The sequence below is a fragment of the Apteryx mantelli genome, chromosome 5, assembly GCF_036417845.1.
Source record: "Apteryx mantelli isolate bAptMan1 chromosome 5, bAptMan1.hap1, whole genome shotgun sequence".
Taxonomy (NCBI): domain Eukaryota; kingdom Metazoa; phylum Chordata; class Aves; order Apterygiformes; family Apterygidae; genus Apteryx; species Apteryx mantelli.
The window spans coordinates 44,805,448-44,877,536 of NC_089982.1; the positions used below are offsets into that span (position 1 = coordinate 44,805,448).

The following is a 72,089-nucleotide window of genomic DNA, read 5'->3' on the forward strand; positions in this document are numbered from 1 at the left end:
AGCCATTTTAGTCAGCAGGTAGAGATATTAATGCAAAGATGCACCCCTGATGTTTTTGTACATGCCTGGAGCTCCAAGCACTTTTCTTTGCGGACATTTTCTGTGTCCATCTAATTTAGTGCAATTTTATTATATTAAATGCCTGAAGGAAATGAAATTTGAACAGTGGATCAGATCCAAATTACTGTAATAATCATGTGATTCCACCTTCCCACTCCTTGAAATCTTACTGCCCCGTGAAGAAAACATCACATGACTCACAGCATACACAGAACAACAAAAGCTCACAATTTGGGCAAAAATGTACAAAACATTTTTGCATTAGTAGATAGTTTTTACTTACCTCTCTCTCCATGGCTTCTTCTGTGGTTGGCTGTTGTATTTTGGAGGTTTCCTTAAATTGTAATCCATAAAAACATTCTAACAGAGGGGTGGTACTGCTCTGCCAAGCCTGGGCAGGAAAAAAAAAAGGTGGGGAGGGATTTAAATGAAAGATGTTTATTGATCCTGCAACCCTCCAACACTGTAATACTGGAAGGAGTTTCAAGATGAGCAAGACTTCATCTGTAGTACTGGAGGTAATTTATTACACATTTTTTGTGGCCACGTTTTGTGCGATGACCAAGCAATTCCCTATTTATATGTTTTTCTGGAGCCTGAGTCAGGTTTCTTTCTGTCAATCAATGATCATGCCAAATCAATGATGTACTCAGTTCAGCAAAACTTAATCAATACTTGTTTTTAAATTTAAAGATTAAAAAAACCAAAAACATAAAGGTTAAGTGCAGGAATGTTATCTTCATGCACACTAGTAATAGTTATATTAATGTGATCCTTTTCTGTGCCGCATAGGTGCATGCATGTGTAGACCCTCTAGACTCTCGTATTCAAAGCCTGGCAGCTTGCTACGTCACCTCTTTCCATCATTTGATTATGTGATCTGTAGCCGCTGCTAACGCATTATATTTGCAGCAAATGGTGGTACCAGTTTGCCCCTTCTTTCATAATGAAAGCTGTAACTTTAAAATTATGCATCCTCTTGAAAAATTACTCCTTCCAGACAGCCTGTTTGCAGCTAGCACCTTGCAGTTAAAGACCTATTAACTTCATTTGTTGCTATCTGCTTTTACACAGAGTGACTACCTCAGTGGTAGGCTGGAGGCTCGTTGATAGAGTCAAAGCAAACTTAGGCCGAGAAGATTCAAGCAAAAACTTTAGGCACTTAATTTATGATCACTTTGGCTACCAAGTTTTTGTAGACAGTGCCTTCTGGCTGTTAGCATGCATGGCTGTTTGAATAATGCTTATTTCATTGAAGGATTTCTTTCAGTCTTGTCCATTTTCTACTCATTGTCAAGATGATAAATAGTGTTTTGAGGAAGGTCCAGCTCATCAGGCCAATCTTGTTGGCAATTTATTTTTAAAATAAAATGTACAGAATCAAAAAACAGCTTCCTGGGAACATGTGTCTCTCATGTAATCACCTCTGAGTCAACTTATGCTGTGAATGTAATTCTGAACAAATAACTGAAGGTTATTTGATGCAGTCAGAAATCTTTCAAAATAGTTTTAATTTTTATAGCAGTTCTGAAAAGACCAGCAAATACTTTTCCTGAAACATGGCTTGTATAGCATTGTTTACCCCACCGAGAATAACTATTTCTACAGTTTAAATAGGTTGACCTTTTAGCTGCCTGTGAAAAAAATATTTCTCTGAAAGAATGAGCCCACTGTGCTCTGTACTATCCAACTTGTTTACAAGCTCATAGCCTGCAAATCAACATCCAGCGACCCTTAGCTGTGCATTTCAGACACTTCTCATCAGACATACCAACCTTCAGGCAAGCAGCTCATACCACAAAAGGCAGTAGGACAGGCACCAAACTTCCCTTTCTTGGGCACAGGCTGTGGGGCTTTGAGTTACTGGTCCTCTCCTCATCAGGCCCAATGGTATTGTGTCCCCATTTGTTAGTTTTCAGTCAAAAGCAGTAATTTGGAGAAAAAAAAAAAATTAGTTGATGTGTTATGCTTTGTCTGGACAAGTCATGACTTACCAATGGGGAAATAAACTTTGAAGTGCAGTCGCTTCCAATCATCAGGGTGATTCTCCAAGTTAGGTCCCTTCAGGCACTTCCCTTCCTGTGAAACTTGAGCTTTCAGCAATGCTCAGAACATCTTTTATATCTTCAGTAGGCAAAAGATCTCGCTGGAATTGCCTTCAGGCCCTGGTGTTTGACAGACAGCCATATATCCCTGGGCAGAGCCAGGGGTGATTTGCCTTTGGAGCCCTGGGATGTTCCTGCAGCAGATGAGTTGCCTGCTTTGTGAGCACAGAAGTCAGATGGACCTGCAGCTGTAGCGCCTGGCTGTGCGTTGCTGTTTGTTAGCTTCTGGTAAAATTGCAGATACTGGTTATAATTTGTGATGTCCTGAGTGATTTAGGCCCTCTGCTCTTTGCCTCTGTATCTCTCATTTTTTGGGGGATAGGAGGATGATGAGTCGCAGGGTATCACTTTCAAAAGTGCCTCCCAGTTGAAATCTCCCCAACTCTTGCATTCAGAAAGCCTTGAAAAATACCCTGAAGCTTATCCACATGTAATCAGGAATGGCTTAGTGTCTGCCTGTTCCAGAGAAGAAGGCCCCATAGCTCTGAGGAGAAGTGACTTTGTGCTCCAAGTGAAGAGGTGTTTTTCTGCCAGACTAAAGTCTGGTAGTGTGGCGAGACATTACAGCGCGTGACCTGTAGGTTTAAAGCCAGAAATGATTATGCTAATTTGAACCCCTTTTGTGCAGTTTGTTTGTGTGCGCATGTGCAAGCGTACATGTGTAGTCTCTCACTTTCAAAGACAGGCAGATTGCTGCATCACCTCTTTCCCTCGTTTGATCAAGTGGCTCACGGCTGCTGCTAACTGATGATATTTGCAGTTATTACCAGCTGCTCTAAGTTATAATTTAGATAGTCTCGTTAGACACTTGCTATGGTGTAGACAGAAAACAACAACAGTAAAGGCAATCTGTTATCGGATCATAACAGTCTTGCCTCATGAAGCCTTTCTGATTATTTTCTTGATGTTAGTCAATAATGTGTTCTGATCCTGTCATGTAAATGGAATTGTGGAATACAGAGTAATCTGAGACAGTACGAGTGCACAGCAGAGACTGTCTCTTCTCTGAAACACCACCGTACCCCTGTTCACGGAAGCTTTCTCATTCTTGTCAAGCTTTGAGCGTTTTAATTTGTACAAAGTTCTCTTGGCGCTGCTTCTGCCTTCTGGCTGGGATGAAGGTGAGAGGTCAGATTGAATAAAACTGTGGTTTATGCAGGTCTAAAAAGTAATGCTAAAGCCACCCTACTCCTAGTTTTAGTTTCTATCTGGCCTAGAAGAGGCCTGGGGCAAGACTGTGTCCAAGAGACCCTGGGATAAAGAACAGGGGTGCAAAGGTTAGAGCTAAAGTTGGGACCCAAGTTCACAGAGCTCTGGGGGAAATGATAGTGTCCTCAAGGGGAAGTGGCGCTGCTGCCCTGTTTTTTGGCTGGCGGGACTGTGGCAGGCTCGCAAATGCCACTGTGGAAGGGTGGAGCTGAGACTGGGATATAGATTGGATATATAGGGATATATATATTTGGTTGAGTCTGAGATAAACTGAAGGGCTAAAGTAAGGGTATGACTGAGTAAAGAAATGGTGACAAATTAGATTTTTAGGCTGCCTTTTGCTGTGGGGCTTGAATGCAAGGTTGGGGCAAAGACTAGTTATTAAGGTTGGGGTGCAGGTTGGGATTTGCTTCTGTTAACACCAGTAAGCATTGCTGAGAAGTTGGTTACACGGAAATGGCCAGGCTGTGTTGAGAGGCAGAGCCACTCTGTGTCACTGTGATGTTCAGAGATGTGGGACTGGAAGGAGTCACTAGGTTCGGGAAAAGGCTATTGTCGTGCTTAAAATTACCATGAGCCTTAGAAGAAAGGGTGGAACAACTCAGATGCAAGCCTAGTTAAACTGATATGGATTGTCCCACACAAATGCATTTAAGTCAGCACTGATCAGTAGTTTTCAGGAGGCTGAGCTAGCACCACAGGTAGACATGCTTCAAATACTTTTTTTTTTTTTTTTTGATTTTGTATGGATTTTGGCAAATATAGCAGCAGCACAGGTGCTACTGTTGTGCACTGAACGCACTGACCTTTCAGCCATTTGCCTATTGTGGCAAGCATTGGATCCCTCCGGGCCCTAGAGAATCCTAGTACGCTGGAAGCAAAACCAAGTAAAAATCAATGCTCCTGATTTTAAAGAACAGCGAAGGCATGAGTCAGCCACAGAGATGTCATTCCTTACTACCCTCTGTCCTGTTCAGCCATAATTTCATTGGAAATCGATCTTAAGTGCTATCTTAGATGGAGCTTGTATTTTTCCCCAAGTATTTTGATTTTTTTTTTTCTTTTTTCCCCCCTCTTTCTTCTTCTCATGTAGGCTTAAAAAAACCTAACTTGGTGGGTGACCAGTGGTAGCTGATGATGGGTTAATTGAATGCCTGGCCATGGGAGGAAGCTACCTGGCAAAAAGAGATAACCATTGCCTGATCACTCCACAATGTGCCTGCCTGCATCCAGCAGTGGAGCAGAGCAACCTCTGGGAAATAGCTGTTTCTTTTAGTATTATGTAAACTAAAAGATAACATCAAATTCTGTGGTCCATTACATGTGTTCTGTAATTGTAAGTGACAGTAGACTTTGGTCTATAATGCATCACTCCGATTACATAGTGAGAAAAATCTTGTGGCTGCACCTGCGAACTGAAATTCAAAAGGTCTAGGTTCCCAGCTCTACCACAGGCTTCTGCAGTAACTTTGGACAAGTTGCTATTTTTGCGTCTCAGTGTTCCAAACTATAGAAGAAAATTATTTAAGCTATGAGGCAAATGTACCACTTTTTGTAAAGTGTCTTGGAAAGAAAATGCTTTTCTGGGACTGCCAACATGTTGCATGCCTACATTCAGCTGGGCTTGTGAACCCAGGCATGGGATGGTTCACTTGCTTACCTGAAAACAGAGGCACTTTTCCCCGCTTTTGTTCTCATACAGTGCACAGAACAGGATGAAAGTTTTGTTTGTTTTTTAAAAAATCTTGGTAATTATAAATTAGTACTTGCCTCTGTGACAGTGCTGATGTGCTTAGCTGAAGCCTGTGTATATCTCTGTTACTTGAGCCTATTATTAAAGCTTCATTTCAACCTAGGGAAAAGAAAAATCATCAAAACAAATGCTTATGCAATCTATATTAGGCAATGTTTTTGCTTTGCTAGAATCTGTAAGGTATATTTCATCCTGTTTTGCAAACTTGATGGGTCATTGCACTTGTGATGAGTGGATCTTTACAGGTTAAATTATTCTGTTCTATTACGTCTCATGCATATTACACAGTATGTGAAGGAGCTTTGCCTTAATCTGCTTTATCATCAATCATGCAATGTAAAAATTAAATACAGAAGGAGTCATCATCCACATGGAATGCAAGGTTTTGCTGATAGACTAACGGGTGATGCCTATTTGGTGTTTACCTTTGCTAAGTAATAATAAAAATAAAAAAAACCCTGCTTGCCAAGGACAAACACCAAAGGAATCACAAATCTACAGGTTTGGTTCTGTAATATAGCACCAGTAATAGGCCACTCTGTAATCATTCATAGATGAGCCAAAAAAGAATACTTACTCCACAAGGACTTTTCAAGGAGAAGGACTGTCAAAATCAGCTGTGCTACCCTGAAACACTGCAGAAGACACATTGCTTGGGAGCGTGCCGTCGGGGAAAAGAAGGAAGATGTTCTTACACCAGTGTAATGAAGTATTGGTCCTCCACTGATTTCTACTATGTAACTAGAAGTTTGCTTTATGCAGCACATGACATTATGGCATTAAAACACTTTTGCAGTGAGGAATACTAAAGAGTAGAGGATGTTTGTTCATTTGAATAGCACAGAAATCATGAACATGTTCTGGAAGTTTGTAATATGAGAAAACATTCTGACACTGTGCTTGCCTAGCAGAGATGATTTTTGGAAAAAGAAGTAAACCTGATCATTTTTCCATCAGCATCCATGGAAAGAAAAGATGGTGTATTAGGCTTTTAATATTTAAAAAAATAGTCTGGATGGCACAAAATGTAAAGAAAAAAAACTGTTCCTTCCTTTCAATTAAGAAAGTCAAATAGTGGTGACAAAATTGTGGCTGGCTCTTCTGGACTAGAATAAGGAAGAAACCTCTTTCCCTTTGTATTTCTACAGAGGGATAGGTAACATTTAGAAGCAGCTCACTGTGCTAAGCTAATATCTATGGTAGCACAGATTTATGGAAGCTGAATTTTAAGGCAAGTCCAATCATGACTGTGGAAATCTTTCTTCTCCAGCTAGCTTGGCCACCTTTACCTGTTGGGATTTTGGGGGAATGGAGTGTTATATTCAGCATCCCTTACAGTGAGTGTTATAGACCTCTCTCTGCCCAGTGCATTGCCTGGGATACGGGAAGCATTAAAATGAACCTTGTGTTAACCAGCAAAACTGTCAAGGCAGCCCGATAGGCTCAGCACCCACTTTTCTCAGCATAGCTCCATGCAGCATTTGTATTTTCCAAACATAAGCACCAATGAGTTTAAGCAGCTCTTGAGTTTATATGTATGTAATTAAAAACAAGAGTTTCAGTCTTGCAGGTTTTGTGAACCCAAATTCTAACGCTGGTGAATGACAGCCTGGATGGCCTCTATCTGCCAAAATGTATTTAAAACAAAACATTCTTTCAATATGTCTGACTATTTACATATTTTAACTGGGACAGATGGAAAATATATTGCTCCATGTGAAAGAAAGCATTCATGACAGGGATACTAAAAAATACAAGCAAATACTTAACTAGTCATACTGAAGAAAATAATATGGGTCATCTTCTATCATAAGGAAATCAAATTTTTGCAAGCAAAAAGGAAACTTTTTAAAAAGGAACTGTTTTCTAGGCTTTTTTTTGTTTCTTATCACCTTAGCACACCAATGGAGAAGAAGTAGTGCAATCAGTGACAATGGAACAAGAACCAGTGTAATTCAAGTTTATTGCTCCTGGGGCTGTTTTATTCCTTTCTCTACACACAGTCACTGGGGAAATTGAGAAATGGTTAAATGTTTTTTAGCTGAAGGGATCGCTGTGTTTTCTAACACCTGCGTGTGCAAAATCAATATTTTTCCTCTTTGAGTTATACTCTAGTTCTATAAATTATTTTATGTTCAACTCGCCAGTCCTTTTTCTGTCTATTCCTGTGTGAAAGCTCTGCTGTGAGGTACCCATTTGGTACCTGGTGTCTCTCTTGTTTATGATCAGTATTCAGTGAGTGGTTTACTGCCATTTGGAATAGGATAGAAGAATTTTGCTTTCTTTGTATTTTCTGGTGAACACTTGAAAAGAATTTCTCTCATGTCTTTGGAAATTAAAATATTTCCGTCTCTAGTTTGAGCCTGACACATTTTTGAAGCACAGTGAATAGCAGTGTAATAACTGAGCTTTTGTCTTGATTGTTTTGTCCTATACATTAACTTAGAAAAAAAATGGAAGATTTTGGAGCAGTTTTTAGGGAGATCTAGCAACATGAACTCTACATATAGGTCAAGGGATTCAATGAAGTTTGATATCTTTCATCTCTTTGCTTAGCTTTTCAGATTCAGTGTTTTGGAGATTTCTTAATTTACAAATACATCTGAGGTTGATGAGGTCTCAGCTTTTGTCTAAGGCAGGATCCTCTTCTGCACATCTGGGATTGATTTCCTAGTGCTCAGGAGGCTGTTTACTGTCCTTGAATGCTGTGCAAATGCTGAAATCTAGGCCCCCCTACAAGGGACAGAAAAGAAACCTGAGTCTAGTCAAAGTTACGTCACAAATTGTCAGTGATAAAAAGGTATCTTTCATTTAACAGACTTAACACTACAAGTTTTCTGAGACTCAGAAAACCGTAGGTTTTGCTGTCTGAATAAAACACTCTTGTGGTACAGTGCCAGAGTTTAGTGTTCTTTCACGTAGCATTATCAGAAACTGAAAGTCAATCAAATCTACAGCAGCAAAACTTTCTAGCACAGCCATGATGCTGCTGGAGAAAGCTTTGTATTCAGCAGCACCAGCAAATGCCTCTCAATACTTAGAGCCTGAATACCCTCTGTGATTTGTATTCATACCACCTTTTGTACAAGAGGAAAGGGATGGAGTTTCATAATGTTTTAAATTCTAGTCTTTTGATGTGGTGCTGTTTAAGCTAGACTGTACATGACAAAATGAGTAAGCATTAAAGTGGTCTCCCCATTTCACTTTACCAAGAAGTGCAAAGCACCAGTTCTCCTTATAAACTTTAAAAAGGGATGATTTTTCTGTTCTGTTGAGGGAAAGAAGAACAAGCTTCAAGAGGACAGAACTGTTGCTCATTTTTCTGGATATCCTGTTTATTGCTTTCTAGCTGGAAGGGCATGGTTTTCTTGCATGGCCAGCTTAGAAGGGAAGATTCCCAGAAAGTAAGATGACCTGGTGGAATTTTCCTCTTATTCTGAAAAAGAAATATTATGGGACCATATTTTAATTCATTGCTTGCTTTATGAATGTATAATGTTCATTTCAGTATGCAGTACCAATATCTCTAGCAGTCCTCTTACAAAGTACTTTGGCTACTAATTGTTTATGTGGTAGTGTAATATGCAGCCAAATAGAGAGGTTCATTTCTGCTCTCCCATCCTACAGCACAGATTAGCACTGTGCTGCTGCCATGTGCAAATCTGAGTCCTAACTGTAGGGACTTGTGTGGGCAGCTCTGTCATTTCAGGGCTTAAGAGACCTCCTTTCCCTTCTATATCAGCTTTCCTGATACAAAATTCCATGCTGTAAATTAGATGTTCCTACAGAGAATATATACATAACAAAAGCTCTTTCTCTTTGGTAAGAAAGAAAATGGATAAAGGGTTACTATGGAAAAATATAAAAGAAATCCTGAGATCGGGTGGAAAGTGTTAGAAGTAGTTCTTTGCAACAAGACAGACAAAGTTACATTGTGTAGCAGACTGGAGAAACTAAGCCAATTAAGAAAAGGGTTGAGTTTAGAAAAGATCTCAGAGAAGCTGTAGGTAAAGAGAATCAATCGTCATCCAACACAGCTACCAAGAGAAAACTTCAGCAAAGAATCACTTCTACTAAATAACCACTTGGGATTTGGTCACATGTCTTGATCTATGAACGAGCACATAAACAGAAGATCTGTCAGCTCAAGGAAACTTCAACATCTCTTTTCAGCAAGCAGAATAATAAAACATGCAACAAGTGACTCAACTGCAATGACAGCTTAAATAGAAAATAATACCATCAGGAATAAGGCAGAAAGAAAGACCAGAGGGGGAATGCAGTCTTTAGAAAAGGCTTCTCTTCAAAAACAGTTATTTAATCTGTGAATTATATTCATAAATTAGTAGGGCCTTTTTATCTCCATGGATCACAAGGAAAAATAGTAGTCACTTATTTATTTCACACACACTCTTTCCTCCCAATCATCTCTGTACTGTAAACTTTATCTAAATACTTGCTTGAAGTGAAGGTAAATTATTCCTGGAAAAATTCAAGATTTCAGGAAAAGCATGTCTGACTCTGCTAATATCACGGGGAAAGAAAGGGACCTGCTTTTGAAATGCCTGATAAAACCTGATAATTTAAAAATATAATTTACAAGCAAAAGAATGGGCAAAGGAAATCTAATTTGATGAGAAAGCTATTAGTTGGGGTATCCTGAATCTGGATTCTTCATATGTGGTAGAGCTATACCTGAAGATACAGACAACAAATAACTTTCCCTGCCCTTGCTCTGAGGAGTAATGCAGTTGGTATAAAACTGAGATAAATGACACTGTCCTTATGCTAGAGACAAAGTCCCTGCTAGGGTGGTTGTAGGTACTGGGATTATGGGAATCAAGTCAAAGAGCGCAAGGGACACCCATGCCAGGTTTTGACCAGAGAAAGTGAAATGCTATTCTTGGCTGGCCTATCATGGAACCATTCCCAGCAAGACTGCAGCTTTAGTCCACAGTGTTCATGAGTCATCACTTAAAGGCTAATAAGTCTATATTACTTGACTTGAGTTCTGAGTATTGAGTGTCCAGAAGCATCTGATATTTAAGTGAAGGCTTAAATGAAACAGCCAGGCATCTACAGTTTCAACCCCAACTTTGTCGCTGAACACTGACACATACTCTCAATTTCCTGTGTTTGCCCAGATAGTGGCTACGGTGCCATTTCCTCTTGTTCCCTTCTGGCTCCAAAATCTCAGGTGCAGTTTGTGTTTGCTTCAGTTTCTATAATCCTGGCTATCTACTGTTTCCTATTGAGCAGGGTGGACCCATTATATCTGCATGTTTTGGAAGGATTGTGAACTTTGAAGAATAAGGAATATGTGGTAATTTTAAATCCATACAAAATTGCTTGTTTCTCTGAAAACTCCATAGTTTACTGAAGATGTTTGTTTTGTTTTATTATGGAAATCTTTTTATAAATTTAACCAGCAAAATAGGAAAAGAATCACTACTTTTTTTTTTTTTTTTTTTAAGGAACTGAGTTTCATTACTTTACTATGAGCTCAGTTTTTAGGTTAGGAAGGTACTACCATATTTTTCTGAAAATAATTTGGACACTAGGAACTTGAATGTAAATTTAAGAAATCCAGTTCACAGGTTGCACAATACAGACAGTGCATCTGCTCACTTTCAACACTCTGATGAAGCAGACCCTGTACTGCTTCACAAAGTTGCCTATGGCTAACTGATAGTGCTTATAAAGCTTCCTATCAGCTGGATGGTTTATGCTGTCAGTATTTAGCTCTTTGTCATAGCTGTTTTTTAAAATCTCTCTTGTTAATATGATGACTCCTTTATTTTCAATAAATCCAATACAATGTTCATAAATTGATTGGTGAAAAACTGCATCCATGTTACTGCTGTAGATACACTGCATTGGATGCTAGTATTCTACTCTATGTTTTTGGAACCTTTCCCAAGAATCATTTAATTATGTTTTCTCTTTCCCTGATTATCTTCACCCCTATCCTACTCATTTTTTCTGCTGCTTCATCTGTTTATGTAAACTAGATAACGAAGCAGCATAATCCTTGGGCTGGCAAGAGTGTTACATGTTGTTAAGGGAGCTCTTGTTTTGTAAATGTTGAACCTGGGTCATGAAAAGCGTTCTAATTAAAAACTGTGCTGTTAGACGTTAACAGTTGAAACTTGCCAGATCTTGGCATCAAAAAGCAGGGAAATAAGGATTAAAAAGGAGCCACCTGCTTGTAAATTCACCTGAAAAGCACCTGAAAGTAGGTGGTTTCTCAAATAGGAGTGCAGGTAACTTCATCAAGTAACAAAGGCAATTAACTTAAGGTGCTTTTACACATGTGCATTATAACTTGCAGCAATTGACCTATTTTCCTTCTCAAATCAAACCTGGTTTGATACTGTCCTCTGGAAAAATTAAAATCTTACTCTGCAGACAGGAATTGGTGGAAAAAATAGGGCCCCATAATGCAGTATGAATATAAACCCCTTCTCATGAACAACATTATCAGATGCATCTGTTCATCCTGGGCTATTCATATTTAGCAGCACTATGCTCACTTGGTCCATCTGGTCTTGAGATGCCCACTGAAGGAAGAGTATACAGAACAAGTAGGATCTGCACTACCATTAAATGTGCAACCAGAGAATAGCAGCACTTCAGAATGAAGATACCTTAGCAGTTTTCTTAAACATGTACCTTAATTTGAGATAATTTGCCCCATAAAAATGAGCTATAAAAATAACTTATGACCTATAAAGTAACTTAAAAGGAATCAAAATATATTGTTTTCACTTTTCTTTTAAGTTGTTACAGCTTAAATACATAGAATTATTTTTTCTTAGCTGCTATGCTTTCCAATACCTCTTCAGATCAGAGTTTCAGGTGAGTTTTCCTTTTATACTATGTGGAACCAAACTATGTAAGGACAGAATTCTGTATCTGTGATTTTGGTGGGATTGGACAGATTCAAGAAAAAGCAAATGTTGAGCCTGTAAATTAAAAACTTGTAAGACAAAAAATAAAATGGTTTCTTAGAAATAATGTCAAGCAATTTCTGATGTAATTTTAATTTCTTAAAGCACTCCATTGCATCTACATGCTGTGTAAGTTTCCGCTAAGTAATTAGATGGTGTAAATACCTGGCAATTATCCATAGCATCTCTATGTATCCAAGTGCTTTACAAAGGATGGTAGCTATCATTATCCCAATGGGGATAAGGTACAGAGAATGAGGGAACTTGTCCAAAGTTACTCAGAAAGGAGCAGGAAATTCATGTCATCTGAATGCTTTTACAATGGTCTGTCCACTTGGCAACACCATTAAGATTTTTCCCCTTTTGAACATAACCAACATACTATTCCCATGTAGTTATTCATTCCATTCATATTCAACTGCAGTTATAAAGGGAAAATAAGATATTGCACGTATATTCTGCATGTCAGTGCACACTTTGGCTTAAGCTGGTTGAACACATGGAAACTAATCTAAGATTGGAAAAAATGGGACCTAAACAAAAGCTTGAATTCAGTCAATAGCAACCTGACGCATAGCAGACTCTGGGATCTTTTTACTCCAGTTCACCTTGGTACACATCTAGGGAATTTCAAAACATTTTCTGAATACTGCACTTGGAAAATAGCCCAAGTCCTAAACTGCCAGGATGCAACTATGCTAATAGTTACCTTTCTGAGACACAGTACTAGAGGATCTCCTCAGCAAATTCTCCCCAGGGTCAGCATTGGTACAGTCTCTTATAGTCATCCTGGCTGCCTTAAATGAAATGTTTGGCTCAGACTTGCCACCAGCCAAAGAGATTACTGATGGATGGATTTATGTATGATGTGGCCTGCAACAAACACAGAGAATAAGGTAACAGTATACTCAGGCATCAAGTTAATACAACATAAACTAAATGGTGGTAATTGTCAGAAAATAAATAGGCCAGAATCATTGGCCTTGATTATTGAAAAAATGTTTAATTTTGTCCTAATGCAAAGTGCTTTATCTGAAGATGCATATATGCATTGCTGTCATGCTGTTGTCATTGCTACGTTGTATTTATATTGTCAAAACATACAATTACAGATCAAGATGAGATTGTGCTAGGTGATATACCAAAAGAAAATGCCTTATCTAAATGCAAATATTAGAGAAAAGGCAAATGCTGGGTACATGTAGATGGGGGAGAACAGAGATGACAAGGGACAAGCAAGGCAGAATTGGTGCAAGGAAGGGGTATGACGCTAGAGTCCTCACTGAGCTGCAGTGAGGTTGAGCTGAGGCTCAGCAGAGTCAGGGCACAATCTAGTTTGGAAGGAGAGGAGCCTTGAGCATAGACATAGCTCTGGGAATCAGAGGGGAATCAGGGGGGTTGGACTAGATGATCTCCAGAGGTCCCTTCCAACCTCAGTGATTTTGTGATCCACATGGGTAATACTGGATTTTTGCTGTGAAAGAAATTTCTCGGAGATAAATTGCTTAGGTAGCTGAGAAAAGAGCCAAGGATAGAACAAGGATAATCATTCCAGAACAGCAAGAGGTGAAAAATTTTGAAAGGCCTGTTGGGGGAATGATTAGAGCCACATGAAAGTAAATGAACATAGAAGTCCAAAGGAAAAAAAAAAACCAAGCAGGTTGTGTGGTCAAGGAAAATAAAGATCATCAGCAATTTCTGCATAGAAATTACCATCAATTTTCCAGCATATTGGAAAATTAATTTAAATTTCTATGTCTGATGAATTTGACCTGTACTGAACTGCAAAAGTGTGGGTTAAATACTTCATGTGAAAAAGGTATGAAAAAAAATTGGATACTCAGTAATCCATCTTTAAGAATCAAGATTGTTCTCTTTGTTAAAGAGTTTGTGATAAAGTATTTCCTTTCTTATGTATTTCTAAAGTGCTTTTTGCTGTGTTCTTTTGTGTTTGTCTTAAAAGTGTTTGTGGGATGCCTGAAATGTTTATAGTTTAACTGGCTATGTGTGTACTAAGACAGTAACTCTTCCAGTCTTTCTCAGAGATGCAGGAACTAGCTTATTTGCTTACTAAATAATGTCTTCCAAGACCTTGGAACTGCTCTGAAAAAGGTGTTTTATATAATCTACCAAGAAAACTGAACTGGTATTTCCATTTCTCCTGTTTAGTGTTTTGGGGGAAGACAGTGAGAGAGTTTTATGTATTAAATTTTACACCATCTGATTGCAAAAGCATTCCCTATAATGCAATAAAATCATTCTGTGTTGTCAGAATTCTGAACATAAAGAACACTAGACTAGAAAAACAGAGATAGAAGTCATAAATAGGGATGTAACTCCAAAAACCTCTTCTAGAATAAACTTTATCACTAGTGCAACTTCATAAACATCAGCTAACATATCAGCTATAAGGATCACTTTGCCCTGTTAAATTTTGTTAAGTGCTGACTTTCACTAAATGCACTGCAAATTTTAATTTAAAGACATGAACATAAATCTATCTAATGTTTAAAACTGTTTTTGCATTCTGGTGGCTACAAAAAAGGAGGCAAACAAGCCACTCAATATGACAGCTAAATTCAATCTTCGCTGTCTGTTGCATAGCAGGAGATGTTCTGCCTTCTGCTAAATTATCCTAGCTAAACACAGCAGAACAGTTCATGTTGTACCAATTAGACTGGCTATTCACTCAGAAGTCAGATTGGATAGGGTTTTCCTGAAGTAGTTTTATGTGAACTAAACTGGTGATAATTCATGCTGATGACACAAATAAGCAGATTTCTGGATTTAAGTGAAGCAGCAAGCTGAAAAAAAAAAAAAAAACAGAAAAGACTTCCCATTTCCGCAAAAAATAGTTAGTTTTTATAGACTCAGATTCTAGGTCTACGGTCCAGACAGTCGTAATTTTCTTTCCCGGTAGAGACACTCCTTTCTCCAGGGCTGTTGCCCACCCCTATTTCAGCGCATATCCCCCATTGTCTTCTGACGGTTATGCAGCAGTATAGTGCCACGCAGACTCTCCGCCGTGTCCTTAGTGGCTACAGGCTGCTGTGATGTGCACTGAGAACATTGAGTTTCTTCTCTGCTAACATATCTGGGTTTCAGAGGGATTTTAGGGCTGGCATGCCAAGCTGGATATGGTTAAAAATTCCAGTGTTCAATATGCAGGAGCCAAACTCCTGGGTCAGGCATTGTACCTCTCCTAATGTGTTTTTTTTTTTTTTGAGAAAAGTGCAAGAAACTCCTCTGATAAAACTTTAATGTTCAAAGTTCATCATTAACCAAACAGAGAAAGATACTGTTCAAAGTTCTACACAAGTCAAGAAACTGAAATATCTTCACATTAATTTTTTCCAAGTCACATCATGGCATATTCACCTGCAATATCAATACAGATCTGACTTAATGTAAGTTGAAAATGAAAAGAAAATATAATTTTGAAAATATTCTCCAAATTCTGTACAGCTAATACAGGATCTTCTAGCACCGGTTGGATTTGTCAACACATTTCTGGGCTATTCATTCTCAAAATGAATCAACAAGATCTTTATCTTTCTTCCATAGTAATATGTGAGCTTTATGTAGCAACACAATAACTTGCACAGCCATTATAAGAAAGGTGAGGTATTACCATTCCTAGTAGCAATGCTGGAAGAAGGATGGTATGTTTCTTTGTATTCACAGAGTTCTTTTCATTCAGTACCATTACAGTTCAAACACTGTAGTCATTCTGTTCCCATCTAAGACAAAGTCTGCAGTGGGGTGCTCAAAAACTGCTATTAAATAATAAAAAATGCCAAGATATTGGAACATGAACTCTCACGGTTCAATGCAGTTCTTTTAATATTTACCCCGTGTATCAGAATCCAGATTTCAATGGCAAAACTGAAAATAACACAGATCTGTAAACCACAAGGTTTTAAAATACAAGGTTTCACACAGAGTAAACAATTATTACAGAATAAAGTTTAAAATGAAACAAGTTCAGAATTTAGGGGAACCTCCCCCCCAAAATTAAACTAAGGGTTTTACACAGAAACTCCTCTAAATTCTTGGACACCACCATGAATGCTCAGGGATTTATATTCAAGTAGATGAAGTAATTCTCTGTATCTTCATGGTTTAAAATTAGAACTGTCCTATCATATACACACATTCTTTCTTCTAATGAGCTCCCCTCAAACAATCCTTTTTTTCCCCTCAATTATTAATCGTAACTTTATGCTAGAAGGCTCTTGTTTTGAAGTAAAGAAAGAGATCAGTTTGCTTCAGATAATTTTTTATATTTTCCTTCTTTTATATTTTCCTTTCCAGATAAATGGCCTGTGTGGACCTAAAAATTGTGGAAATATTTTATGCAGAAATTTAGGAATTATGTTGAAGTTACTATAGTTAATATTTACAGACATCCACTGAAGGGGAGAACTGCCTCCCCTTGCTAAGTCCATGCAACTCTGAAAGCAAAAATGTGACACATCACACAATGAATCTAAATGTGTGCAGCAAATGTGATGGGTGTAGGATGGGCTGGGATTTACGTCCCTTGTGCTGTAGCATTTGCTTGGGTCATGTGCTTTGTCCAGAACTCCTAGGGATTTTTCACCTACCAAAGGCCTGAAACTCCAGTAAGTACAACTGGAGGTGTGAGTACTGGACCACTCAGAAATGAGTCTTTAGACGCAGTCTGCCTCAGAGCTGACTGTAGTACTGCTGGAACCGCTTCTGCAGTTGTTACTGCCCCTATGTAGGTAGCACCAGAGGAGCTACTTACAGGAGTCCTTTCCTTCCTCCATACCCTCTCTTCCCCAAATGTAGATTGTGCCACTTGCATCAGACTGCTTAAATCCAGCTATGAATGAAAGAAGCTTTTTGATTTTGGGTAGCTCAAAAAAAGAGGGAAAAATGGCTTTCTGTCCATCATTTCTTATCTACATGACCCTGTTGTTTGGCATTTTCCTTTTGTCTCCAGATGGCTTCCTCCAGCATTGTTCAATCTCAATGAACACTCTGTCCCAGGTGACTAGAAACTGCATTTTAAGAGGTTCAGGGAAAGAGTATGTGCATATAAGATTTCACTGTCATTGTTCGATTTGTATTATTCAGGAAATTAATTTCATTTCAGACGTTTCACCACAGTCAGGGAAAAAAATCTAACTCTCTCTAAATTAAATTACCTGATTGTAAGAGGATCTAATGTGCAGCAAATGGAATTGCATTTTGCTTATATTCCACTAAATTAACATTTAGATGTTTGAAAGTCCAGAAGTGTATTATTCAACACATCATTATCATAAAGCTTGCTTAATAATGATGTTTTGATTACATTTTTCTAATTCTAAGTCTGGTTTAACAATGATGACAGTATTTGCCCAAGAACAGAAATCAGTCTTGTATAACACATTTATTCCTCTGTAAAGCATAAGAACTATATTATTTTAATTATACAGCTATGTCAACTCATTCTGTTGTATAAAATGGTTTTCTAAATTGAATATGAAATGAAAATTCATGTTTTTGCTTTACTGATGATAGCAAAATCTGAGCCTTCAAAATTACTACATGCAGTTAAGAAACAAGGTTGAAAACTGAAAAATTAGCTGCTAAGCATCAGTGTATAGAGGACCCTACTAGTTTGGACCCATTAGCATCATCAAAAAGTGTTTTCTTTTTGAAAAAGGTTTTCTTTTTTTTCAAGGAACTTGCAACTTCAGAGAGACTGTCCAAGCACCGTGCCCTCGGCTTGGGCTGCCAGGGTCAGGGTGGAGTGGGAGAAAGCGCTGCGGGAGGCCTGGCCGGGCCCGACTTGTGGGCTTGGTGGCCTGGCCCAGCCATGGCAGTGCCGCAGCCTTTCCTGCCCTGGCCCTGCTCTGGTCAGGTCAGGTCAGCCCGTTTAGGCGCTGCAGGGGCGTGGCTGTGTTGGGGGCCCTGCCCGGTGGCCTGGCCTCCCCCGCGGCCCCACTCCAGCTGACACAGAGGACTGGAGTGAAACATGGACACGCTACTGGGGGAAAACTACAGCGCTTTTATCCAAAGAGTAAATAAAACTTATGTCACTACCTAAGATGTGGAGCACTAGAAAATCTGAACAGATAAAACTTTCCAAAAGCTTTGTGCCTGTTGGCAAGTATCTAATGCTTGGGATGATAAAAACCAGGGATTAGAGATCAGAACATTTCTTTATTTTTTTTTCATTTTGCTTGCTTTATACATCTGATAGCGTCATTGTCCATTCCACTATGTCCCCAGTTCAGTTACTTAGGCTTTCCATTCAAAAAGATGTCTATGCTTAACTAAGAGAGCAGTGAGCAGTTCTACTAGCACATACACATGCCTCTGTCTACCAGAGATTTTCTAACATAGCTACAGAATAATTATTCACAGACTGAAATGGAAGCCAGCAATTAGAAAACCTTTTAAAAACGAGGAAATAAGCTGCAAAACCTATGCAAAATGCAAGGGACCTGAGGTCAAGTAATTTTATTTGTAATCACAGCCTAGTTTTGCTGGATCACGTTCCAATTTTTAATGTCCTTACATCAGTTCAATCTGACAAAATTAGTAAAACTAAAGTAAACTTTAGTAAAACTAAATATTCAAATCTTCAAACCCAGAGGCCAAAAAAGGCAGTAGGACAAGAAGGAAAGTGATACACATGCAAAAACAATTCCAGCATAAGGTGCTGGAGGAATATGTCACTTGGGATTAAGAAACAATGGCTCAGATGACCTCAGGTGCAGCTTGCTAAGTACTGACTTTCCTGTCTCCAGGCCAAAACAGGAAACAAAACAAAAATCCAAGGCAGAGCAAAAGAGCAATTCAAATGAAACCACAGATTTAACTGGAAACAACATTTTGCTTTTGAGTATTTTTAAAGTTTTTGAATTAGAATAAATTTAGTAATGCAAAATCCTATCAAAAAATTAAAGCAAAGTATTTTTCACTCTTACATTTCTATTTATCTGAAACAATGAATGCAAATAAGTGTAAATTTAAACAAATTTGCCACAACTTCCTGTCAAATCAAATTATTCCAAATGTAGTCCTGAGAGACTTCTCTTAGTTTAGCTTAATTAAATACTTGAGATCAATTCATAACATTAACTACTTGAATGTAGCTAATGTATAAAAGTAATATCCTTTTTTCATGAAAAAATCTACTGATCACAAAGTGAAAAGAAACTACTTCTAAACATTCACTGTTTGAATTCAAAATATTTTCCCATTCACACTTAAAAATGACTGTATGTGGTGATTCATACCAGGTCAGAAAGCATACTGTTAACCTCCATGTTACCTAAACGATGTTATTTGTGAAACAAAAAAGGATTTCCCTACACACATAATTTAAAAAGACTAAACTGATTTTGTAAAAACCTTATGTTAAAATTTGGAGTAATTTTTGAAATTCACTCAAAATAAACAATCTGAAAGACGTTTTGGAAAAATAAACTGTGGAAACCACACCTCAATGTTGGCTATTTCTCGCTGTGTTGTTCTTGTACACCTTAAAATATGCAATACTTGCACTGACATCTTGAGAGTGGTCTATGTCTTTTATTGTATGGCATTACTGTCACAAAAAGTTGTATATGGTATTCATTAAAATATTCAGGCCTATATTCTCTACAAACCTTTTTTTGGATGCTGATTATCTAAGTTTGGAATCTAAGCACTGGTACGATCTAAGGGAACGTCCACTGTATTGTGCTTGCTTTTAAAGTGTTCTGATAAAATCCAAACGTTAACAAATGTTTTCTGGAAATGATTTTGATTGCTGAAAGAGGTCTATTTAGCCTTTTCATATAGCTTCTTTTATAAGGTCAGCCAGTCTCTTGAAAGCCTGCAATGACACAAAGATGGTTCGTATTTATATTCCAGCATTACTTAAATAGGCAATATATTTAATTTGTAAAACTACTAAAACTATCTTAAATACAAATGAACTCAGTATTTTATACTGCAAAATTCTGCTGATATTTGCTGTTTTACTTTGTTGTTTTTAACAACTTGTATGGGCTTTGACCCATATTGTGGCTAGACAGAGCTTCCACTCCTCTAATAGAAACAAAAAGGTACGGTTTTCTGAAACAGAATATATATATTGATATTCAAAGGTTATCCAGAGTTCAGATGCAACTAAAGAGCTGTATTTTTTATATAATTAATGAGCTCTGGAAGAGTATCTCTTTTAACTGTACATTACTAAAAGGGGCTAGAATTTTCAAAGGCAAAAGGAAGAATAGTTGAAGGGGGAAACATATAAAAGTACAATTCCAGCAAGATACAATTTGACTGTCAATAGTATGGTTATGAATTTATTTCAGTAATTACAGAAGAAATAGGCAACAGAAGTGCACATCTGTTACAAACCTTCACAATCAAATGGAAGTACAGATAAAAATAGTGAATTGTTTCAAGAGCCTGAATCAAAGGGATATAAAATATGCACAAATAACTGCCTCATAGTCTTTCTCCCAGTGATTTTACTGATATAGCCAAATAACATCCAAAATGTTCCCAAAATAAACAGAAGATTAATTTCTGAGTTATGAAATACAGGGCTTATGCATCTTCTATGAAAGAAAAACCATATTCCTTCTTAATAAGGATTGACAAGACACACAAAAAATGAAATACAGGTTATTCCATTTGAGGAATGGAAAGTCTGGAAAACAAAGATACATGGTGTCTGCTCTGCTAATGCTAAAGCAAGTAGCAAAACTTGTTTCAGTAGTTTCAGTAAACTTGATTCTCTGATTTCAGTAAAGCATCTTGGAATAATGTCTGTTATGATTAAGTGTGAGAAAATCTACAAGTATGGGGCACAGAAGAAAATTAAATGGTCCTAAAAATGTGGTACCTTTCAGGTCATTTGGATATGAGTATCTTGTCTAAGCAGCAGCTAATATTGCTTCAAGAGCAGTACTTCAGAAGTACTGCTTAATTGCCCAAGATTACCAAAACAAATACACTGACAAACAAAAATCACATAATGAGAAGTAAGTGAAAATATGGGAGCATCGCTTTGTGAGAAACTGTTCTTCAGAAGAATGCAGAAAACCCTCATCTCACTTACTTGATCCATCTGGGCTGGAGAAGACAGAGAGAAGGAGGCTCTGACGTAAGAACTAGGCTCTGAACTATCAATATTGAATGCTCCTCCGGGAACCAGTAACACCTAAGAAAAATTGATTAATCATTCAGTTATAAGCATTTCTTTATACAATGTTAAATTAAATCTGAGAAGACTCATTGCTGAAACACTGTTTTTAGAATATGGCTTAATATATTCTGTCTACTCAAAAAGAGAAGCCAAAAATATAAAACCGGGAATCAAGACTTTTCATAACAAAACCAAAGGGGTCTGTAAAAGCCACAGGTTAGGTCTAGCTTATCATCACAATGTACCTGTGAGGTGGGATGTAGTTTTCACAGTACATAGTGTTGACTCTTACAAATTGTGGAAATAAAAACACATTTAATTTCTCCTATTAAAGAGATACAGTGGACAGCCTTCATTGATTGTGTGTGTGTGTGTGTGTGTGTGTGTATCTCATATATTACTATATACATTATGTATTATATATAATGGGATAAACTTAAGCAAGCAGATTAAATATCAACATTTGAATACAGCCATGAAAATATTTCATTAATGAGTCACTACACTATGTGACAATGCCTGACAAAAAACTTGCAGACTTAGTGATTATGCACAGTAAGTTCCCCTTTTTTCATATATGCACATATATGGGCACATAGATATGGTGAACTTGTTTCATCTTTCCCTCATTCTGTTTTAACATCAGAAGCCATTAAGCCATAGTTCGTACTTCTTTCTGCAAAGCTTTTTCCATGATCAGCTGCTGTGTGTCAGAAACTCCCTTAATTTTGATCCATAAGAACATGCCTGCAGCAGGAGGGTACCATTCTGCCAAGCCTGGAGAGAGAGAAAAGAGGGGAATCAAGAAAAGAAACTCCTGCCCCATCTGTAGTCAGTACCTCACAGATTCAGTGATCTTGTAGATTTGTGCTCAAATGAACTCAAAGGGAATATGGCCACGGAGCCAGGATGCCACTTGCTGAATTTAAAGTACCCCAATCACATTCATTTGGGCTTACTGCACTAATACAGTAAAGTGTGAAAGTGATTGCTCTGAACTACAGAATGCCCAACAACAAACTAAACAACTAAAGTTGTTGATTATTTTCAGATCACATAAACATCTTCTCCAAAGAGTCCAAAATCATTCTTATGCAGTTTCTCCTAGTATCACATTGACTATCAATATGTTACAAAGCACAAAACTGTAGGAAGTACTTGTTTTCCTTTAAATTAAAATGATTATAGTTTTTTTCCCAAAGAAAAGAAGACCCTGGAAGTTATGAGGAGCATGGGAGGTCTTGGAAAGGATTTATGTCCTAGATATATATGCAGACTTAATGTATACCTTTCGGTTACCTAGAAGAAATTATTTATCTGTTTTTAGACATGTTTTTTGAAGAAGCTATTTATTTGACTTGCCATCTTCTCCAGCTCTTGATATATTTAACCATGACATATCTACAAAATAAAGGTCAATCTTCCATACCTATTATTACAGTATGCATTTTTACATATGAATATATTCTCACAATCCGCCTTAAGCTAGCTCAGTGCTATTATATTCTTTTCATACTTGGGGAACTGAGACAAAGAGGGCCTAGGTCACTCGTCACTTATAGTCATGTAGAAAAAGAGGAAATATTTCTTATCTAAAAACCTTGAATTAGCAAGACCAAGTACATTAAAGATTGTGTGGTGTACAAGTACCCATATCCCACCAGTAGGTGGTCAGTTTATAAAGAGTTATTGTTGATTCCACGTTAGACTGGCTAAAAGGAGAGGCACACCAACAATTGTTGATTGGATTCTTTCAGTGCTCTGTGATTAACCATGAAAGGGGACATTTGAAATTAACTTCTGACAAAAAAAAAAGATTATCATTGCTATTATACAGATCATTTATATCTTCTTTTAAATTGAGTTCACTAAATCTGGCTATTTCAGACAGATTTTAAAGACAGAGATTTTAAACAAAGAAATATGAGAACGTAGTGGACTGAAATATATGGCCTTTGTAAAACTGCTCTATACAGCAGTGTAGTGGCCTTTTTTCTCATCGCTGTCTCCTTGTTCTGTTTCAGATAAGCATGAAAACAAGGCCATTAAATAATGTCCTAAGCTTAATATTTAATGCCACTGATTTGCTTATAGTGCTTATCTATCACTTCAGCCAGGAGATGAACTTTATAGTGATTTTTCTTGAATATGAAGATGATAAATAGCTAGAAAAAAATCTAAGTACTTAGCTGTGTTGCACTCACTGACCTTTTAACCACTTGTCAGCAGCAATGAGCATTGCATCCCGCTGGGTTCTGTAGAACTCCACCACCCTGAAGGTAAATAATCAATTCAAAGTCACGATCCCATAGCACTAAAGATTCCCTTTGTTTCCAAAGGCAGAAACAAAGCTTTTGTACTTGAACAACCAGAGTGAACATTCAGTGGAAATAACATGTCCTAGATGGGCACAGTACAGTTTACTGTGCGTATGAAACTTTTTATATGTATCCAGTAAGTCTTGAATGCTTCAGTGTGTCTCCAGTGAAGCACAGATCAACCAGAAAGAGGAATTGCCTTTGTACCTGTTTCTTAAGCCTTACAAATGCAATGGGAAGTGCACTATTAACTCTCTGTATGTTATATTCTTTCTTTCTGTCATATCAGTGCATACAAGCTCTGCCAGCAGTACACAGGAGTCAGAACAGGCATACAGAAGAAAATAAAGGACTTATGCATGTGCAAAAGCACATACTCAATATTTGTGCATTTGGATTGAAATTGTGTAATAGGTATACGTGGAAAGGATATTTCACAAGAAAAAAAGCAAATCGTTTGATAGACCTATCATGACTATCTGACAGCTTCCTCTGTTCTAAACCTTTGAACCTATCTCCCTCACAATTTAAGCAAAACTTCCAAATAATTCAGTGTCGTACCGGCAGAAAGGAGCGTAATCCAAGTTCCAACAGGAACAAATCTTGTGCAGTGACTACTTGTGTTGACATAAATTGATACAGCTGTGATTCTGCAGCAGTAGACTCAAGAGAAGTGCCTGAGATAGACTTCATAAGTCTACTTCATGTAAAAGTGTTCTTTTCTCTATAGAGATACCATACTTAACAGTTTGGATAATTTTACATTTACAGGTTTTCTTTTTTTTTTTTTTGACACTCTCTGAACAAGTAGCTTTTATTTCTGCGTGTATTTTACATAATTCATAGACAAATGCTGACACCACCAAAAGCTAATATAGTCTACCACTCTGCCTGTACCAGTTACTACATTCTGCATGAAACAATAAAACATTTACACAGTTTTACCACACCACAAATTCCTTTGCGAATTTTTTTGCCTTCGCTGTTGTCCTTTTATTTTCATGATGGAATGAAATCAGAAGTGCTAGTGAGGCAGGACTTTCACAGGAATGCAAATGCTCCAAACAATACACTAGCTCCTACTCAGAAGCATGGGCCAGCAAACTGATCTTGCCCATCATTGAAATCACCTGGTTGTAGCTACCTGTTGAGCCTAATCAATAAGTCACCTAACAAAGGAGTCTAGAAGGTTATAAAGGCTTGGAGCTAGCCTGCTGTGGCACTATTTTCATTGTGCTTAATAGGAAGAAAGTTCTTTTGGCTCAAGAATAGATGCCTGCCTGCAAGAAACATAAAGTAGTCTAAGAGATGCATATAGGGTGTATTTCTCTAATTGCTCAAAGATGAGCTAATGTGTGGTCTGAGCTCCTCCGCAAAATCTATCTCTATTCCTGGTTTTTGTGCGTATCGTGTGATACCTAAAACAAATCAAAGCCAGGGCTGGTCTGCTTTGTTCTTTTTTTTTAGATAATGATGCTTATAGTAGAGACAACAGGCAAGCAGGCAGTTGGGGATAAAAGTGGCTGTTACAGTCAAATATAAGAATTTTTTTCATGCTTTTGTCATACTTATGTAAAAGGCCTCTGCAGAGTGTGACATGCTGCCTAGTAATGTGGGAAGCTTGCAATTTCAGTGTTTCATTTGAAATGAACCATAAATACTACAGAGAAACTATGAATACAAATGCGTGTTGGTCACTACATAAGAAATGCCTTGCTGGATCAGACCAGTGGTCCCTTAGCCCAGTATTGTGTCTCCAAGAGTCACAATGGATAAAGGCAATGTTTAGGGACAGCAGGTGAACCTGGCCACTTTCTGTAATTCTTTCTACCCGTATTTCTCCAGCTTGCACAACCACTGGATTAGGGGTGTTAGAGGGTAAATCCCCGCCAAGTTAGTGAGGCAAGATTCCTCCTTATGAAAGCTGTGCTGACTCTTTCTCAATAGATTATGGGCTTGGTGATCACATTCTTTGCTCTAACCTTACCGCTTTATGAAGGATGAAAGCTACGCTCACTGGGCTGTAGATAGCAAGGGCCTCTTGGGCCCTTTTCAAATGGGAGTTGTGCAGGCACTGTGTGAGAGGACTAGCACACTGCCAATCTGTAGTGCTACCTCACATGCCTTGACCCTCCTTGTGACCTTTCTTATCCATTTGCTCTAATACTGCTCATATATCTACTTCAAACTGATGTAGCTCCTCTGACCTGTTTACTGCAAAGAATGCTTGCTGTAAGTAACAAAATGCAGAAAGCACGCAAAATGACAGATGATGGGATTCAGCATATGACATGATCCTACCTGTCTATATGCTCCAAGAAACCCTTTTCTCCCCATTGCTGAAGAAGCTGTGATATCATAATCTACAGAAATAAAACACACCATCAATACTGTATTTTAAATAGGACACTTTCTCAATCATCAAGCAAAGGTATATAGCCCTGTATGTTACTCAGTTCCACAGGGGCAAGAAACTGTATGCAGGGTCTCTTGGAGCCCTTTACTAAACAAAGGTGGCAGCAGCAACAGATCACTATAGTCCATGTTACTGCTGTCTCCAAGGACTATGGTAGTCTTTGGAAGGTGGTGGGGGAGGCCAAGGAATGGATGAAAGGAATGGATAGAGAGCTAAATATAGAAATCTGGGAGAAAAAGGGAGGAAAACACACATTACTCTAGAGATGTTCTTTCCCCCATATTAACCTCCCTGCTTTAATGCTGCCTCTATGATGAACTAATGAAGCCGGAAGATGGATGCATATACAGATGTGCTTAACATCTCCTTTTCTTATTGCTGACTATAAAGGGGCTCTAGTTAGAAGACTGTTTTACAACCTATTAGCGGCCTAATTACCAAGTACAATTAAAAATAGAAACAAATCCAATTAATTCCAATAAGTGCTTTACACAGGTTTTTCAAATGAACCTATTGGCAAGAGATACAACTCACAGTGACCTATTTTAAATCTTCATTCTTGAAATCCTAGGGCTAACAGTATATTAGTTGAAGCAGTGGTGCTTTCCATGGATTAAGACACCCTCAAGCTCCAGTTGTAATTTCTATGCTGGCCTCTCTTTCTTTGGAAGAATCAAAAATGTGCATGCCTTACTAAAAGCCGAAAAACTGTAAAGCACCTACAAAAGCTGTTCATCATTGTTTGCTATGACTTGGGATCTGTCAAATACAATCCAGGTGGCAGTTTGGTACTTGCCTGGGTGAAAGTACTGGTGTGCATTGTTGATACTTGTATGTGTAGAATAACTCTGTCGATAAGAGGCTTCGGACCTGTCAGAAAGCCTATTCTCAACCTAGAAGAAAGAGGAAAAGATTACTACAAAAATAGTGTGCTAATCCTTTGTGTGAGTTATGGTTTAACTTGTAACTGGGAAAACATGTAACCATTTAGTAGCTCTGTATCAAGAGGATCACTTATGCATTTAAGTTTATGCAACTTATGAGCTGAGTCTCAAAGTCATGAAATTAGCATTAAAAAAAAATTAAATGTTTTCATATATGCTTCTTAGTCCTGAGACTTCAGGACATACCCCATGTTTTTAAGCTTTCCTCTGAAACCAAAAAGGCTACATGAATCAAAGGGAAGAAAAAGATTTTCACATAATAAATTATGGATGCTCAGGCTTTACGAAAAAGCAGATGGGAGCTGGCAAGACAGGCTTACTTGGTTTTTACTCCCTTTCAGCACTGAAGAATAAATGGAATTTATACTGATAAACTAGACTCTTATTCATGCTTCAATGCTTATGACCCATCTTTACTCACAGATTCTGACTGGTGTTTTTATTTGAAGAAAAATAGAACCAGTAAGCTCATATGTCTTTGACAAAGATAAAATTGCATCATGCCTTTTTTTGCAGTGTCACTTCTGAAAGTGCAACCACACTTAGCATCACGTTGTCTCCTCACTCCCTCAGGGAAGGGGTTACAATCCACTAGCTGCCAGTGTAGCATTCACATTACTTTCTTATATCTATTAGAATAATAAACAAATGAAAGTTAAAAATCAAATATGTTGATTTCTGTGAAATGGAAAACAGCTAGCTTAGTTATTCAGGCAGGTGGAGACAACTTGAAAGATACGTAAAGCTAGAAGACAAGAGAGGTCAGTATAACTCTCCGATTAGGTTATGTGGGAGAATGATGTCATCATTTTTCTCCTACACTGCAAAGTGCCTAACAGTCAGCAGGAAGGGAAAAAGATAGAAAGAAGTAGAAAAAGACAATGGAAGTAATAAGTGAGCAAAACTTCTAGAAGTTCCAGGAACAGAGCTGGAATCGAGCATCTCGATCTTTTTGTCTATATGGTGTCTGTAAGAATGGGTGGTCTGGGGAGAGTTGCTTAACAATCAGTATCAGAAGAGAAATGGACTCTGGAGTTACATGACTGCCAGGAAATGGCATGAAAAATAAGCAGAACTGCAAATCGGAAAGTATTTTTCAGAAATATATAGGTACTAGTTGAGAAAAGTACAGCATATCTGATCATTTTGCATGTAGTATTAGTCTTGTGCCCAAAAAAACAGGCAATGCTGAGCAGTCTGAAAATGGCCTTACCCTGATGACAGAATTTTAGAGAAAGAGTCAGTCCTGATAACTCGGCCATCCACATCCATTGAAAGGAAAGTTGGAGCCCATGGCTTGGAAGAAAAATAAAAAATAAAATTCAAGTTGCTAATAAGGATTATGATGGAATTACTTTCTTTACTATGAAGACATGGTTATTTCTTAAAGGAGTTTTTTATGATGGTAAATATTTTACAGATGAACATTCAAAAGACAAATGCAGTAAACTGCTGACAGATGATTGTTTAGACTAGCTTTCTGGGATGTGATGACAATATTCTATGAAAGTCAACAAAAAAAATCAGCCTTGTTTTTTTGATGCTTTATTCACTGCTCTGCACACAAGTGTTCAGTTCAAGTTTTGGTATGATGCTATAAGCGGAAGAGACAAATAATGCATTCTCTGCCAAGATTTTTTTAATGGCTTATACAGAAAGACACTGTACTGTCTAAGATGACTCCCATTGGCTTTTAGCTTTATCTTAAAGAAAACAGAAGATAAGACCAAATTTTGAGGATCTTATTGGGATCAGAACATTTTTCCGTATCAGATATTCTATCTCTTTTACACCTTCTCCCCTCACATTATCTTATAAAACTGCACAATGAGCATATAAATGAAGCAGCTTTTATTGCCTCCTCCCACAAAAAAACTCATATTTCAAAATGGAAAATATTAAACTTTAGCTTCTACTAATATTTTACTGCTTTATAAGACCTGCTTTTACTCCTGAAGTTAGATACTTTAGCAGACTTTGCAACTCTAGATCCATATGTGAAGACAGCTCAACACTAGATAGTTATCTGTTTGGGGGAAAAAAACTACATGAAGAAGGGAAGCTGCCTATCCAGTACTACTTCCTGTGGTCTGCGGGAGAGCTCACTTTGGGTCTCCACAAGACAAAAGGGTGGAAATGAGATATGGTAGATAAGGAGCTGTGGTCTTGCACTGAATGGAGGAAGAGGCTGGACTGAAAGGAACATTAAGAGGCTGCTACTTTGAAGTGCTGCTTCAGTGGTGTACGTGTTTTGTTCTGGAGGCTGACAGAGTCCTTGTTTTCTGACTAATGAAGGAAATTTTTCACCATATAATGCTTGAGGAATTTGAACTATAGTGATTAACAGGACTGAAGTGATAAAATGCCTCAAAGGGGACAACAACTGAAAGTAGCAGAGAAATGGAATGACTGTTAGGCCTACAACTAATTTGGCAGGAAATGAAGGAGAAGCATGCAGGAACACCCATGGCTCAAACACTAGTTCTCTCTGGACTGGAAAAGAAGGTGCTAAGCAGCATGGAAAACAAATTACCTTTTCAAACTGAAGAAAGTAGTAAGGATCGTCTTCTATTATAAGGAAATCATATTTTCTTGCAAGCTAAAGAAAGAAATGAATACAAAGATAAGATTCAGTAAAGATGCCATAAATTCAGTTCTTCACATATTCTGGACTTATTTCCAGGATCATATTCTGATCCTCTGTATTGCTTGTTCACTACGCGCAAGGCCAAGAGAAGCTTTCAAATGCCAGATTTAGATATCAAGCAATTATAAGGGTAAACATAGTACCTACATTACAAGGCCAGGTATATAACCGAAGGTCTGCTCTGTGTAGTGCTCATACTGTGCAGAACACTTGCAATAATTTGAAGCTCACGGGAAAGATACCAGCCAGGAATGGGCTACTATTGCAAGAACAATTTATCTAATGCATAGCCTCCTCCTGAAGAGTTTTCATGAAAGAGGTTCTGCTAGAAACAAGTACTGAGAGGAGTAAGTAACAGGCTAAAAGGCCACATATGAGATACCCTCAACTGAAATGAGACTTATCCATTTCCATATAAAAGATACATCAGGCCTCAGCTACGTACCTGGTATATCTCCTTCTTGCGCTCTGTGCTCAGAGAGTTTCCAGTTGGGTTGCAACCATTTGGAATAGTGTAGAGGAATTTAGGGATATTGTGGCTACGGCTTTTTACATCTTCTGGGCTCCAAGTAGATAGAATTTCCTTCAGAGCTTTTGGAATAATGCCATGTTGGTCACTAGGAACATTAATTATGTTACAACCCAAAGGTCTCAGCTGTTGATAGGAGGAACAAAATTGTCATGATTCTGTAATTCTAAAATCTTCATTTTGTCATTGGCATGGTAAAATTTCAGTGATACAAAGTCTTTCTAAAAATCTAGACATATGAGTAATGAATTTATTATAGCTGTCTCAAACTCAATTTGCTCATGATTCAGGGAAAAGTTTGCCTGATTTTGCTGTATAACTTGTCCAACTTAACACCCTATCTTCTATTTGCCCTGTTAAGCCAAATAAGAAGTGGGTCACTCTGAAGACCAATTGCTGTCCTTATGTAGGAAAGAGCATATGGCTTTGCATTTGGAAAGACATCTCAGGAATTTGTGGTCTGTGCTCCCCCAGGACTCCTCATGCTCTGAACACAGAAAAGTTCACTGCATTTTCCTTTCCTACTGATAATTTACATTCTAGTTCAGTGGAGCTGCCAGAACTATAAGCTACTTTTCACTGACAAAGGGCAAAGAATCTGTTCTCAATAGATATGTTCAGCAATACAAGGGAGAATGAAATGGTGTTACTACAGTGACATGTTGACAGTCATGTGTAAAGAAATAGGAAAAAATTAACAAAAAAGCATGCAGTCTCCCCTCTGTGGAACTTCTATTAGCACCATGTAGCTCTGCATTTTTAACTAAAAATGTAAGTTGCAGCAGTAACAAAAGTGTGAAAATAAGTTCTTAATAAAGTATCTTTAGTGAAAGATGTACTCAAAAAATTAGCACAGCCAACAACATCAAGATAGCTTTTGCCACAGGGAAAAAAATATTGAAATAGCAATGTGTTATCTATCCTAACCCTTCTTACAATTGTCACGCATTTTGAGTCTACATTCAACTACGTATGGACTAAGTTACCTTTCAGAAGTAAACACTGCTGGTTTTGTGTAGTTCTTACTAACTGGCATCTTAAAACTCGCACATGGATGTTTCAGGCCTATTCCCATATTATGCTATTATAGGTACAGTATAATTGGACCATAAAATACTTCAGATGGGCATGCTGACATGTTCAAATACCCACTTGTCATAAATTTGCTTCAAACCTAACTTGGTCATGATGGCTTTCTCTTTCCAATCTCAAATGTCATCTCAGCCCTAGAATGAACCAGGCATCAGAAGAGGAGCTTGTGTTGTGGGAATAGCTTTTATAGAATGTTTACATTTACAAGCTTCTCTGAATTAACCTTTATGAACTTCATGGGAATAATACTAAAAACTTTATTCTCAGATACATTTTTGCAGTAAATACAATGTGTATAAACCTGCAGATCATGCACCAACTTGCTGTTTATTTCAAATGTGACATTTGCAATGTTTTGTTCTTATAGAATACTTACAGCTGCTAGTGTCCCAGAATATGTAGGTGCATCCAAAAGGATGTTGTCCCCAGGGTTAATGAGCATTTCAAACACCTATGAAAGAAAACTATTTCAGAAAGATTGTGCCATTCTTGTACACATGCTTCATACTTCTGACTTCCTAATGGGATTATAAATCCTGATTACATATTAGTATTTCCATAACCATTTAATTAACTATGCTGTCTGCTAGGAAACAATGAATGGATTAAAACTCTGCTTTAGAAGCTAAATGAAGCTAGATAATCAGCTAAAGAATACTAATTTGAAATGGAAAGACAGCTCTCTAATATCATACAAAAGAAACAGTGCTTCAGTTGCAGAAAGAATCAGTCAAGCAGTAGTATCAGTGTACTGAAAAGGGCTATTTTTTAAGGAAGTCTAACATAATTAGATTTGATTTATGGTAAAGCAAATAACGCATCAACATACTTAGTGGCCTATGAGTAATATGAAATGTTATCTTATGATGTATTCTCTGATAAGCTTTTTGATTTTACCCATTTATGTAGCCTTGACAGATTAGACTGATGCAACAATTTTATTTAAATTCTATTACCTTGTATTGATAATACCCTGCGACATTTAAACTACTCTCTAAGTTGTTATATAGTGGCACTTATGCTGGGTATAACTGACCTGACTGAAGAATACACCTCTCTTCAAAAGAAATAATGTTTAACATATGAGGTTTTGGTCTTACCTTACATAAGCCTTCCTGGCTGCCAGTTGTGATGCACATTTCCATTTGTCCTTGCTCAGGACTGTAATTGGCTGTGGGGGGATTATGTAGATTCCTCTGAAAATTTTTTAGCCAAGACAACAGTTCTGGAATCCTGAAACATAAATTAAGGTGCACCTAATATCTTGTACGGGCTGAGGCTAGGTTGCTCCTCTAAATCAGTCAAACTCAGCCTGCAGTTCTGAGTCTGGTTTCTTGAACTGTCAAATATACATAGATGCTGATTTTATAACCACTCCATCAAATGGTGAAAATGAGATGTGTTTATCTTACAGAAGAGCAGAAGAGATAAGCATCTACCATCAATACACCAAATTATCATAGCAAGGTTTGGGCAGAAATGATTCACCAAGGATGGAACTGGGGATGGAGGCTGAGCAATATCCACTCCTAGGAATGCTCTCCCCAGACTTAATGGGGTAGTGTGACAAAGCTTGCAACACTTTTGCTGCTAATAGGCCCCATGTAAATAAAGAATTTGGAAACAGATTTTCCAAAAGTATGTCTTAAAGATGGTAAGAGTTTGTAGGAAGCTCATAAGTGACTGGGTACTTAGGCTGTGCTCCATTAAAGTATTAGAAAGTCTTAAGTTCACTGTGTGCACCTGTAGGTACCTAAATATTTTTGCAACCTGTCACAGGGCTGGCTCAATACTGTCAGCTGGGGAGTTCAGAGGGCTAAACTAACTTCACTGAGATATGCATTTTTTGTACTAAACATGGCAATACCATAAATACCTCAGTTTACCACAAACTATAAATGTTAATTTTTTTAATATATTGTACCAAATAAGAGCTAAATGAATATTCCACAATGTCAAAACTATGTATTGCAATGCAGTATCATTTAATGAGTTTCTTATTTCATAACATAATGATCCTTCTTAGCGATCCTGGAGTCTGGATTCTGAAATACTAACAGCTAGAGAATGCTCCGGCTTGATAAAAATTCATACTACGTTTTTTAAATTGCTCATTTTCTCAGAACTTTCTGCTTAAAAACTGAAATATAAGTATAGAGGAAAACTAAACTTAAACTTTTTTTGTGAAGATCAATTATAATAAAAAAAAGATTTTTATGATTGTTTGATGCTGGTATCTTGAAGTGTAAGCTGCTTTGACAGGTACCCTGCTGAGGCGGAGTACTGGAGAGCCCTCTTCATCAAATCTTCCCCAATCTCAACAGCAGTTCCATGTTCAATGGCAACAGTAGCCTTCTTAAATGGGAAAGTGTTAGGGTTTGGCGCCCCTCCAGCCAGCGAGATGAGTGATGGAGGAGACTTTTGCATCAGTTCAGCTAGAGTAAAAGGAAAAGACCTTGATTACAATTTGATTATTGCAACAGGTGGTCACATCCTTTAGTTCAGTAAAAAATAATGAGCCACAGAGGTAGTTTGTTCCATTTCACTTTTTAATATTTATTGAAGAGTCATGAATTGAAAAGAATGGTAGCTTTTTAAACTTGTCTTTCTACTTTGACTAAATAGATGTTAATAAAATTACCTTTGGGGGGGAAAAAAGACCCTTTGTTTTAAAATAAATTTTAAATAGCTTTTACCTTGTTTGGATTGCTCTATTAGCACAAACTTTTTCTGTGACTTATACCTTTAAGCTTCAAGAATTTATTTTCTTAATAATACTCTGTTTAGATTGATATTTCAGCCTTGCTCTAGCTGATGTGGCAGTGGTGTGGACTAAACTAGTAACATCTATGATGACAGCCCTTTTTGTAAGGGAGTGGGAGCATTTCTGGCAACACAGCTTTAGTGGCACCAGCACTGTGTAAATAAAGCACTGTGAAGAAAATGTTGACAACTCTTGCTTTAATGTCACAGTTTCATAATCCTTCAGATCCAGTATATGCTCTGCTGGCAGCACAGACTGGACCTCAGTCAGGCAAGGGCACTTGATTGCATTGAGTCTAACAGCTCACAACATGGCATTCATGCTGGCTTAATGCTTTTATACTAGATATGAGAGGACAGATGATACTATATCTGCTTATTCTCCACTACTTATTAGCAAACTTGAGCATAGGGAGTGAATTCATATCAGTTCAGCAATGCAGGTTATGTCTGTGACTTTTGATCTAGCAGAAAGACTTCCTGTGTCATCAAAACCGCATCTCAATGTTTGTCTTTCTGCATAAGCCAAATTACTTAATGTTTCTGTTACAATGCATATCAATGTATCACTTGAAAAAAGTGCATAAAGAATACCCAGACTGAATTAAACTCGACTAAGCTGTACCTGTATGAAGCATTCAAACAGAATAGCAAATGCCAACCCCTAGCCAAGAGAAGAAATTGATCCCTGGTAAAGGTTTAACTAGTAGTATGTTTCATGCTCTGAATCTGTTGGGTTGTGTAGGTTTTAACTGAGTACACAAGCAGACAGTTGAACTCTTTTGTGTCACTCAGATTATATAAGATAGTGTTGGTAACATTGTCTGGGGTGGGGAATTGTATGGACATTAATAGGGTACAGAAAAGCTACACAGAAAGAAACATTTGGCTGGGGCTGATGTTCAAGTCATTAGCAGTTGCTCGTTCCTGAACAACCTGTGTAAATTCAGTAGCAAGCTACCCCAAAAGCTCTACTTCAGAGACAGTAGCAGAGATTTTCCAGGTACATGAAAACAATGCTACTTCTGTCTGGACGGGTTTCTGAAATGGCTCAAGGCTATTTGTTTTATTCATCTTTATATCTGCTTGACATCTCAACTTTACAAAAGTCAAGGCAGTTAAACTGGCCTTGTAAATACTTGTCAGCTTACTGCATGGCTTTCTCTTGAGCCTTCTCTGATATTTAGCCATGATGTCTTAGCAAAATCCAGAAGGCAGGATGGTACTCTTCAAGGGATCCTCTAAAGAACAGGGGTGTACTCACTTAGAAGTCTTATTGGAGATGCTTTTCTTGCTGCACTCACAGAGGTGATGAACCAAGAATAATTCATATCTATGGGGAAAGAGCAATTAGTTGGACATTACCCTGGAAAAGTGAAGAGGACCCAGTGCTTTCAGTATGTGCTTCTTCCACAAATAACACCTCCAATTCATCATCTCCATAGATGGGCTGTTTTGTAAATTAAATGTCAATTTATTGCTGTTAAAATCAGTTTTGAGGAATTTTTCTTTTTGGAGTTGGTTGGAAGGTTTCTACTTCATACTTACTGGTTCTGCTACAGCTTTCCAATACCATCAACACAGTGAGATTAGGTCAAATATTTGTGTTCTGATGAACGCAAATAAGAGCTTTGATCTGGGGATTTGGTCTGTTAATGAACAATGTATACTGAATGTTCCTCTTAAACCACTTTCAATTGTTCCCAAACAAGTGAAAGCAGCCGTCGGCCTTTTCCCCCTCCCTTTACTTCAAGCTGTGGAGCTCTAAAAACAGATTACAAATTTAGAGATCTGACAGATTTTAAGCACCCATCAGCTCTCTTTTAATGAGAATGCAGCTAAATTTCTTTAGCTGTATTAAATATTGCATTTAAAATGCATTAAGTATTGCAAGCCACAGCTGTGTCACAACACTTGTCAGGATAGAAGACAGGTGTTTTCAGGAAGGATAATTAAGAATGCCTTTCAAAGTGTTTTAGACTTGTATTTTTTTCACCTTTTCTCTGGTGTCAAAAGGGACTAGGTTAATACTGAAAAACATTCCCGCAGGAAGCTTCAAGGCCTGTTCTCACAAGAAAGCTATATGCTTGTTCATAGAGAAGCAAAGCACAGGAATCAAATGCGTGGTGAAAATAGTCTAGAATTCTGAATATTGCTTTAAAGTGTGCTTTCACTGAAAGTGCTGAAAATAATTCCCTAGGAGCCACACTAGCATGCTTGTGCTTACCATTGATTAAAAACGTTGTCAAGCAATGCTGCTCTAAAAAACCATGCCTTTAAAGAACAAAATGTTAACTTACTGTTTTTTCTGCCCTAAGGAGGTTTTTCCCCTAGTAGGTAGGTGCACACAAGGGCCTGCAATAGCCATTTTTCTATACATAAAGGCTTGCTTTATCGTTTCAGGCATAGCTTCTTTTACTCTACTTATTTCTGCTGCTAGTCCGAGGCCGAAAGGGTGGCTCGGGCGTGTTTCGGGGAAATTCTGACAGATTTCGCCGCTTTCTGAGGTTTTCTTCTTTCGGGGTGCGGAGGCGGCTGTGCGTGGGGCTCCCTGCCCGTTAGAGGACACGCCACGGTGGCGGCCACCGGGGTCCCCCGGGCCAAACGCGCCACCCCCGAGCGACCGGACCGCGCTCCTCCGGGCTTAAAAGGCTATTCGCGGGAAAGGAGGCGGCGGCGGGGCCGCCTCGGCGGCCGGGGCCGCGCTGCCGCCCTCCCCCAGGCCGGGCACGGCGGCCCGCCCGGCCCCTCAGCCCGCTGTAGGCCAGGCGCGGGACCCGCGGCGCCCCTGCCGCAGCCGCTCATGGCGGTTGGCAGCGGCGCCCGCCGCGCGCGCAGACCTACCGGCGGCGGCCGTTGGAGCAGCGCTCGGCGGCCCGCGCTGCTGCGCATGCGCGAGCCGGCGCGGTCGGCGCCGCCCGAGGCGGTTGGGGCTGCGGCGGCGCGGGGCAGGGCCCGCTGCGCCGGCCGAGGAGGGGGGGAGGCGCCTGTAGGCGGCCGGGTAGCCACGGGGGCAGCGGTTGCGCAGCCAGGCTGGTTGCGTTTGGGTGCAGATCCGGGGTGGATTCGCGTCAGGCTTGTCCAGGTGTATAGCTGTCACGTCAGCGCCTCCCTCCAGTGTTTCAGAAATTGGGGCGGGCGCAGGAAAAGGCTGGGAGCACCGGCGGGGGAAGCCTCCTCCCGGCGGCATTGCCCGCGTTGAGGTGTGCCCGCCTCCAGGGACAGGTGCAATGAAGGGAGGTGAGGTAAAAGTTCGGGGTGGGCAGAAAGAGGAGGTCCTATAACTTTCCTTTTATCCACATGATTAGACCTAGTGGAGCTGGCATGTTTGGTATATCCAGCAGTGTGGTGGGGTTTTTGTTTTTTAATCACTAGCAAAGGGGCAGCGCTATTGCGTGAGAGATAAAACCAGTGTTGTCTTACTGACATCGCTGGGGTCAGGAAGGCGACAGTGAATAGCTGAGGGTCTGGCTCTCCTTGCGCCCAGAGCTTCGTAAAGCCGCAGGGCAGTGGTCCTGCATCTCTCCGGCTGCTGCGTCCTGTTTCGGAGCTTCACGAGATGAAGGAGCTCACCTGGGTTAAAATGCAGCAAAAAGGGGTTGTTTTTCAACCAGATTATGCTCTGATCCAGTTGACTCTGTGGTTTCCCTAACACCTCTGCTGATGCAAGGGAAGGGGATTTAGATTGAAATCTGAATTGGGACATCTAAAAGTAAAAGTCTTTCATGCTTGAGCAGGATGGGTGCAAGGCGAAGATGGGTCAGTTGTGCTGTGGCATGTCCCCTCCTCCATGGGTGTCACATGCTGTTGTTTGTGCAACCCATGACACTGCCACCTGCTACTCAGAAAGGTCTGGTAGCTCGCTGCCATTTTCTAGTCATGGCTTTGGAGTTTGGCAATTCAGGGCCACCTCAGTCCTTGCTCCTGAGTGCAAGGTGGAAGAGAAAGTTCCAGGTATAGAGTGGCCTGAAAAACAAATGCAAAGACACGTGAAATCAGGCATGCTTTGCAACATGTAGGTATTCCTAGGTAACTTAGAGGCAGGAGAGTAAAAATGATGGAAGGAGGTGAGCACCAGAAGACTTCATGCTTTAAATCAACAAATTTAACATGACTTTAAGGTGCCCAGAATTTTAAGTACACGTTAACTGACACCTTGCAAGACCTACTCTAGACAGGGTTAGTGTTTGAGCAAAATGGCTCTTGGAAAAAGAGAAGGCACCATGGCAAGTTATCTTTTATTTGGGTGACTTTGTGCAGTGCTAGGATCTGCTGATAATCTCCATTTTTAGATGGAGTGGTGTGAAGCAGAGAGGGTGATCTTTCCTAGTTTTTGCAATGTAGGTAAGGATGTACTGTTTGCTTAATTGGTGTGCAAGCAATATTACAGTGAAAATCGTATTTCACTACTGACTTTAATGGGCTGTTCCAATTTAGGTAATCACCTTTCTAATAATATGATAAAGACAAAAATAAAGGATAGGTGTATAAATAAAAATTAATCCAGAGCTTAGTAGCCTATAAAGAAAACCATTAGGATATGAATACCTCCCCACACAAATGCAAATGAATAGCTGTCAAACTTCCATGGGGAGCTGGCTGTGAAAACATTGATTGAATCTGAGCTATTTTGTATGCGACTTCCATTCCATTTCCAGGTGGTCTGTGTTGCAGTTCACAGCACAGACCAAAGCCCAGTGAAGTCGAAAAAGTTGATTTCAGGGGGCTTTGTTTGGTCTCTTAGCCAATTATGGTGTCATCCTCTTGAAACAAATTAAAAAAGAAATTAAAAAGTGTACAAATGTTTGGATGCTTATCCCCACTGAATTCGTATGGCAGATCTGTGCAGTTTACTCCTCACTGTTTATATTCCTTAGCAACCACAAATCAAAATGAGTGCTCTGCTTTCCTGCTGTGGTAAGAACAGTGATTTCCTTGCTGTCTTGGTGTATTACACAGACGGTTAGAACAAAGGCTGTTTGTCACGAGTCTTATATAATTCATGAAGCAATTGGCTGTGCACTGGTAAAACCCACATATAGTTGCTTTTAATGAGCGGTATTTCTTGTCTTCATAAAATGTATGCTACATCTCTCCAAAGTATCTACCTGGTTAGGCTAAACTAGGTAGCTACATGCACGTACGCACATGCACACACTCCCGCAACAACAAAAAATACAACCCACAAAGCCTTTTTTTATTAAGGGAACCAGAGATTAGGTAAATTATGTCTTTGCCCTATTTCCTTTGCTCCTTGGAACTTCAGAAATACCAAACCAGTGTCCCTTTTAGAAGGGCCAAGAAGAAAGCTGCCTTTGCTTTGAGATATTTAAACACTAGAATTCAGCCTAGATGCTGTTTTTGCAAACACACTAGTTTTAGTGTAAAATAAAAGTAATCTTAAGAAGCCGCAGTGTAACCTGAGGTACTATATATTTTTTAATAGTTTTAAGGTGTGTTTGTTTTGACAAAGATTTGTTGAGTAGCCTATTTGAAATGACTGACCTGTCTATTCTGTTCTAATTCTGTGAAAAATATGATACTGTCTACAAAAGACCTGGTTGGTACTAAAACTATGGAAAGGATTAAAACTTCAATATTGGTGGTCCAAGCAGTATGAACATTGCCTTTGAAAAGCCTCATGGTGTGTGGCCTTGCACTGACTATCATTGACCGTAAGATGGCGCATATGCACTTCATTTCGAGATGGCGAACTCGAACTAAATAAAACTTCCTGATAAAATCATATTGGCACGTTTTATTTGATTGTAATTGCTTCATTGCAGGCAGTTTCTGAAACCTGAAATTGAGTCCCACCTGAACTGCTTTGCTATTTGCATTTCAATTAATGGGTTAAATTTCAGCCAATAATGCCTTCTAGTGGTTGGAGATGCAGAATTTAAAAAGTGGTGCTGTCAGTGTAATATTACAATATGAAGGTGGAAATTTTAACATGACAAATGGGAATGGCTGCCAGTGAGAAAATCACATAAGACCAGAAAATGGATAAACGTGAGAGCAGCCATTTAAAATATCAGATGCAAATTGTTTCTATCAAGGATACTTCCGTGGAATAAAATGCTGACTTTGGCAGTACTTGTGTGTTCACAGAAAGCCCTGTATGCAGCAAACCATCATGGATGTGCAGTGGAAGAGCTGCACACCAGCAGTGAAATCACGAAGATCTCCTCAACAGTGCAGAATAGAGTTTGCATCTAGGATGTTGGACATCTACTGATACAGTTACTACAAAGTTCAGAGGTACCTTTTTCTCCTGTGGGAAGCTAAAACTGCTAGGAGAGTTCTGGCTCTGTATTTGGAGCGAGCTCATGGAAGAGATGTGACATTTACTGTCCTTTGGCTTTCAAATTACATGAGTAATTTCCTCACCCTTTGTCTGTCTTCACTATAAGCTCTTGAGGAAGCTCCTGTAGTGTAATGTCTATACAGTGGGGCATTTTGCTGACAACTAATCAAAGCTTCTGTAAAACAAATAGATTGCTATGACTACATCCTCTATCCCTTGCAAGGCAGCCTCACAGTAAACCTTATTTATAGTGTCTTCATCCAGGTTTTGAGAGTTTGGTGTACCTTGAAAATGGAAGGGGTTTAGGGAACACTGAAGGAAGATTCTCAAACAGTTACAAATACTACTGTCTATTCAGATGAACTTAAAATAAACTGTAGGCTAGGCTTACCTATCTGCTGTTCCTGCTTGTTGATCACTTCAGAGTTAGGAGGACATTCTTATTGTATCGGTCTGCTTTCTGTTTGTGCTCATTCTATTATTTTTTCCTTTTTACTGCTCGCTCCTTGTTATGCTTCAGAGACTGTCAGCTGGATGAAAGTGACAGGACACCCATGGTACTCATAATGCTCATAGCAGATGTCAAATCATACAGTCTTAGAGAGAAAGACTATTGTGGTCTTGCAGAGTGGCACCTGTGGCTTGTATATATTTGAGGCAGCCCTCCATGCTTAAAAGGCTGCTGCACCAAGAAATGTAGCAGTCTTTCTTTTGGATTGGCCCCCCCCCCCCAACTGCCCCTTTTTTTTGGTACCAAGAGCTGTCATCATTGCTTCTGTCTTTGCCCTTTTCCTATCAAGCAGAGAGAGGAGTAATTGGAAATAGTTTTCTAGATATTCTAGTACAGATTCTAGAAAAGCTGACTTTCACAGTGAAGTATTCCTCAAAAGCAATTGCTTGTTCCAGAACGTGTGTGTTTGATGGGATGCATAATACAATGACATGCAGCAGACCTGTGATAAAAAATAAGCCGGAACTGATACTTTTCAAATCACTTTGTCCATGATGTTGAAGCTGAAATTGGATGGAGCGAAGATCAATAATGTATCCAGTTAATACTCTAACGTATAAATGAAATGAATCATAAGAAATGAAATGACTTCCCTTGACAGTCTTGAGATAAATACTGTTCCATAAAACCTCAGCCTTGTCAATTTGGATTTATATTATAGGGAAACAGTTGCTGACATGTGAACTCTGTTGTGTAAATCTTCCAGAAAGTGGGTACTTGGTCTTATTTGCAATGTATGTTATTCCCTGGGCTCAGCCTTTATTGCCCATTTTCATTTAGTAGGTGAAGGAGTTTTTCTCCCCTGGCTCTATATATTCTTCTGTTTCTAGCAAGGTCATATGTTCTGGTCTGAATGAAGCAAGAGTGGTGTGGAATGCATCCTAAAGGCTGAATAAGATCATGAAAAAGTAAAATTGTCGCTTCATTCTTGTCATTGCCTTGAGAAAAGATTTCATAGGTGTGGTGACAACTGGTACTAGAGATGTGGTGGTTCTTTCATATTTAGTGTTCATCAGGCTGCTGAAGATGCTTTTTCATCGTTGTTAATCCTTGATTAGGATTAGGCCTCTTGTCATGAGAATAAGATTGTCTCAATTTAGGCTTTTAATCTATTCAAGGGATGTGAATTCCCTCCTGTGTTATGTACCCCATAATATCCGTTCTTAGATATACTTCACAATTATTGCATGTTATTGAAGACTCTGAAAAATTTTAGAAAATTTTTGAAAAATGTGTTTTGTATTTATAGACGTTAAGTGGACTAACTCCACCTTCTGCTTAACTTCACTAATGGCTGTTGTTTTATCATGTTTGCTTTACCGTATTATATTACTATGTTTGGCATATACCTACCTCACTGCTGGCCAATGTGTTTGAGATCCAAACCCAAAATGTGTGAGAAGCCGCAGAGGTTGTGGAGTCCTTCCTTTAATATAAAAAGTTGTTACAATGTTGACTTCAAGATCATCTCTAATGAAGGATAAGCATGCTTCAAAATACCTGAAGAGAAAAAGAAAAAATGATTAGGGAGCAACAGGGAGAACTGAGAAGGTGAATCCCATCCATTTTTCGGTGTATTTGAGGAATACTTTGTGTAATCTAAGCCTATTATCTTTTTTTCTCAGATTGGCTCTCATTTTGCATTTATCCTTTTCTCTCTCATACTTGAGAACCTCACCTCTATCTCTGTCAGAACATGCTTGCAGAACTAGGGATCCCTTCTGTGGACAATTGCTACATCTTGCTGCTCCTTTCCTAACCAGATTTCTGTATGTTCAGTTGTTCTGATGATGCTAATCTGTTAATTTGGGTTGAAGCAAGGTCTGTTTTAATTAGTGTCATTCTCTACTCCATAATCCTTATCCAGAAAGATGCTGAACCCAGCAATTGTGGGAGCGAAAAAATGTTCATTGTTGCTCAGATTCTTATGATTCTATCCTTGTAAGCAGTCAAGGTGACTTATTTTTATGAAACAAATTCCTGTCTTCCTGAATTATGCAATGCCGAATGATTTTTGTTTGCACATCATCTCAGTTTTCTTCCTTTCAAATTTTTCATTCCTCAGTTCCTTGTTTCCCTGTCCTGCTTTTCTCTTGCAACTGTAGCTCTATCCTTAGTTCCTTAAAGTTCTTCTGATTTTGCTTTCATGTTACATGGAACAGCTTCCTAGTTAAAGCAAGTCCAGTTTTCTCTCTCTTATTTCAGAGGAGGTCCTTAACCAATCTTTTAGGATTTAACCACCTCTGTTATAACCAGGGCATGTTTTGTTGTCTGTGTTACTTTGTGCCAAACGTGATTTCTTTTTTTTTAAACTGCAGCCTTCCTGAGGCATTGACCACAACTCTGTTTTGCTACTATGTCTAATACTGTAGTGCATAATATAACTTACATAGGACAATCAAAATGATGTAGTATTTGTTAGAATAACAAGACAGATGGAAGCAAAATCATGAATTTTACAGGTCTGGTACTTCTGGGAAGTGCTTTGAATGGGGATGGATACAGATTGAATAAGACTCTGGTAATAGATCACCAAATCATAAAAAGAAAGTTCTAGGAGGGATAAGTTTATCTTGTTTTTAAAACAGTACAGTCAGTCTCTGAACTTCTCCCTCTCACTTTGCAAAACAGCTTTATTCCTGTGTCAAGTGAGTCTCAGTTGTGCTATCATTGTTTACTATATTTTGTATTTCAGCATTTATGTCCTAGGCAAGTTTCACATCTGTTTCTCTTCTGGTTTATCTGGGACCAGCTTCAAAATCCTCAAAGAGATGACCTCAGCCAAGTTCATTTTTATGATCTAGATCTGTAAAGCACACTGGCTTTCTGTATTTTTTTTGTACGTCACTAAATTTAAAACATGATAAACAGTTCTGCAAGCACCAAAAATGTGTGGACTCATACCTCTCTGTCAGCATATTCAGAGGAAGCAATTGCATCCACAGAGAGTGATGAAACTGGCTATATCATATAGACTATGAACAGCATTTTAATGGCATTTTAGCATTCATCAAAAGCTCTTAGCTCTGCAGTTGCTCTTGTTTTGCTCCCTGTTTGCATTCATGTTATAAATCACTGCTTTTAAAATGGATTTCAAAAGTGCTTTTCTAAAGCTGTCAGCAATTAACCTATGGAACTTAATTCCTTAGGAAGCTATTAAAGTATATAAATTGGATTAATTAGTAAAACTAGTAAGGCAGATATTGGTACAAGTGAGATGACCTATAGAAGTAAGCATAGGAAATAAAAATATTCGCAAGGCAGATTCAGTAGGTGGCATAATAAAACAGTTCATCTTCATGCATAGAATATGTGTGAATTTCCTCCATGTCTCTGCAGCACCAAGTGTGAACAACTGTTAGTTGTAATTCCAAACTAGGTATGTCATTGGCCTTATTGCATGGAAGTTTGTGTCTTTTGTAGAGCACAGGTTGATAGAGTGCAGGTGTCCTGTGAACATCTTATTCAAGCTGGTGAGAGGGGCATTTCAAATAAATTCTGAAGGGCTCATACTTAAAACATTATTTAAGCCTGTTCTTTACACAAAGTGAAATGCAGGGAAGGAAATTAAATCCAGCAAGATGATTCATACAGATATAAAGATACTTTTACTACATTTGCCACTAATAAAAATTGCAAAGGAATAGGGAAGTGTATATCCTCATGCTCTTAATGCCTTCTAATTATGGGCTCAATTATTTCGGTAAGAGTAAGTGGTATTCAATATGAATACAAGAACTACTGTTCTTCTGAGATTCATTTTCTGACTTTCTGTGAGTTTCTCCTACAATCTCTATGGGTTTCTCCCACAGAATCCTGGAAGTTCAGTTTTTCTTGATCCTGCTAAATGGTGCATGGTGGAATAACATGTAGGTCAAACAGTGATCTCTCAGGGCCATGCTGAAAATCTACTAATGTTGGTGAGCAATCATTCATGTTAACAATCCAATTGGTTGGTAAAATTTTTAGAAGAGCTCTTCAGTGAAATTTCTAGTCTGCTAGAATAGTGAGTCCAGCATTTTTTCCATTTAGTATTTTGGTGGTCTCTTTCTAGGGATACGTTAAGGGTTGATGTAATGGATTTGTCATCTTTTGCTTTCAGCTGTTTATGTATGCTGTTCATGTGTGTATTTAAAACAAACTTTCATGAAGTCTAAAAGTATGAATCATGCATTTAACAAGTCCTGAATTCTTTCCTTAAGAGAACTGTGGAAAGGAACTGGTGTTCTCATTTGTATTTTAACAGAAGAGGAAGAAGCACTTTCTGTGGATATGTAGAAGCACTCTAATACTGGCATATTAGGACTTTAAGTGTCTTATTTGGCAGATCTTTCAAGAACTTGAGCTAAAGCCACAGTCCAGGTGATTTCATTGAGTCCTAAATTTCACCCAGGCTTAATTTTAACCCAGGACTTAATTTTCAAGAATATGCTTTTAGTTTTCTCTTCCAAGAGTTTAGGATGATTCTTTATTGAGTAGTCTTTATCTCTCTTCAAATTTAATGTGCATTTTATGTCAGTAAGTCATATGTTTAGAAGGTGACTTGAAGATGGAGACAGGAGTGCACACAACTTTTTGTGTAAATTTTTTTGTGTAAATTTTTACACTTTGTCTTTAGATTGAACTTTAAAACCATTCCTACAATAATGTGAGTTACATGGAGATGCAACTGACTGACCCACCTATGGAGTATTTCCCAGTAAACTGCAGATAGAGTGGAATTAATATGAAAGTAAGGTAGAAGCAAATAGTGCACTAGCAAGTAAAGAATGCCAAAATTTTCAGATACAAATACAAATGCCTCTATAGATCTGTTTTTCAGTCTGGGAAAAGGCATTCAAGACTATCTGTAGGAATCTACATCCCACTGAAAGGACTTCAGTGGTCAGTTCACTTTGGAAATGGAATATAGGAAATTTTGAAAGTGTTACCCTTAACCTATAAGGATTTTAGTTTACTCTCTTTTTAAAAGAATGCAGAATTGCCTAATACATACCATAAAGGTGGTGTGTGGGTTTTTTAATAGGAAAAAAAAAAAAAAGGAGGGGGGAAGGGGATACCATAGAAGTTGAAGAAAGGTCTGATTCCTCCTTTAAGGAAATATGATGGAGCTGTCTTACTGATGTGGAGACGTGCCTGAAACAGCATTTTGGAGTTAGACTGTCTGTTTTGAGGTGTTTAAAGGTATGGAAATATTTCTGTGCCACACTTAAAGTGTTTTCACAAAGTACCATACTTGACTATTTTTTGTAGAAGTGATATTTACTTGAGCTGTAATGGTTATCTCATGTTGTTCCACAGATTAAGCCTATATGATTTTTAGGTATGCTATTCAAAAAGCTTATTGTCAACTAGGCTGACGATCTTATCCATCTCATAATGCAATAGAAAACGTATCTGCCTTAAGGACTGTTTAAAACTTTTTTTAAACTAGAAATTGAAGCAATATCTATTGGAGTTCATTTTATAATGCAAGATTAATGCCCACTTAAAAACATTCAAAAGATGCTTTTTCTCAGATGCAATATGAGGAAAATAAACTTTAACATCATTATAGACATTTTTTTAATTGTCTGTGGGAAAATATTTAAAAGACATTAGAAAATGTGTTAAAACTTATGATTCTAAACTGTAAAGTAAAAATACTAATGCTATAAGCCATTGAATAAGACATGAGTCAGACCTTTATCTTCTGCCTGTTTAGTAATTACTTTCTTCATTTTAAAAATTTTGGTATAGTAATGTCTAGAAGTTATATAGGCTTAATCTGTGGAACAGCATGGGATAACCATTGCTGTTCAATTAAATATCACTTCTAAACAGAATAGTCAAGTCTGGTGCTTGCTGAAAACACATCAGTGTGGCACAGAAAATAACCCAAAGTTGGATATAGGACTGAGTCTCTCCAGCTAGAAACTCGCATCCATTTAACACTAGCTTAAATTATTTTAAATTAGCTCTTTTGATCACTGTTTAAATCCTGAAAACTTTCTTCTGACCTCAGAATAGAAGGCTTTTGCATGCTGTATTTCTGAGTTTGTAGTTAAAATCATGTCAGATAATAAACAGCCCTCACCTGTTACTGATAAATATACTGTATCTTATGCATTAGAGCAGTTTCTTTATCTCACTGGCTTCTATAAACTGTCTCTCCCTAACCAGATTGGAGTAAAATTTCATTACAGAAACAGAATTTTCATGGTGGGTGCAAGATGGAGAAGTCACGATGACTATAAATATTACACCATGTATACAACATTTTAGCTACTGGAAAATGGTATTTTGAAAAGTTCTTTGACTTCATAGGGGCTTTTTGCCATATGCCTTTTGTCAGTTAAAGTAGGAGGAAAATTTTATTATTGACTTACATGACTGGCAAAGGAAAGCAGTTAAGTTACAGGCATATGAGTGACTTCTGGGATTCATTAACTTTCCTGTTGCAAGATTATCCTGGATTTTTGTGATCTGTCCATTCAACAGTGAATCTGGGTGTTGCCACTTAACTGCTATGAGTTTTGGCTGCAGGAGTTAAATGCTGTAGTAATTGAGATTTCAGTTTACTACACTAATCCATGCCCAGAAGGGCATATCGAAGATGGTACCAGCTTAGCTTACCGTTTAAGAGCAATTTTTAGCAACTTGATCCCAACTAGCTTTAATACTAAAATATTCCACCAAAACATGCACATCATTGCTTATAGGATCCCTGTTTTCAGTGTAGATGTGACACTGTGATATGTTTTGTACTTTTCTGCATTTCTTTAGTAGTTAGGAAGTGGCACTTAATTGTCTTTTAGTTAACTTCAGTGTGACAAGTTTCTAAGGAAGAGTTCATTGCTTGTTTTTGAGAACTGAGGAAAATTGTATTTGTATGCTTTGGCAATCCTTAAGGAATGACCAGACCATATTTTTAGGGTAATTCTGGCTAATAACATGTCTGTGGTGTGACAGAGCTAAGATGGGAAGAGATAGAGGAATACTCTGTTGCAGATGCTTTTGGATAGATGATTTTGTGCTGTGGTACTGCCTGTAACTGGTTAGCTGCATTTATGAGTGTTCTTGAGATTCCAGGAACTGTGAATCACAAAATACCATGCCACATATGATCTTGTAGAAGTTCTTTGTTTCTGTGGCATGCAGCAGTGTTTAGGAGGGATTATCATGTAAATATGAACCTGATAGCTTGTTGGAAAGATTAGTGCCTGCTCTGGGATTCACTGAGGAAGCTGGGGTGAGGAAATGAATTTATATGCTCTTCCTTTTAGGATAGCTGCATATGCCCATGCAGATATTACAGACTGCAACTTGCAGTATCTTTCTTAGAAAGCTGTACTTGTGTAAGTGTGCTTAACTCATACCCAACTTCTAACTTCAAACCAGTTCCCAGCTTTGCTCTAAATCTACCTACCATAGACTGATGTGGGGGTGATATAGATACTTAAAAATGTTATTTAGGATACTAAACACTCACCTTATTGAGCATGATGTGGAATTTTAAGTCATACTGACAGCTTCATTCTTGAAATCTGCAAATTTCTTTGTTAACATCTATCATATTCCACAGTACAGTGTATTACTCATGAGGCTTATGGATTTATGATTTCTAAATCAAACAATATAAAACTAATAAACTCTGTGACTGAGGGAGCTTTGAAATTTTCTATGTTGTTGAAAACCATATTTCCAGAAGGGAGCCATGCATCAGCTTTCTGGCTTTGAGAGAAACTGTTAAGGTGTTGTCCTAGGTATTTGGAGTAGGATCTTACAAACTCGTCACACTTGGTTTAAAAAAAATAAAATAAAAATCAAGATTTTCATTCTTATTGCTAGCTTGATAAACATCATTGCAGCTTCTGAGGCTACCAGGACTGAGGTATATTAGACATATTTTGAGGACTTCCTATCAGATAAAATACTGTAGCCTCCTCCAGCTACCAGTCACCTTGACAGTTCTGACTCACTCTTATGACATTAGTCGCTTAACACAAAAGCAGCTAGAAGTGCTCTTGAACTGAGAAGACTTTGCAGCTGAGCCTCACTTTGGGGTGGGGGAAATACTGTAAATATGCCATATGAAGCTGGAAATCTTAACAAAAATAATTAAAAAAAATGCTGGTTTAAGGAGGGCTCTCTATCCTTTAGTTTAGTATTAAAGGACTACAAAATCATTTTGGTATGTTTTGGTTTTGCTTGCTTTCAGTAGATAAATGAAAGGGAAAGATTTTGTCATGCAACTTTCAGTAAATAACGTGATTCCAGACATTTATAGAAGTGGTTGGATATCACTGAGACAACCTAAAAGCCTGACCAGTTCTCCTAATTACTCTTGGGCTCTTGCAGAAGTGATGCGCATACTCTATTTTGGGACTTCATTTAAAGGAAATTTTGCACAAAGGCCTTGAAATTCATGGAATATTAAAGTCTGTGTGGGCTTAGAGAGTTATCCCGAAACTGTGCTGTGGAGCGTGGGCAGTTCAGAGGGGAGTTGTACAGCTGAGCCACCCTCTTTACTTAGCAACAGCTGTAGCTCTTATATTGAAGTAGAAGTGGAAGAAGTCTTAGCGTCACATGGTTATTGACATGTCATTCCTCAAATCCCAAGGCATCTTTGGTATTTCACAATTTACAGAATAAATGGAAGAATGCATATTCAATAAAACCTGCTCCTTAAACATCTTTTTGCATAGTTGGTCACTTGAAAGGTCTTTCCTCAACTTCAGAGGATACCTTTTGAAGCTGTATATGGTATGAGCCACCTAAGAGGATTTTCATGCCTGCTTGATGGAACTGGTTAAATAGCTATGGTGGTTAAATAGCCATCGGTTCTGTTAGTGTTCCAATAGCCCTTCCTTAAGGGAGTCTTCCTGTAAGCACAGGTAGAAGCTGCTTTCCCCAACCTGCAAATAATGGTTTCAAGGCAGAGCACATTATGGTGCTGAATGGTCAGAGAGCTGAGGTCTAAATTACCCATCTCCCCCCCCCCCCACACGATTTGTATCCACAGCACTTCATCATACCAGAAGAAATTGCAGGTGCAAATACAAGCCTCTTGACTGTCCGTATTGCTCGTATGAATGCGTAGATGGAAAGGGGTGTTCAAGAGTTGTGTTGGAAACTAAACTGCAGGTGAAATATTAACTGTCTTAAAAAGAAGCTGCTTGGAAAATTCAATCTGATAACTCTTGAAGATAGTAGAAATGATGCATGCAGACTGTGTGAATAATTTATTTTTCTGGGTTAAATAGGAAACACTTGTAAACTGATTAAGGATCAATGAAAGAACTTGCATAAGATTAAATAGATTTAAAAATTGGTTTTATTTTGAGCGTTTTAGACAAGACCTTACACAACACTGTAGAAAGTGAATTTCCACTATGGTCCTGTCAGTTGCTTACTGTTTCTCTGTTCTTCAGTGACCCTAAAAGATGGACCAGCTATAATCCTGTACACTTTATACAGCATGTTAGCCTCTCTGCTTTCCACAGAGAAAATATTCTTTGCCACATAGTCAAATGACTTTGCTCTATTCAGATATAATTTTGGTTTACAAGTCCCTGCAAAACTGTCATAAGCTTGCAGTAAATACAATTGCTAAAATGATGGCTTCCTTAATGCCTTCTGCTATGTGGGGAATGCAACATTATATTTAATGAAAGATTTTGGGATTTGAGTCAAGCATGAGAGCATTTTGAAAGTTTTTGAATGATGGGAGGATAAACTCCCTCATCTTGACTGAGATCTTTATAACTCATTTTACAACTCCTCCTCATCTCCTCCAGAAATAATTCATGTTTCTTTTTCCCTCAACAATATACAATTGACAAAACTGATGTTATTCTGTGAAACTTTGATTTTGATATAACTGCCTTTTCTGACAAAGACCCTCTCAAAGTTTTACTGTCTTTCTATTGCATTTGTCTGCTTTATGGGCTGTCTGACTCTGACTTTCCTAACAAGCTCTTCATTTAGGAAAAGTCACCCAAGAAGCTGCTGTTCTGACAAGGTTTTGGAATCTTCTGTCATCAGTTTTCCCCTCCTTTTATGCCGATACTAACTTCACTGTAGCCAGTAGTTTAGACTTAACACAATTTGAGTAATGTTTCTTTTCATCCCTCCAGACTGGTTTACAATGCTTTCATTCACGAGGTAATTGTTGGCTGTACTGTGGTCATAGATGTGATATTTGTCAACTCCCAGACTAGACTATATTGGAAGTGCTGAGTTTTCAGGTTTGAACCTCTCCAGCTATTTTGTAAATTGACCTGTAGTTCATGAAAGGATAAATCTGAAAAATCCTGTAAGCAGCTTCAATTTTCAGAACTCTTAAAAGATCTGAAGTAATGGTCTTGTCAGTTCTCTGTCTCAGAGTGAATGGTGTCTGCAGTAGTTAGAACAACAAAGAGTACACAGAGTACAAAGTGTTAGTTAGAATGTATACTATACACCTTGTTTTGTATTTGTTGTGGTGTCTGAAGTACCAAGCACTGGTAGCTCTTGATGACAGCATGTCAGAGGCCGGATGTCAGTTGTGTTCCAAGGCATGCTTTGTAATTCATTTTCTGTCCAAATCTTCTTCTCTTTGGGCTTTTTCTTCTTTCTTGAGGCCTCTTCTCCTTTGAGGTCTTTCCTACAGGACATGAGTAATAATCCTACAAGAATAATTAGGAGTATGCCTGAGTTGCAAACCTGAATTTTATAGTTGTTTGGACTCCAATGTTTGCTTCCAATTATGCAGCATCAAATGAGAAGGCTCAGATTGTACACTCATGAAATCGGAGTTATTTAACGCTCTGAGTTCTCTCGTCCCAGGCTTCTATGAAGCAACATGGTTCAGTGAACAGAAAACAAATGATTTTGTCTTTTAAAGGTAATCTTTTAAACAGGTTAATGGAGGACCTGCTTGCACATAAATGCTCCCTCCCTACCATTTTATTTTTTTCTTCCAGCTGTGCAAAAAGCATACTTTGTAAACAGTTGCAAAGAAAGTTCTGAGGTAGAAAAACTTGCACAAAAATGACAAATAGTGAAGAAAGCATTCTCTCTTGTTAAACATTACATCCAGCCCACACTCCTCTTCCTGTCATCTCAAGATGCAGCTGTTCTTTCAGATAGTTCATTTATGTCATCCACAATTAAAATGTCCTTTCTTTTTCAAAAATGCATCTCAGCAAGGGCTTGTTCCATGAAAGGAAGGCTCTTAATGCTTTATGGGAGACTTGGAAATCTGTTTTTATCTGATATTTAATGAAGTCACGTGTATTCTTGCATCTTGACAATAAGTTTAAACCCCGATTTCCCTGATCTGGAGCCAGAGATGTTGGGGTTGCACTGTAGTTGTGATTTCTGCATTATATAATGTATTTACAAGTCTATTCATGCCAATCTCAGTAAACATTGCCATTTTTGTCAAACAGTGTCTTTGTTACGCCAGGTGCATTACTTCACTTGTTATAGGTACTCAGGGGTATGCAATCCAAAACTTGTAGGCTTCCAGGCCTAGGATTATTGATAAAAAGTTTCAGTCTCTCTCATAGCACTGAATCTTTATGAAGAAATCAACATCATGGGACTAGTTCTTGGTTACTTAGTAATGGCTGGGCGTTTCTAAACTATTGAAAAAAATGCTTTTCTGTTTATTCACATCAATGAGAAGATTGAATTGTCTCAACTCTTAGCATCACAGCACCTCATTTTAAACTCCTTGCTGCCTTCTGGAATTCACTATCCCAAGCTAGGAATCCTCTGCTGTGTGTGAGGAGAGTTCCCCTACTTGTGAGTATGGGGTCCCAATGTACAAAAATCGAAATGGGTGATGGCCATATTTCTGCCCTTGTTTTTTGCTAAGATCCATTTCTTTCAGGTCCGCCTAACTCCACACTGAACTGCAACCAGAAACACTATCACAAGACCCACATTTCTCTCTGGGAAGTTGTTGCAAAGCTGTACCTGGCAGGCAGCAGTTAGATGCTTCCTGGCATACCATGGGACAGAATTTGTCCCATGGGGGCCGTTTGCCCCCCTCTCAGCAAACAGCTGTGACAGCAAAATTGTAGGTGTCTTGTGATTTGAGTTCTTCTCAATTTGAAGCTGTTTCTCTCTTGATGGTATAATTTGCTGTTTGCAGAACTGGAGGACTATTACCGTTTGCAGCTGGAGGGTTATATAGGTCCTTGTTCAGAGAAGCGTGTAAGCATGCACTGAAGCAGGAACTGGGGCCCAGCCTTGTGCCCTAATCAGTAGGACTGTGACATGAACCTCCAGATTTCAGCTCACCACCTCAGTAGTTCCCTTCTGAAATGTACTGCTAGGTGGGGTTGAGGTAGGGGTATATATTTTGCTTTTCTATGGTCTGGTCAGAGTGAGAACAGTTGTTAATCCTTCCCATATATTCTTAATTATCACTTATGTTATTAAGGGAGAGACAGACAAAACCTTCAGGACTGTGGAGTTTGTTGCAATTTCAAGGTGCTTAAAAACTGAGCACCACGGTTCTGAACATTGCTGTGTCTAGGTCCTTTGTGAATGCCAAGTACTTAAATTCCTCTTCTGTGTATAGCCCCAGTTAAGGTTTGGTTCAGTGCACACGTGACACTTAAGCCTGAAGATTTTTGTTTTCCACTTTGAAAGGGCTAAACTGTTCATCCTTTCCCCATTATTGGTCTGTGCGCAGATATGCTCAGTGTGGTTGTCAGTGTATTCCTTAGAGATGGTTGCAAGTATCTGTTGCAAAGGGTTTATGACATTGATATGAGTTTTACGTGAGGGCTGCTGACAGTCCAGTGCTCTTGCTATTCTTTGAATCCCAATGACTACCACTTTCTCATTGCACACAGGAAGTTTATTCCTACAATCACATGCTGCTAGATAGCATGCGAGCCACATGCTGCCCACCATTCATCTTTTCTTTCCTTTCTCTACCTTCTGTTTGTAACTAAGTGCATTATATATGCATGTAGATTGACCATTTTTTGAAGCAGAGATCACGGTGGTAAAATCCTGGCTCCACTGAAACTGATAGGAGTTGGCTTAGGATTTCACATTTAAACCCAGCATGTTTTTTTTCATAATATCTAGTACCTTTGGAAGAATATTCATCCCATCTAGGAAGATTTCTTTACATGACAATCTTTATGCATCTTTTCTGTAGCTATTCCACTCCCCCCCCCCAAAAAAAACACCCTAAGATGCTCATATTCCCATTACACTAAATATCTAAATCAATAACTTTTCTGTCTAACATAATGGGCAGCAGCAACAAAAAAAATCCTCCTTCATGTGAGCTCTCTTTTGAGGTATGATGCAGGCTGCTGCAGGAAAAATGATTTTGTACCATAGAGGAGTAAATGCTGGGTGGTCATGAAAACACTGGAGGTGTTTCTTCTCCTTCAGAGAGTGCTTTTCATAAAATATGAAATAAAGCAGGCTGAGTTTAGTCAGGCCTGCCTCCCTGTTTCCTGGGGTGGCAATTTCCTGGACTCTTTCTGTCACAAAATTAAGGAAGGAATAAAGAAACACAAAATCAACATGGAGCAGGACAATTAGCAATCTATTCAGAGCTCATTACTGTACAAATTAGGATCCATTCTATTTTGCTACTGTCTTTAATGAGGGTAGCAGCTGCTCTGCTACGTGTATTATAACACTACACAAAGGGGTTTAGTTTATTTTTACCAGCATTGAAGATGACAGTATATTCAGCAAATACTACTTCAGGGAAAAAACTGCCTGTATTATGAGACTGTTCAATTATTCCCCCTCTACTCTATAAAACTTTCTCCCTTACCTCTCCACTAGTCCTCATTATTCAAAAACTCATTTTACCACTAAATTATAAAAAAAATATTTTCCACAGATAATGGAAGTAAAGAGAAGTCAGGGACAAGTCAATAAACCATTATGAGGATCACAAATTTTCACAGAAATGACATATGGCTTGCTCACAGCTGCAGTTATATTGCTGTGGTTTACAAGGAGACTAATGATTTAGCAGGTGTCTTATTTTTGATTTTAGAAAACAGTAACTTGTCATTTCCAGTTTTTTTCCTCCTCCCTTAAGTCTTCCATATGAAAACATAAGTCTAACATGTCTTTATTAATTCTTGTCTTTATTAATTCAATCTTTATTAATTCTCAATAGCCACCAGAGAGAGACAGGTTGCTTCTGGTGATGATTTAAAGGGCTTGAACTTAAGTTCTGTTCTGAATTGCCTCCTAGTGAAGGACACTCATATTGCTCCGTGGGTAGTGAAATGAACATTTGTAAATACTCTACTTCACTTCCAAGCAAAGAATTTTGAAACCTTAGGCTTCAGAGGGTCATGTAGCTTAGTGTTCAGAGTCCTGACTTTGACTTCGAGAATGTCACTGTTATTAGGGGAATAATATTGTAAGCAACAGCACGACTGGGTGAACAATTGGGTTTTGGAACTCTAATTTTGGAACTTGGTGTGTAGGAAGGTATTTGGATTGAATGGAAACTTTCCTCAAAAGTTTGAGCAAGTCAGAATGAAAAACAAATTACTGTGTGAAGTTGACTTTACTGTTTAATTTAGATTGAAGTTTGAGGTTTTTGTTTTGATGCCAGATATTTCTTAACATATATTTTTGTGTGTGTATATAATTGTATGTATAAAAAACTTTAATGACTTAAGGTTAGGGTAATATGACACTTGAAAAATACAGAAATGTTTTCATTTTTCAATGTATGAAAATTTCAAATGTAATTGACAAGTTTACAAAGCTTTGTATGCTAATGAAGATGCATGTTTTGCTAAAAGTTTAGGTAACCTTTTTTACATACTGTCTATTTTTTATTATTAAATCTGTATGTTTTGCTCTCAATCTTTAGTGTATATGCAGTGCTAAGAAGGTGTAAGTATGAAAGTGAAGCATATTCATCTGTCACCAGCTTAGGTTATTTACTTGTATGTGTTATTGATTAAAAATACTTGTGAAACTAGCCATTTTTATGCAACATGTAGATTGTATGGGGCATAACTGAGGAGCCACTGCTTCAAGAAGAGTTAGATCTACTATGTACAACTATTGTTGTGGATTTGCAGTTAGGACTGTTTTGGATGAAATAAGTTAGACAATTGAACATAGACACAGGTAAAAATATTCTCTTATGTATCATTTAGGGCACAAACGGCTTCAATATTAAATGACAAAATGCATACCTAACTTGGACATAACAGGAATTCAAGGTTTTCTAACTTTATCGAAACTTATAAATGTGTTGGACCCATACCTACTTGTGCCCCTGCTGTTAAGCAAGCAGCTGTTTTGGTCCTTTGTTTAACTGTAGGTTTTTAAGTCTAAAATAGACTGTAACCGTCTGACCCCCAGAGCGGAGCTACAACACCCTCTTGAAACTAATACTCTTCTGCTCTATTCCATTGTGTTAGGAGTACTTGTATTCAGAACATAGTCCTTGTGACTAATCACTGTCAAGCGAGTTTCTTACGTGTTGCTGAAATTAAAACATCAGCATACTCCAAGCCCTCTTTTCATACTTGAATTACAAATGGTAGTTTCTCAAATCTTTCTCCTTGGAATTTTTTTTAATGTGGCTTTGTATTGTAGAATTGCATCTCCTGAAATTTGTCATCAGACTCGAGGCATACCCTGAAATTTTGCCAGACAAGTAGTTTCCAAAATGGTACGTAACTAGGATGGAGCAACCTTGTCTTTTGTAATGGAGCAAATAGCATATGACTGAAGTTTCCAATTAATGTAATATTTATGTAAATAGAATTATATACAGGTCTATTTACATGCTTAGTATTATGTTCATGCATACTTGACTGGGAAAGGGTTTATTTTATGGATTTTGCAATTCTTATGGATTTTATTTTATTTTTTGAACTCTACAGAAATAAGAATGTCATGCATTAAACTTATTTGATGTGACTTAAATATAATTTTCCCTTAAAAGTATATTTGAACTCACTCAGGGTTCAACTATATTCCTTGTTAATTTTGGTAAGAGAATTAAGTCATTAGAAATAGCGAGCATTATAATGAACTGTTTAAGTTAATGGGAGGCTTGTGATTTAGAGCAATGGGTGTGCAGGATCAGTAGTCACCCAAATACTTGTAAATAAGGTCCTAATTATAACTAGAAACATTGACTGTATGTAAAAACCCTGATCTCTCCTGGAGTAGAACATTGCTGCCTATTTGTTTTGCTAGATAACCGTCCTTCCAGCCTGTTGTCTTATATCAGTGCAATAACAGCATTGCTGAGAAGACTGACGTTTCAGGCCAGTGCAATTTTTCAGGGAATTAATATCTTTTTTGATAATGAAATTGTGGACAAATTTTATTAAAGAAACATAACTGCTTTTTCATTTTACTTATTTTTTTAGACTAGCTTCAGGCATTCTATGCACCGTTCTCTGGAGGCTACTCATCTGTGCGACGCTGTGTCTACTTTTCAGGAGCTGTGAAGAAAAGATCTCTTCCAAAGAGTTTGCAATTGAATGCCTTAAACCTGCTTTGGGATTCAAGGAGCAGAAGAGTGCAGACTTCTTTCTTATTACTTTGGTATGTTTTGTGTCTATGTTTGTATAGATTGGGCTTTCCAGGTCAGGCTGATCACAGCATAAGATGGGAAGGCGGGAAACAGAAGTAGTAGCAGTGCTTTTTATTGCAGCACTTTTTTTTTTTTTTTTACATAGCCAGTAGAATTATGACTTTTCTTCACAGTTCCTTCCAGTAGACAGAGGGCTGATGACTTGGTTTTGCTGTTCCCCTCAAAGATGGGATGGTTAAAAATCAAGTAATGGGATACAAAAATTGTGACGGGTTTCACATTATGGGAGGACAATCTGAGTCAATAATGTTGGACCCTTCAACATAGAAACACAGTGACTACGGTCTTTGAGATCATACCCCCAAAGTAAGGACCTTTGTGTCTTATACAACCACATAAAGGTTTCATGATGCCTAGTATGATTTTGACCAACCTTTAGTAAGACATCAGCTTTACTAAGCAGCTAATATTTTTTAGTCCCTAGGAAAAGTTGTGCGCTTAAATAAGAAATCTGTTATGTGACTTCTTGTAAAGGACTTTAAGCAAAAGTAGGGATTTTTTTTATTATTTTTTATTTCTTGACATTAAGTAGTTCCAAAGGTTAACAGTTAGTCAAATCTATTTTCAATTACAGAGGTAAGAGCTGCGGTTACAATGGAAAGAAATAACCAAATAGGTCAAGCAGTGCTCTGAATTGGTTGACATACCAGCTGGAGATGTATTTGGTTCTTTACCTTGAACTAACTAGTATTGCCCAGACTCCTAGAACAATGAGAATAACAATTAAAAAAAAAAAAGTAAAAAAAAAAAGTTACATCTGATATATTGACTGATATATTGACTCAGCCACTGATATATTGACTCAGCTAATTGTGAAGAGACGTTAACCCAAAAAGCAGCAGTCAATGAAAGATCTTTCTGACATAATGTGATCTGTTACTGTACAACAAAATTACTTATTCATGCAGGTAAGTGCCCCAGAGCTGAAACATCTTACTTGCAGTGAATTTGGGTGACAGAGCTGTGCTTTTGAAGAAATAAATTAATTTTTTGGTGATGTTTAAAATGCTGTTCCTGTTATGATTAAGGATTTCAGTGATGACATTGTGTGACTGGGTATTTTTGAGTTATGCTGTTAACACACAATGTTGACTGTATCTGTGAATGTTATGTGAAGGATATTGTAACATTCATAATGGGACTGTATATACAGATTATTGGATTTGTAGCTTATATCCTATTCCTATCCTTGGAAAAGTCTTTTTGGCAAGGAGTGGGAAAGATGCTCCGTTACCCTGTATAACATTGGAAAACTGCATTTGGGCTCTTGTGATAGTGTAACTATTTTGCCTAATATGAAATTATATGTGAAAATTATTTCATTCTCAAATATCCAACAGTCAAGGTAGATTTTAAAGCCTGTTATGTTTCAATAAACCTCCTGACCTGCTGCTCTCCAAACCTGTTAGGTTTGCCCAAGGACATACTTGCTACTGCTTGTCTTCTCTTTTTCCTATCTGAACAGATTGCACACCGTGTGAATAACTTCAACCATGCAGAAATAATAGCAGAGACCTGCTTTGCTCTTTGCTCTTTCCCTGGGCAGGCTGGATACAGAGATGCTCACAATGATTTTTATAAACCTTTAGGCAAAATGCACAAAGAAATTTTGCTGGAAGGATAACAATTCAAGCATGACAGAGCCACTTAAATTCAACCAATTCTCTTCCAGTACAACCCACCTCCCCCTCCCCATTTAGATATCTGGAAAAATAAAATAATCAAGCTACTGTATTTCTCCCTCCCACTTCCCATAGCACATTAACATTGGGGAAGATTGTGTCTGTATTGTTTTGCCTTTCGTTGTTCTTTGTAAAACAGCTATCAAGAATAAGCCCATCAGAAAACAAAGTAGTGCACCTAGTCTGATAGACTGTGCTTAGCAACTGCTTATTGTTGATACTTCTGAGGAAAATGTCTCTACCTCCAATAACTCATTTAGTTGTGTGATACTTAAAATAACGCAATTCATTAAAAAAAAAGAAAAAAGCATGGATTTCATAACAAGTTTTTCATCTGAGGCCTCAAACATCTGGCTTAATTCTTGTAATTTTACTCCATCAGCTGTAATTAGAGACAACGTTATTCTTGGGCCAAATCTGTTATCTGTAACGCATTTTTATAGAGGGTAAAGTCTCCGTAGACAGCAAGGGAGTCTATTGGTTTAAGCCATTTATTCATTCATATCCATTTTTCTTGAATTTTACTAAATTACTCACCTGATTAACCTGCCGCAGCAGCCAGTCTTATGAATTTATTTTACAGGACACTAAAATATAGTCCTTTTTATATCTTTTACATCTGTTGTAGTTTTGTTCTGCTAACTCAGTTTGTACAATAGCCATGCTGGCCATCGATTACACATTGGAGTCAAATTGGTTTTCCACTGTTTTTTTTTTGTGTATATATTATGTGTATAAGAGCCATTGTTTAGTATCACTATGGAACTTAGGAGTTTGAAGTAGACAAATGTTTTCAAAACAAAGTTTTGATTCCCCCCCCCCCTTTTGGTAAGCTCATTTTTACATTGGTATGCTTTGATTTTTGTTATAGTTTATAAAGTACCTGTATTTCATAAATCTTCCTAGGTAATCTGTGCATGTTAATGAAATATAAGATAATACATGTTAATCATACAGTAAAAATCTTATCCTAATACAACTTCAGTGTCTTTTTTGCAAGCTCATGCTGCTGGAAGCAGCATGATACCTACCTGATATGTGCATTAAGCACGGTAAGATTAAACTAGTAAGAGTTAGGGAACTGTCTTGGTTTCAGAGGTTTAAATTCCAGCAACTGAAAAGTGAATGTTTCAACAGTTCCATAGATCCGTCACAGTCTGTTCACCAGTGTATTCATAGTTACATATGCACTGACATGCGTGTTTGTTTTGACCTGTTGTTTTTGTGGAAACAATCAGCCAGGGTTAAGTTGAACAACACTGCTGTACTACTAATTATTTTGCCTTTTAAACTACTGTTTTTCCCCACCTGACCACTTATTTAGGATAACCCTTGTTCGAAGTTGAAAAGAACAACATTTAGGTGGATTAGGGAAGGTAAGGGCCAAACTCTCTAAATTACATTCCAGCAAAGTTCACAATTAGTTAAGGACACCACTTTTTCTCTTATAACATTATCTTAAAATGTACTAGTAAAAATAGCAATCTCATTTTAACAACCATCATTTATGTAAAGAAGCTCCTTCACAATCTGCACCTATATCTGTGCCTGTTGTTTAATCTAGCCCTGAGCAGTGTGCGATAGATAAAATCTACAGCCCCGGGGAATGTTCTGTTTCGTGGACACATGTTGTGCAGCACTGTTACCCTTTGCTTGCTTGAATTTTCCTAATGTGTATTATCTAGCAGTGGTGTATACCCGCGGCCAGCTCGAGGGGAACCAGACTCTCCTTGTTTCTTGTCACGACAGGAATATGTGGTAGGTCTGTATCAACTTATTTCTTGAGGGTTCAGATCACCAGTTTTCAAATTCATTTGGTCAAGGTTGTTGCCCTCACCTCCCTCCATGCATACTCTTGCTTGTTCTTGAATAATTTGGTATAGGAATGCATGAAGATACAGCCAGTTCTTCTGTTGGCATGCCCCTGACAGTCAGTGCTTATGGCTCATACACGGTCGCAGTGTGGCAATTTTTTGTTCTGCTCATTCCCTGTTTACAAAGCTTTCTCACTTCTTCAAATTCATTCTATGCATCTGGGCCAATTCATTCTGCAGGCGGGCATGCCATTCTGCAGTCATTCTGAATGCCTGTGCCCACTGGTGTCTGTTTCCCTTGCCTTCGGATCTATGTGCAAGGATAGGAAAACAGCTGTGTATGTGTCTGTAAAGGGTGTTGGTGAGACAGAAATGAAGTAGTTGGGTATGTATGTGGAGAGTGGGAGGTTAGGAAAGGAAAAGCAAGAAGACAATGGAATAGGTCACAGCATGCTTGCCTTGAGCCATCAGCTGTTGCTCGTCCCTCCAAACTTGAGTAGAGTTATCCAGAGGCCTAGGAGAAAATTGCTGCATTAGCCAGTCTGTATCCCTGCCAAAAGTGAAATTGCTCTCTGCAGCATACTTGAAAACTTTTATCTGTGATAGTTTGAAACATGAAGCAGTTTTCACAGTAAGATTATTTCACAAATAGAACATCTTAGCAAGGAAGTTCATATCAAAATTTCTGGTTTTGGTCTGCATTGTTTAACTTTAATTCTTGTCACAATAAATAGATCTTCTCCTCTTTAGAAGTTATATCTATCAAATATTTGTGGATACTCGTGCTCACTCTTCACTGTTATTTAGCAAAATCTGTGTATTTAACTCTTTAATTTTTCCCCATTAATCAGTTTCTCTCTTACATTTCTTTTGCTCTTCACAGTCTATTAGTGAGCTCTATTATAGAGCTGCATACAGCATTGCAAGTGGGATCACACCTAACAGAAGTGATGATTATTGCTTTTTTACAGTATAGCTTTGTATCCTGTGATCACTAGGAAAGTTTTATAAACCGCTGGTAGTGCAGTTTCATGTTTCTTCCATCTTTGCTTGGTTGGATTCTTTGTTTTTATTTTTATTTAACTTATTTTCTATAAGTTTATATCTTAGTGGGACACAAAACAGTTGTCTTTGTGCTGTGACTATGTATGTGCATAAATGGGATCTCTAATTCAGTGATACTCACTGTACAGCTCTGGAGTGACACATCAACTGTAAGCTCCTAAAATGTTCTCTGCAGCTACAAGGAATTAGCACTTTTACTGTTCAAAATGGCATTATGTGCCCATAAATCGGTGTTCCATATCTTAGTATAGCCGTATCATAGTATTCATATCATAGTATATTTGTTGTTAGTGTCCTGTCTTTAGCAGGGGATAAGGATAAAAATCAGTAAAACATACGGGGCAAAGAGTAAATCTTTGAGAGAACTACTAGCTTAAGCAGGCCAAAATCTGTAATGAAAAGCAGAGAGCAAAGGATGCATACTTGGTCAAGGAAGAGGTATAATCCCAGTTATTGCCAAAATAAAATACACCTCTTCCTGCAGACCTTACTTTCAGGAAAGAAAACTACTCCTCAGAAATCTCAGAAAAGATGGCATACTACTGAGAAAAGTAGTATATACTATGCTATGTACTATACTCAAAGACGACATAATGTTCTTCTGAGAGTGCTGCTATATCATTAATAGAGCTCTAGAAATGTCCTGGGTATCACAGTGCAATTGGTAAGTGTTGGAAAGAGAAGTCTTTGTCTCTACCATGTGTCAGGAGAATTATTTCATGGAACAAAGGGGCTGTGTTTTTGCCTGTTACTCAAGGGTTACATGTACCATATCCTGCGAAATTCCATGAAAGAGTACTACTTAAACCGCTTCATAATTACAAGAACTGTTTGTAGAAATATGCCAGTTTCAGTTAGTATCTAGACAGTATCAAATAGACACAGTGCCTTTGGGCGCTCTTCTTTCATACAGTCTGTGCTCTTTTTTCAAGCTCCACATTGCTGACTGTGAAAGATCCAGTCTGCAACTCTGTCTTCAGTAGTTTAAACAGACAGACTTGGGCCTGACTTTTGAGAGTGACATCCATTCTCTTGACATCTCTTATGAGTGGGATTGTTGAAGATGGACTTCTTCCAATAAAAAAAAAAGAGAAGAGATGACAGGCAGGGGATTCTCAGAGAGCTTCAGGAATCTGTTCCTGCCTCCCTTGGTGTTAAATTTTGTGACCTTTCAGGCATGCTTCTAAAGCATTGAGGGTGTTTTGTTGTTGTTTTAGAGATGGCAAACTCTTAGCTCACACATCCCTTCCACAGAAGGAGAATGTATGAAGGTATTTTTGTAAGTGCTGACTCAATTCCTGTGAATGTGATGTTGAAGTTGTTGGTTCTGATTCTTGGCTTTACCGCAGCTCACAGCTACAATTGTTAAATTCCTCAGTGGGTGCATACTGCAATATGATCAGCACAAGCAGTATCTGGGGAAGTTTGGTATTGAATCTTTGACAAACTTTTCTCTTGAATATGCACAATTGTGCTATGATAAAGGCGGCAAAAGCTGTATCTTTGTCTCGGTGGCCTGTTGCTGTGTTCATATATGATCAAGTCTTGGCTCCAGATCATGGGAGTGCTTGAGATTTTTGAGCATTGATTTGTAAGAGGTTTTTTTGACAAGGGGAAGGCATCCTCTAGCTTCAGAAATGGTTGCATTGTGTTGGTTGGCATTTTTTTTTTAAGAAAAAAGTCTTTTATCTATTCAATCAAAATTGAAGACTTCAGCCTGAGCAGTTAAAGTACGTTGAAAATTATAAGCAACTGAAAACAATCTTATGATAAAGAGAAGGGAAGATCTTAAGTATTGTCTGTGTAAGTCTATTCTGTATGTGAAGACAGACTTCACTCAATAATCAAGGACAATGTTATCTTGGATTCTGGCTGAGCCTTACCAGAAGCTCTTGGCCTGCTAACATGAATGTTTTTTCCTGGGACCTTTCTCTTATCAGATGCTCACGCAAATGCTGATAAGGAATTCTGATTAGGAGACACGGTCAAAGAAGTCTTCTATGAACTTCAGTGCACTGGTGTATAGGCACGGCTTGAATCTGAACATTCTCCTCATTTACTTTATTACTTAAAAATAATTCTGTGAAGGGAATAGCTTACTCTCTGTAAATATCCAGGGGGCTGAGACGATCCACTTGCTGACAGCTGCTGAATTTGAAAATTACCACTTGTTGACAGTACAATGATGCCCAACTGTTGCATCAGTTTTCCTTGTAAGGCATTGAGCCTCTGTAGGAAAACCTTGACTCTTCGGTAGCATGTAATGAAGATGAGTAGGAGTTTATTTGGCTGTCTAAATGTAGAAAAACATGCCAGCCTGCTCATTCTTCCTGATTTAGCCTTAGCATTAAAAGAAATTTGCTTTGCATTGTGAAGCTTGCTGATGTCAGAAGGAAGAAAAAAATTAGGCCCAGATGGCATGATACTAAATAGAGCTGAGTACAAAGTGTGCATGTAAAATGAGACCAGTCAATTTTTGCTGATCCTTTGTAAAAGTATGAGGAAGAAAAATATTTGCTTTTGAATTCCTCTTTCTTAAAGAGACCCAAAGTATATATGTGTTATAGCCCAACAGAAACCTGCATGACAGACTTCTGACCATTAAGTTGTAGAGAGTTTTTAGCAGGACAGTTTTGTCATTAGTTTTATTAGTTCTCAGATTTCCCATTTCCGTCATGTTTTAAAACTGGCTGTGATCTGGAAGTTTAAGATCATAGGTGGACAAAGATCAACCCTCTAAAGATGGAAAAAAGAGCAGTAGATCACAAATTCAGTAATTGCTCTTGATTTGTTAAATGATTTAAGTGAGTGAAAGTAATTACACGCATTTGAGTAGGTTGGCTAATAACAATTCAACTAGAAAGGGGCAAATATGACAAAATTTGTAATCATATATATTTCTAGTCAGGTTACTACTAAAGGGTTTATTTTTGAATAAGAAATGTTGATACCTACAATATGAAGATTGTAAAAAGATTCAAGAAAAAAAGCTTTAATGTTATTTATTCATTGCCTTTAAAGCTGGAATATCTGGTGTTTTTTCTGTTTCTGTCAGTAGAGTTTCTTTCAACCAAATTGGAAGCAGAAACCCAGGTAAGCTGAAATCTCTTATATGGAGCTAAGTTTGATTTCATTTCTACCACTTGCACCTTTTTCTGATAAAATTCTAGATTAGACTCTGGCTTCTATCTATATTGAGGATTATTCCCCTTCCCCCCCCCCAAAAAAAAAAAAAATCATTCTTGTTCAGTTAGGCTAGTCATGTAGCTCTTATTTTGCAGGCTTGTGCATGCAGTGCAGTATTTCTGTGCATCAGTGCCCTCACCCTTTGGTGCAAGTTTATAATATGTTCCATGGTAATAGCCAGAGCTACAGATGATGTTGTTTTTTTAACTTGGATAAGACAGGCCAAAACTCAGAAAAATATACTTTGGTTCTTCTGTAATAAAATTACATCCTTGAATAGCAGGCTTTTTGGTGTATAAACTTCTTTCAGTTTTGCTGCTGATTGAAATTGCCTGAAATATTTTGCATACAAGGTCACTGCCTGTAAAGGTCATTGCTTCTTAATAGGAGGTGTTTTGGCTTCACCAGAAATGAAAAAAGAAAGCGGAGTGCTTTATCCAGATCTTCAGGGTGTATCTTTTCTTTGCTCTTTGCATCACTCTTGTGTGATTATGGGTCTTCCTGGTGATGCATATGTGCATATACTCATGTTACTTTTTACTTTTTCATACAGTACCTGGTATCAAGATTGCTGCATGTTTTGGGGCAGGGGGAGTTTCACAAGATGCTGCTGCTGAATCACGCCGCTGTCAAACAAGAGATTTATGTTAGAGGGGTTTGAGAAGGAAGAAGCATCCATACAAATGAAGATGACAAATGGTCTTCCACACATTCTTTCTAAGCTTTTTGGTGTCATTTACAGTGGTTTATAACATATCTGGAGCTTGGGGAAGTAAACAGAAGGAAAGAAAACTTTTACAGCATGCCTATAAAATGCATAGATTCAAAGAGCTTCTCTATCCATTTTCCTTACTAAAATCCAGCTGCAGCCCCTGTATTCACTAAGTTGTATTGTGATAGCATTCTGATGTGGCAACCTTTTCAAAAGCACTGGGAAAGTGTGGTATTCAGATTTATTCCATCTCTCCATCTTCAGTATCCATAGATAGTACCATTGCTCTCTAAGCTTCCTCCAAGCAGTGTAGCTGTATGCTAACTCCCTCACTAGAGAATCTTTAAAATGATGGCATTCAGATAATACTGTTCTAATAATTCTCCTGTTGACTTTATTGCTCAGAGTTGATCCCAAAGAAACAAAAGCAAAACAAAGGAATAGACTATACTCATACTCTAATGCTTCTCTTTTGTGAGAAGGTAAGCCAAAACCCAAAAAAGCCTATTTTTGTCTGGTATGGCATTTGCATTTATTTGGAAAATGCATTTAGGCTTTGAAACAGATGATGTAATAACCCCTTTTATCACAGTTGAATGTCTTTATTGAGAATAGCCCAACTGGGGATATAAGAAAGGGCTTCTTAAAGCTTTTAAATTCATGGCAACTGACTTCACATTAGCTAGGGTTAATTCAATTTGCGGTAGCATTTAGGATCCTTAAGTGGTTTGGTATTTTTAACTCCAATATTTTTTGATGGAATGAATTTTGCCCCTTCCCCCAAAATATATTTGACAGTATTTATAAAATGGCATGCACAATGTGTTACCTAGGTGTGCTCTGAAACCTGCTTGCTCTGCTGTAGGATGGGATATGACTCTAATGAAATATTCTGTGATACAGTGGAGAAAAATGGATTTTGTTTTGACCTTTAAGTTGAGCTTCTCTGGTCTGAACCACATTATTTTGCTAAATACAAGGGAACTGGAGCCAACCTGTGACCTTTTGTTATCATGCAGCTTTGAGAAATGGCAAAAGTCATTCTGATGCTCAGAAGTCCTGTTACAGAGATATTGTTGGATTTTTTTTAAAGGAAAATTATTTGAAAGGATTCAGAATTGTAGCCCTGTGCCAGAACAATGTAAGAAATTTTTAATATGGCATAAATAAATTAAAGCTGCTGCTACAGAGACAGTAACATCTGTGAAGTTGATTGCCATCCATGTTGTCCTCAGCCCCTTTTGATCCTGGAGGTCCTCAATACCATATCAGTGAATGAATTTTAACCTTAGTAAAAGTCCTTTCAAGTAAGGAAGCTGTAGCAGAGAACTGATTAAATGATTTATGCTTAATTTTTTGCGACTTCTGTGAATTTGGGTTTGTGACCCTGTATCTTTGCTGTCATAGGATAGTTCACTTTCAACTAGTGTCTCATTCATAGCTTACTAATTGAGAGAGATGCAGTGTTCAGAGGAAGCAGAGGTATGCTTTATTTTAAATATTCATGTTGCAATTTAATCCTCTTCTTTAATCCCTCTTCCCATTGTGCTGCTCTCTGCTGAGGAGACTGATGTGTGCCTGTGGCTGAAAGATGTTTTTCTCTGACCGATCTTTGCAGCGCAGGGTTACCATTGTATGCTAAAGACCTGCCCTGGGATGCGAGGTCCTGCAGGCACGGAGCCCTGTTCAAGACCTTGGCTTCTGCAGGAACGCGATTTCTGGGGTTTGCTGCCACTGAACCGTGCTCCGCCTACAAATAAAAGGGTTTACAGAGCTCCCATCACTATATGCTGGGATAGATTCAGGGCAATGAAAACAGTTTGTCTAGGAGCTATCTGTGACTCTGCATTGATTTCAAAGCATTCCTTTTATTTTTTTCATCTAGCAGGCTACCAAATCAAGCTGCTCCCCAGCTGTTTCACACAGCTCCCCAGATCTGCGATGCCCCCTCCTGGACAAGCTTGGTCCTTTGGCGTGCCTTTCTAAAAATTAATACAGAAGATTTTTCATGTGAATGTTGCCTTTATCTCCCTTATCAGATAGGATTCCTCCCTTCATACTTCTGACACTTCTCAGTCCTGATTATTGACTAGGTTATGAACTTCTCTTTGGGCCTGTTTCTTAGGACTGTCATGTTGCATAATATGAAGTGAGACTCCAGGAGTGTTCTTCCCAAGTAGGTGGACCTCAGCTAGCCAAATATCTCATTGGTTCTATGAACATAATATATTCACCCAATGCCAAGGCCCCCTTTTCTGAGAGAAGAGACTTTCTGGATATCCATGAGTTTAAATACATTCTTCTATGTAACATGCACATTTAGAATTATTCATTGCACAAACCTGTTACTGAGAACAGAGAATCCATGATATCCACAATCTCCTTATAGAGATTAGCCCCAATGAAAAACAAGTGTTTTTGAGATTGATAGAGTATTAGAAGTGAACAACCTCGAAACAAGGCTTTCTGGAGCTGTAGGTATATATTTGTGATTAATTTTTAGGAATGGTGTATTTCAAGTTGCATTCAGACCCCAAGGATGGATCATTTTGTTTTGATCAGTGTGTGTTTCCTTTGTAGAAGAAAAGGGCTTCAGATAAACTCTTTATCTTTTTGAAGTACAGTCTAAGGACTGCAGCCTCCTGGTTAGGCAAATGATACTGTAAAGTTTGGATCTGGATCCAGTTTGCTACTTGGGTCCACTGCTGCCTTTCCAGCAGATGGACTCTGAAAGTTGTAGATGATGAATAATGTGAATCTACTGTGTCACTTAAAACTGATGCTGTTCTGTTTTTAAGCCTCAGTTCCCTCCATTTGCCACTGTAATTGTTCCACCTCTGTCTTCGTCTTCTGCCTGGGCTCTCTGAAGAAAGGATGAAGCTCTGTGAATCATTAGGCCACATAGCACAGGCCTAGCTGAGTTGTTAATCTAGGACCAGGTGGATAAAAGGGTTGGGGAAAAGGGTTCTAAGCCACCAGGTCTCCTGATACAGTAGTGATTTGGCAAAATTTAAAACAGATTGGCTGGTTAGACCATTCCTTCAGCTAAGGTGCACACAACACTCATGTAATATCTGTTTTCTAAAGCTGTATCCTGAAAATGCCTGAAGGATTATGGGGCTAGGCAGTCCCATAGTTGTAAAATGATTTTTCTTTTTTTCTGTTACCAATTAAAGTGGCTTTACTGTGATTTTGATCATTTTTAGGTAAATGAAGTGAGCAGGAAAGGAGCATTATTAGGAGAGCTGGGAGATCTTGCCCAGATGGGACAGGAGTATAAAGGGGAAAAAAAAGAATAATCTGTAACACTTCAAAGTGCAGATGCGCTGAGGCAATGGAAGTGCTCAAGAATAGCATAAGGGGGAGTAGTAGTGAAGTGGCAATGGTGTGTGTGAGTGGATACTCAGTAGGATAAAATATAAGAGTGCATGGCAGGGACAGCAAACAGGTATATTAGCTGGAGCTTTTTTAGGTTGCTGGTAAGGGTGCAGTACTTTCAGAGGCTACATCTAAACTTTTGGATGTGGGAATACTTCCTGAGCAAGAAAACTGAGTGTATGGCTTACAAGTGAGCCTTTTGGGCAAGATCCACCATCTGAATGATGAAGGAAGTCAGGTCTTCAGTGTGCTGTGGAGCAGAGCTGCCTGTCAGTATTGATTTAGCTGGAGTTGGCTGATAGTGATAACGGTATGTTGCACTTGTACTGTTACAAAACCAACCAGGCCTCAGACAGTTGGGTTTCTAGTTGATTGGTTATCAGAGCTGCTTCAGTCTGTACTCAGTTCATTCAATTGAAACATTATTGTATGTGGACGTGAGGTACCTGTCTACAGAGTTACTCGAATGCAGCTGATCTCTGATATGGAGAGGAAGCCTAATATTTCTTATTTGCCATTGTCAACTCTAAATGTGGCCTTGAAAAGTTACCTGAAATGTCTCTAATCCTGAGACACATATGGAAGGCCAGAAAGCTGTTTCTCCCTTGTGCCTTGTTTGTCTGTTTACATGCTTCCTTACTGACTGTCTTCCCTGTAATGACAGGAGGAAGACAAAAAAACCCTTATAGCTGGCTTTTTTGATGTGCTGTTGAAAACTCATCTCTCCTTTCTCCTAGTACTAAAAGACTGTTTTTCTGAAGTACTATTTATTTATAGTTTGCAACATTTGAAATGACAAGGTCAGGCAGAGATGTATACTTCTTATTACACATTCCAAATGTACTGAGTGACTCTAGTTACTAGATGCCTGCAGAAGTGGTCAAAATACCCCTTTGCTAAATGACAGTTCCAGCAAACATAAGAATATGCAAAGGGTAGTCTGTAAGAACAGAAGGCAGAGGGATTGCTGAAGTTGCATGCCTACCATCATGGCAAAGCAAAGAACCAGTAATAAAGCATTTTTTCCTCTGTTCTTTATATTGTCATGGTGTCTTGCTAGGAAGGATGTGTTACATCTTCCAATTCTACGATTTCCAGTGCTGCTTGAAAAGCTTGGTGAAGAATTTTTTCACTTACCATGATTAGGTGAAGGTGCACTTAATCTGACCACTAGAAGCAGGTATTGGATAAACATTGCTTTTTAGCTTCCTACCAGTTGAACTAAAGTCTCTGTAAATCTAAATTATTGTCTCTCTTTTGGATATACTTGTCTGTCTTCTGGATGTACCTGTTCTGTGCCAGTGCTTTGGTTTTGCTTTTAACTTGAACTATCAACTCATGTTGACTTGCTATTTTTGTCTTTATTCATTGTTTCATCCTCTGTCCAAACCCTTCTGTTGTTTCAAGACTGTTCTGTGTTTGTGATGTGGCAGTAGGGTTGCTATTTTTATCCTAGTGTTCATCAATGCTAGTTAAATCTCTAGCGTAGAGAGATAGAATGAAACAAATTGCTTTCCCAGTGTACCTCCCTAAACAAGATATTCTAAGGAGCAATCCACCTATTTACTGCTGTGAATCGTGTTTGTTTATGATTCAGCAGCAGCTTTGGAAATTGCTTCGCATACTGTGTTTTCTTGAATAGATCATGCTGCAGCTTCCTCATTTATCTAGCACTGTGTCTTGGAGACACCTATTTTTATAGATGGCAGTAATGAGGATTAGGCAGACCCTGTTGAAGAGAGTATTTTCGGATTTTTCAAAATCTGTTTCTACAATTTAACTACCTGGCACTGAAAGGGTTAACTGACTTTATCAGTGCAGGCAGTTAATCACTCAGGGACTACAGGGGCTTCTTTTGCTGTTTGTTTGCTCCTGTGCTGTTTCCTGTTGTTTGGGCTGTGTCAGCATATTACATCATCCTGTTCAGAGCTCATGCAGAAATGTTAGCAATTCATCTTAGCATTTTCCCTATGTCAACTGAGGGTGCAAACCAAACCAACATCATTTTTCAAAATGCCCCTTTTGGTGGCAAAGACCTGAATCCTGCAGTCCTTACGCAGCCAAAAAAATCCTACTGATGATTTAACGCTGCAGAATCCAACTCAACTGTGTACAGAATTCTCCTGTTCCAAAGATGACATTGACTTTAAATATTATCTGCTACAGTTAGATAGCAACATTGCTGCCTAATGTACATTATAGTTCTTTTTTTTTATACATGCTTGTAAATATCTAAATTGTATTTTGAGAGCTGAAATTTTATAGGTTAGATATAGATTTTAATTCCACAGTTGATTCCATTGGCACTACTTTTGATTTATATTATCAGTAATAAATCCCAACATAAGTACTTTTTTCTGTCTGGGGATTGTTTGGGATTCTTTTTTGACCTTGAGTCCTAAGGCAACCAGAAATATGTGACTGCATTGTGTGTTGATCAGTTTGGCAGCATAAAGACCTAGAAGATAATGATTTCTTTCAAGTTTTATAAAAGAAAGTAGCCAAGCAAAGAAAAGAGATTCTTCTGTGTCCCAGAAAAGTGAGAGCTTGTGATGTGAATTCAACCCTATTAGTTACCAAAGAATTCTCAAAGGAAATAGTTATTGATAATGACCTAATATCAGGAAGATCTTTAGATTTTGTGCAATATTAGAAGTCAGAGATCCTAATCCCCAGTTAAGCATGCTTTCCTGTTTAGATTCTCTAATGTGTAATATCTTGCACTTCTTAGAATTGTGGAGACCTGAAAAAGGCCTGTGTACCCAAAGCTCTTCGACTTTTTCAGATATCAGTTGATCTAATAAGATATTATCACTTTATATAAACCTTACCTTTCCTCAATATAATGCAACTAAATCAATCAGCCATGAGACACAAATCTATAGAAG

At 38.2% G+C, this 72,089-nt stretch overlaps 1 protein-coding gene across 2 annotated transcripts; it reads right to left on the bottom strand.

The window, feature by feature from the left end:
• Positions 1 to 15,327: 15,327 nt before the first annotated feature.
• AADAT (aminoadipate aminotransferase) lies at positions 15,328 to 36,819 on the bottom strand. Of its 2 annotated transcripts, none has more exons than XM_067297904.1 (14): positions 36,794 to 36,819; positions 35,214 to 35,282; positions 33,453 to 33,621; positions 32,287 to 32,419; positions 31,563 to 31,637; positions 30,011 to 30,220; positions 29,452 to 29,517; positions 28,132 to 28,214; positions 26,771 to 26,867; positions 25,860 to 25,921; positions 23,449 to 23,513; positions 21,911 to 22,017; positions 21,154 to 21,255; positions 15,328 to 19,917 (listed from the first exon to the last, which is right to left on the bottom strand). In XM_067297904.1, the coding sequence occupies exons 2-14, from the start codon at positions 35,278 to 35,280 to the stop codon at positions 19,876 to 19,878; spliced, it is 1,278 nt and encodes a 425-aa protein (XP_067154005.1). In that variant the 5' UTR covers positions 35,281 to 35,282; positions 36,794 to 36,819; the 3' UTR covers positions 15,328 to 19,875. The 2 variants fall into 2 exon arrangements, with proteins under 2 accessions (XP_067154005.1, XP_013797541.1); XM_013942087.2 differs by lacking the exon at positions 36,794 to 36,819 and adding an exon at positions 36,250 to 36,451.
• Positions 36,820 to 72,089: the final 35,270 nt, after the last annotated feature.

Coding starts and splice junctions, on each gene's coding strand:
- AADAT (XM_067297904.1), bottom strand. CDS start 35,280: ATGAATTATTCTTGGTTCATCACCTCTGTGAGTGCAGCAAGAAAAGCA. Junction 30,221..31,562: donor ATTCTGGGACACTAGCAGCT/GTAAGTATTCTA, acceptor TCCTATCAACAG/CTGAGACCTTTGGGTTGTAA. Junction 21,256..21,910: donor AAAAAGCTTTGCAGAAAGAA/GTACGAACTATG, acceptor AATTTTTCTTAG/GTGTTACTGGTTCCCGGAGG.